The following is a 72089-nucleotide window of genomic DNA, read 5'->3' on the forward strand; positions in this document are numbered from 1 at the left end:
GAGGGGCAACACTTGCGAGAGCAAGAATATTCATCTGGACAGAGTTGAAGTGAAAAAGACAGTGTAAAAGGCCATGGGAAGCAAGATATTGCTTACGAGGCTTCTTAACTCTAAATTCCATTGTTATTTTGTACTCATCACTTTACTTAGAAAATGGAAATCTCATTTCAATCTATGTTCAATCTCTCCACATTTCGCATGAGTAGCTAAATTTTCGAAAAGGGTTGAGAAGTATTTAGCTAGCATGATCTAAGATTTACATTTTATGCGATCATCTTGTCTTATATATGCATCATTCACCCCTTTAGAGATACTTGAGAGAGTAGTCTAAAGATAGAATCTAGATTTGAGAGAGTCCTATTAGAATCTAGGCTTGAGAGAGTTAGGTTAAAACTGCATAAGCAAGAAATAAAAACTTAGACATAAGTTCTATCGCTATTTACACATCGCATGCACCCTAGAAATAGGATATGATAGTATGCAGTCACCTTGTTTTATGTGTGCATCATGTATCATCGCATAGACAAGAATAGAGGCTTAGACATAAGTCCTATTGAATTTTTTGTATACATCGCATGCGTCCTAGAAATAGAAATTATGGCCTTTGCATTGAGAGATGATATGTTGTTGTTTGTGGGTAGCATGATTGCATAGCTTGTACGTAATCTTAGGAAGTGTTAGCTAAACCCTTTCTCGATCCGTTCATTGCTTACTCATTGTAACTCTCGATTTTATCAACTTTTTATTTGAACTCCGTCGCATAAGAAGTATTCTTTATCAAAACACCATCCAACTTATTTGTTTTCACTACCGCAAGAGAGTTAAAGTAGTTGTCGCATATTTACTCAATAGTCCCTGTGTTCGACCTTGGACTTACCAGGAAACCTAGTGAGACTTATACTTTGGTCTTATTAGGAAAACTTGCATGTGCAATGCATAATACATCACCGCAAACTCATACCATAATCGCATCACAGTCACAACGCATCACATGTCCACTTCAAACACAGACTCATCATTAACAAAATTCTTAGATAGGTCCACATAATCAATATTCAACAACCCATTCGCATCGTCTCCCAAATCTAACGAACATACATTATTATTCAATGGACTTAATGATCTCACCTCATTGGAAACCGTATTGTACTTAGGAATAAACTCAAGTTCGGATGCAAATGTTGGAACATTTTGAACTGGATATGACGGTATCTTTACTTCTAGATTTATAGACTACTACTGTTAACTTTGATACTAAAAGAGCCACTTGAGACACAGTGTCACCAGTTAAGAAAAAATGAAGATCTTATTGATTATTGATCACAAAGGAAAATATATTCGACCTAACATTGTACAAACACCTTATAACCAATTCAAACTCAACAGAATTTATTCCACTAATTCTATATATTTCTCATAAAAACTCTTTGTACTTTATTCCGACGTCGACAATTAACCCTTTCAACTAACCCCCTATGTATTCTTTCTCATCGTCCTTCCATTCACCCCCAAAACAAACAAATATATGAGGCATCCTTGAAAAAATCATATACAGGTTCAACATACTTAATAAATTTAGTCAAAATCTTGGGGATATTACATAATATCGATGCAAATATATAAATATCTCGCCTAGGATTTCAAACCCTACACTAAATCTCGGTGAAATTATACTCAATCACGATCGAGATTATTGAATTTCCACTGAGAATGCATAAACAACCACAAAAACATAAATTATTGACCTCAACAGCATGCAAATAACAACTACAAGAAATTTGCAAGAGACAATATCACTACATTTACCTTGTTTTTCGTGAATGTATGCAAAAAGATGAGTCCTGAATGTTTTGAGGACTTCCAAACACTAGGAAAATTTTTGGATCATGTTTAAGAACATATAATTATAACCCAAGCCAACCATCTCTTTCCCAAAAATTGGGTTATTATAATAATTATGTTATTTTTATATTACGGAGGGCATATTCGTAAAATTTCTTTCCCATCAATCGAATTTGATATTCAAAAGTTAAAACAATTAACACAATCTCGAGCTCGATCTCGCCCAAGAAGACCCAAGAAAAACCAATTCTACGAGATTTCAGAAAGCATGCTATTTTTGAAATGTGAAAATTAAAGGGGGTTATTTTGGACAATTTTTCGAGAAAGTAATTAAGGTTGTGGAGTTTTTGTTAGAGCCCACATTGTAGAAATACAAGAGTGGAATTTGGTGGGGGTGGAGAGAGAGAAGGTAGTTAATGAGAGAAGTAATTGGAGAGAGTAAGGGTGTGTTTGGAGAATAACTATCCTAAAACTATAATAATTACTTTTGCTACAGTAAGTACTATTATGTATTCCCAATTGGCTACGGTCAATACTATTTCAAAACTCTCATTTGCTACAGGTTTTACTATTTTACATTCATCATTTTTTTATTCTTTGCTACATTATTTACTGTTTCCTTATCAAACTAAAATAGTTTATACCTCAAACACATACTATTATAACCCAAACTAAAATAATCTACACCACAAACACAAACTATTATAACCCAACTAAAATTATCCAAAAAAAAATTATTCCTCATTGATACTTTTATATAGATATAGATTATAAATAGTAAAGATTCACTTATGTGAACATTGATGTTCAAATTCAAAGAATTCATTGTCTCGTTACCCTTATTCCTAGACATTTTGATATACATACTTAATAATTTTTCTTTTGTATACTATTAAAAATACATTACCATTGTCAAGCATAGACATTATCATTTATACGTACTTGATAATTTTTCTTTTGTATACTATTAAAAATACATTACAATCGTCAACATAAGCATAGACATTATCATTGTCAATAAGTTTTCATTTATATACTATTAAAGCCTAACATCTCAAAGAAGAAATTAGATGTTCAAATCTTCACTTCGCATATATTGTTGATCTCAAATAAATAAATTCATTGATTCACTTATGATAACTATAGATATTATGATAAATGGCTTGCCTCTATCGATATAAATGAATTAATCTATTATTGTCCAATCTAGACCATCGCTATAACTCCCCCAAAAGTTGACTTCTAGGAGTTCTAAGAACATCTTCAATTTTATCATATCAAAACATCCACTTTTTCCCTAAGCTTGTATCAATCCACCAAAGGACAAGATATAGTTGAGTTGTGAAGGAGCAAAATGGTCAATTCCTATGCAATGTCAAATGACATTATTCCAAAAGGAGCTAGGAAAGGGCTATTCATTATGACAAAAGAAAATTGTACAACTATATAGGGTTTAGATGGTCCCTATATCGATTGTGAAATGAAAAGATTTAGGTATTGGATATATAATTAGTGAGAAATAAGATATTAATTGGTACAAGTTTTTTTTCAAGTGATTCAAAAGTAAAACTAGAAGAACTTATGTTTAAAAGTATAAAATATCATATGATACTAAAGATATGTGAATAAATGGTTCCAAGATCTATAATAAATGATATAAAAATATGCTCTTTACTTAGTCATATTGATGTGTCTCGAGAACATGGAGATATTATATATGCAATACTTAATTTTTAGTCTAGTTAGGAATTCCTAGAAAAGATATCCTTATGATTTTTTTTTAAGATATTTGCAATGGAGATATGCTTTCTATAAATCATCATTTTTTTTATTGTTATATCAAAGTCTTACATTAGCTATATCAGAAGATCATTGGCACATAAAAGATATTTATCTCTATTAGTATGAGACATTTTGAATTAAAAAAAAATAAAAACAAAAACAAAAACAAAAACAAAACATATTCTAATATAGGATTATGCTTAAAATGAACAAATATCATGCAATCTTGGAAATAGGGAGAGGTTGACGATTGATTCATGTAATAAAATATATTTTTGGTCCCTAAGTTTTGAGTTTAGTTTCTATTTGGTTCTTATGTTTCAAAATATTATAATTTTAGCTTTTTAAGTTTGGAATTTAGTTTCAATTTAATTTCTAGGTTTCAAAACATCAGGCCCATTTGGTAACTATTTTATTTTTCATTTTTTATTTTTGAAAATTAAGCTTATGGACACTATTTTCACCTCAAAATTTCTTCTTTTTGTTATGTATTTTTCACCCATGGTTTAAAAAATCAAGCCAATTTTTGAGAACTAAAAAAAGTAGTTTTCAAAAAGTAGTTTTTGTTTTTGGAATTAGCTAAGAATTCGATCATTATACTCAATAAAGATGCAAATCATGGTAAGACATGTGAATGAAATAGACTTAATTTTAAAAAACAAAATGGTTATTAAACATGGCCTAGATTTTTAGGTTTCAGATTTGAATTTTGTTTCAATTTAGTTTATATATTTTAAGATTTATATCTTTAATTTCATTTTTTTTTACTAAATACCTACTTTCAATTTTTGATGTTAATGTCTATATTAATTTAAAACAATCATGAAGGAAAATTTTAATAGCTATGAAAAAATAGTGAAGTTTAATTAAATATTATTCTTTTATATTAATTGATAGATATTAACACTAAAGATTGAAAGATAGTATTTGATGAAAAATTTATGTTAAAAGTATAGAACTTGAAATTCATAGACTAAATTGAAACAAAATTCAAATTTCAAAGGTTGTAACCGTTTGAAATCTAAAATCTAAATTAAAATCAAACCCAAAAATTAAATCTAAACTATAAAAAACGAATGACTAAATAAAAACCTAAATTCAAAATCTAGAGATCAATATATATATATATATATAAAGTTGACATAAATGTAGAAATATATGTACAAAGATATTAAAATCAGTATAATTTTCAGTGATCCTCAAAGTCCAATCACAGAAGTATCAATCATGAACCAAACAAATTGGATAACCGCATTAATTATCAAGAACCTTAGGGCCATTCCCATTCCCATTTCATCATGCCATGAAATTCCACTAAAAGTTTAAGATGCTATTGGATAATTATTTTAATTTTTAATTTTTAATTTTTAAAAATTAAGTCTATTTTCTCAATATTTTTTATAATACTTGTACAATAGTTGAATTCTTAATCAAATGTCAAAAGCAAAAACAAGTTTGTAAAAGCTAACTTTTTTCAGTTTTCAAAATTTGGGTTGATTTTCTAAAATGTGGATAAAAAGTGAAAAATAATAAAAGAAATTTAGAGGTGGAAATAAAATCTATAGACTTAATTTTTAAAAACAAAGACTAAAAATCAAATACTTATCAAATAGAATCTCAGCTTTTAGTTTTCTTTTTCTCTCATCAACAAGAATATAATTAGAAGTGGACATTTCAAACTCTATGAATTAGTTAATTAACACTCCTCAACTTTCAATTAAAGTAATAATTTAGTATTAAATTTTAGTTTGTAATAATTTAGTCTTTTAATTTTACTTACTAATAATTTAGTATTTATATTTTCAAATTTATAATAATTTAGTCCATGAATTTAAATAAGTAACAATTTAGTCCATATAATGAAAATTATTACTATGATTTAATGAAATTTCTTACATGTGTAAATTGATAAATTGATCGGGAATCAAATTTTGTTTATAAATTATACAGGCTAGGTCCTTACATGATAAAATGGATTTTCTACATATATAGCCTAGATTTTTACATATTTACGTTGTGCTTTTTTTAGAACAAAATTTTAAATAAATGATCTAAAAATTTTTAAACCCAACTCAATCTATGAACACCCCTACTAAATACGTGTTGAATTAGTTTGAAATGGTTGAATTTGATTTTTGAGACGCAGGAATATGACGCAGAAAAAGGGAAGAGATTGGGATCTGATCACTTTTAATTTCCTTTTTCACGTATAAAGAAAAATCTGCTTCTTTTTGCTTTTCTTCTCCAAAAATAATTTCGAAGGAACAATATGCAGTATATAATATTCTCTTTTTTAATGAAAATAATTAAAAAAATATCATTTTTTTTTTAAAGAAACAAAAAGTTCGGCAGATAACTAATGGTTTGTTTTGGAGACAATCTAAAAACAGATATTTGAAACAAGAGATTCGATAAAAACAAAGTTGAATTTCATGTTTTGAGATATATATTTGGTAAAAGATTTAGAAATTAAATTTCAATCTAAATAAATTTTCAAAATGTGATAGAAAATATATTTAATTATTCACTAAATATTAAATTGAATATAAATCATTACTAATTAACTTTTTAATTTGTTTTATATTAAAATTTTTATATAATTATTATATATATATATTAAACTTAACAAAAATAATGTAGTTTATAAATGAAGTGTTATTGTTTTTATATTTTTATTATAATTCTACATTTTAAAATTTTAAATTCAAAATCTAATATACTGAAAATATATTCATGTTATTTTCAAAATTTATGCGGTTTGAATCACATATTCCAAAATAATATTATTAAATTGAATGCAGACAAATAAATAACAAAATACATGTGAAAACATGAAACAGAAAATAATTCTATCAAACATGTCCCAAGTATTTTTATCTAGAGAAGTAAGCCTCAAGTGCGCGTGGTCGCTTGCCAATTACAAGAAGTGACGTTAGAAAAGAAAATATCATTGATCAACCAAAATTAGCTCCATCTTAATCGTTCAATATTTGGTTCAAATTTTCTTCATATTACATCATCATGAAGTGTCGTAATTTGGGTTCGCCATGGCCATACAAGTTGTGAGTCACTGCTCTTAATCCTCAACTCTTTTTACTCTCTACTTTTTGGTCCAATCTTCTCCGATCTCATCATTTTCAATACAAACCTAAGTCAACTTTCCATTGTTTGTTTGTTGAAGATTTTCCCCCTTTTTTCTTTAAAGGGTTTGTTGAAGCAGTTGCGGTTGTGTAGTACAAAAATCAATTTCGAGTTATTGTACTTTTTTTTTTTGCAGTACAAACCATATTTTGATTTCCCACTCTGGCTGCCTCGGCTGTTATTGGATCATTTGACTATAAAAAAAAATTGGGGATTGTTGTTATTCTGTCATGTAATTGCATTGAGAGTCAGCAGAGATGACTAGAAGATTGAAAATTCATCCATTTATTTGAGTATCTTGGTCTGAAAAACAGGCAAAACAACTGTCCCCAAGTCAATAGTTTTGAATTTTCATCTATAAGGTATGTATTTTTAATGGGGTTGAATTTGTTGTCTTTATTCTCAAATCTTATATTATATCGAACTATTTAAGCCTCCCCTTTTTGGGTTCTTACTTGCTTGAGACAATGAAAATGGTAGATAGCTGAATCTGATTGGATTGAAGAGTTTGATTATTCAAATGGGGAACTCAAACATAGAAGAAGTGCAAGAAATTGAAACTGCTGAAAGTATAGAGGAAGAGAAGACTCATGATGAGGCAGAAAATGTAAAAAGAATTGCGCCTTGGAGTAGACAGATTACAATCCGGGGTGTTGTTGCAAGCATAGCAATAGGAATTATGTACAGTGTAATAGTGATGAAGCTTAATCTTACAACAGGTTTAGTCCCAAATTTGAATGTCTCTGCTGCTCTTATTGCATTTGTCTTTATAAAGACATGGACTACGTTGCTTGAGAAAGCTGGAATTGTATCCACTCCCTTTACACGGCAGGAAAATAGTGTAATTCAGACATGTGCCGTGGCTTGTTACAGCATTGCTGTTGGAGGTAAGACAGCTATGTGCTAGCCAAATGTTTTTGCCATGGAAATGCTTTGTTTTTTTTTTTTTTTAGAATGTCTTGAATATGTTATCTGGTGCTTTGAACGATTAATGGCCAAGACACTGTTAGTTAAAATCTCTATATCGATTTCTCTAGTAATCTTTACATTTTATATGTTCTTTATTTGTCGATTTCATAATAGATGTGTTTGATATTTCAGTTGTTGTTATGTAGGCGGCTTTGGATCCTACTTGTTTGGTTTGAGCAGGAAGACATACGAGCAAGCAGGCGTGGACACAGAAGGAAATGCTCCTGGAAGTACCAAAGAACTTGGAATTGGTTGGATCACTGCCTTCCTCTCTGTCAGTAGTTTTGTTGGACTTCTTGCCTTGGTTCCCCTTAGAAAGGTATACTTCTTTCTGAGAGAAGTTATGTGGTTGAGAACTTTGGATGGTTGGTTTTATTAATGGTGCCTTCAGTTGTACTGCAGATCATGATTCTAGACTATAAATTGACTTATCCAAGTGGAACCGCAACTGCTGTTCTCATTAATGGTTTCCACACACCAAAAGGAGACAAGATGGCGAAGTATGCAATCCCTCGTGGCTCTTATATCTTTTCCTAATCAAAATATAATCTTTAAAATTAAGCCCCTTCGGTAACTATTTTGTTTTTGCTTTCTATGTTTTGTTATATGGATGTTAGGAGTATTTTCAAAATAAAAGCCAAACTTTGAAAACTTTTAGTATTGTTGTTTTTTCTTTTTCTGGAAATTAGCTAAGAAATCAAATGTCGAAATATGAAAACAATGAAAACCATGAGTAAGGAGTTCTTAGAAAAAAATTGTGTGGAACTTGATTTGAAAGCAACTCAAAAGAACTTCTTTCTTCATTTCTTTGCCCAGGAAGCAGGTTCGTGGATTCATGAAATACTTTTCATTTAGTTTTCTCTGGGCACTATTCCAATGGTTTTATTCTGGGGGAGAGAAATGTGGATTTGCACAGTTTCCTACATTTGGATTGAAAGCTTGGCAAGATTCGTGGGTGCTCAACATCTTGCCTATTTGCATCTTCTTTTCCATACTTGAAATTGGCTTCCGCCCTACTGATTGGCAAAATATTTTGCAGGTTTTACTTTGATTTCAGCTTGACCTATATTGGAGCAGGGATGATATGCTCCCATCTTGTGAACTTGTCGTTACTTCTTGGTGCAATTCTTTCTTGGGGCATAATGTGGCCCTTAATGAAGGGACTTAAAGGGGAATGGTATCCTGGATCTCTTCCAGAGAGTAGTATGAAAAGCCTCAATGGTTACAAGGTATAAAATAGGAAATGGGGTGTTTATTTTACACAATCTCAGGACATCATAATTAAAATTTGTACTGAATTCTGTTTTCTTGTCCCCTTGCTTGGTTTTGTGCAGGTATTTGTATCAATTGCTTTGATACTTGGAGATGGGCTTTATCATTTCCTTAAGATTCTGTATTTCACTGGCTCAAGCATGTATGCAAAAGCAACCAACAAGAAGCTGAAAACATGTAAATTGATGATTCTATCCTTCAATTTGTTGTGTCTGCTCTATCTTAGCAAGTTACTTCTCAGCTCTCACCACTTGTAGCAATGTACACTAGCTTAATGCATAATTCTGCAACTTGTGCTGGGGGATGATAGTAGATGTGCCATTCCCAAGTTTCCTTTCATTAATTATGACATAGTGTTTTCATGGATGCAGTCCCGGATGATTCAATCCAAACTTCTGATGATCATCGACGAAATGAAGTGTTCTCGAGAGATGGTATTCCGATATGGGTGGCAATCACAGGCTACATCTTCTTCTCCATTGTCTCTATCATTGTTATCCCAATCATGTTCTCGGCGGTCAAGTGGTACTACATAGTTGTTGCCTATACTTTGGCGCCGTCTCTTAGCTTTTGCAATGCATATGGTGCGGGTCTAACTGATATGAATATGGCTTATAACTATGGGAAAGTGGCTCTGTTTGTGCTTGCTGCCATGGCTGGTAAAAATGATGGTGTAGTTGCAGGACTTGTAGGTTGTGGTTTGATCAAGTCTATTGTTTCCATCTCTTCTGATTTGATGCATGATTTCAAGACTGGCCATCTCACACTTACATCTCCAAGAGCCATGCTTTTAAGCCAAGCTATTGGCACAGCCATAGGCTGCATCGTAGCTCCTCTCACATTCTTTATGTTCTACAAGGCTTTCGATCTCGCCAACCCAGATGGTGAATACAAGGTCCCATATGCCATCATATATCGAAACATGGCTATTTTAGGAGTTGAAGGTTTCTCAGCTCTGCCACAGCATTGCTTGCAGTTGTGTTATGGGTTCTTTAGCTTTGCCATAGTAGCCAACTTGATGAGAGATCTTACCCCTAAAAAAATCGGGAAATGGATCCCACTGCCAATGGCCATGGCTGTGCCTTTCCTTGTTGGGGCTTATTTTGCGATCGATATGTGCGTGGGGAGCCTGATCGTGTTCGTGTGGCACTATCTAAATCGTCGAAAGGCTGAATTGATGGTTCCGGCCGTTGCTTCTGGTTTGATATGTGGAGAAGGTTTATGGATTCTCCCTTCATCAATTCTTGCCTTGGCTAAGGTTCATCCCCCAATCTGCATGAGTTTTTTCTCTTCCAGTAAAAGTTGAATCTAGAAAGAGCTTTGTAGTCTAGAGTTTAGACCGAATTTTATGCATATTCAAGATGTAGAGAAGCTGCAAACTCTTGATAACTTTTAGAATGCATCAAGTTTCAAGCAGATAAAAATATTGCAGCTATCTGTTACTGTATGAGTTAGAACTTAATAAAATACTCTGACAAATTGAATCAAACTGCATCATCAAAACATACTCTTCACCGTAACCTTGTATTCATTCTCTTTAACATCTTTGGATGAATGCTTTACAATTGAGTTTGATTCTGTATGGTTTTTCATTCACTGTTGCAAATTACTAATCCTATAGTATTCATTCACATCGAAACCTGTTTCAATTGTGTCCACCATTATCATTGACCGGATATCGCAATATCATTATGTTCAACTATGCATGAATCATCGCAGCATCGAAGGCGTCTATGTTGTTTATTTGGTTGTGTGATTATAGTTTGAATACATGTAGACTAAAATCGGTTAATTTTGATGTCAAAGGCAAAGGGGCATTAATGAAGACCACTGCTCAATTCAGAAATTTTGAGAAAGCAACTCATTGTGGAAACTGCTGGTTACTATGGGAAGACCTTGCAAGTTACCAACACCAACAAACTTTTCAATGACAATTAAACAGATGGAAAGCAGGCAAAAGTTGAAAAAACTGTTCACACGAGTATAAAAATTGATGCTGTAGAATTTGGTCGATCGCCAACTCCACCGAACAATTTTGTCTGAATGACCACATTGATTTGACCAAGAATCTTTAGGATGAGTTTGGACCATTTTTGTGAGACATGAATTGAGATCAATCAATTAACTGACATTCAATTCTAGTATTTAAGAACATTGATGTATTGTTGGGGTTGTATCGTCAATTATGAAATAAACATTTTGAAAATTGTGCCAATTCCAGATGCTCATGTTCAAAATTGTGGAAATAAAAACAAAAAGAAATGTTATCGATTAGAGTTTGGTCAATAAGGATCTTTTACTGCATATCATATTCAAACCTCACCATTGTATTGTTGAACTGAGACTTCTAAAGACGAACGAACAATTTTATTATGACAAGATTTTAAAATGTTAAAAAAGTAACTCAAAAAAAAAAAAAAAAAAATCTTTCAGAATTCATTAAAATAGTTTTTATTGATCTTTCCCGACCAAAATTAACCCCGATGTTGAAATAAAAAGTTTACTTCTTTTCATCGCACATCTAAATCATCAATTTTTTTAGCTTTCTCGGTAAAATATCGAAATTGATCTCAACTAGAATGAAAGAAGAAAAACTATTTCAATGAATTCTCCAAACAAGTACGAGTACTAACTATGAAAGATAAAAACATTTTAGGATTATTTTTGACAATATTTTAAGATTATTTCTAACCATTTTCAAACTTCCATGGCTTACCTCGAATACTAGGGTTAGCAATAACTTCTTCACACAAAAGGATTAGACAGTTTGAAAGAAGTTATCACATAGTCAAAAACAGGGGGAAGAAAGGAAAAAAAAAACCCTCAAAAGATATCTACTAAACCACTTGAATATAGATCTTGGTCAACTGGAAACAGATTAGAGGTACACGAGCAAGATTAACAAAAAAATTAACTCATCGATCGAGAACGGAAGTTATGATTATTACTCCAGCTAAAAGATACACCAAGAACCAGATATTTTCTAGTATTCAAAATTCATTTGACTGGTGCATCCCAATACACTACTCCCGTTTACTGATGTTACGGCAGCCACTGTGAAATAGATGAAGGGTGAGGATGCAATATAATGCCAATTATATAGTGATTCATCATTAAAATCTGTCAGTACAACTTCATTGAGCTTCAGTGAGCTATTAAGAAAGTGAGCAAAAGAAACATCCTGCCGCCTGCTACCCCCTCGAATAAGCAAAGGGATGTGCTTTCTCGGAGCAGAAGCCTAGAGATACGGATCCAGGCAGAAGAATGGCATGTAAATTAGCAACCCAACATGATCGAGCATTTACTCGTCAAACGAAGTTTCAATCTTCTCATGGAGGGTGACCACTAAATCATGAGCATCGTCTAATAGTTTCCATACATCGAGTTGCCCAGCCATGCTGTTGCATTCCCTTATAATTTCGTCCATGCTGTTGTATTTCTCTATAATCAATTTCCTCTTCTGCAATACTGAGGCAGCTATTGCATAGAGCAGCAGATCCTCCGTGGGTGGGGCTCGCTGCCTAATTCTGCTCCAAGCTGATTTACCTACACCAGCTCTAATAGCTGCCTGATCAGCCCACATCACCTCCCAAAGGCACAGCGTCTGTTCAAATGTTAATTCCCTTCTAAACAGTACCACAACCATCCTATAAACGAAAAAGCAATCCTCTGCTTCGAGGTCTTGCAGGTGTCTGTAAAGGTGGGAGTCCTTGAATTTGATGATTCTAGATACAATGTTCAGTTGCTTTCGAATTCCAACCTCATCAAGCCTAAAGTTATGCCGAGCTTTCCGCATGAAGCCTACAAAGCACCAGAATGCCTCATGATCTTCAGTTATCACCGTGATTATAGGAGAAAGCAGATCACTCATTCCTTGGCAATACCCAATTTCAGGATCATATAGAGCATATGCTTCAAGAATAGTCACTAATCTAGCAGCGTGAAAGATTCTACAGGACTCTAGGTGATCGTAATCTTTCAAACCAACAACCTCGGCACAATGTCTAGCCTCATCATCTGATACTGCTGCTAGGGATGGTGCGTAGGCTATCCATTCTGCATTTGCACGTACTGCATCAAGGCGGATGATCCGCTGCCATGTTGTAAAGTCTTCATTACAGCGAAATTTGGATGTAACCTCTGTTACCAAGGGAGATGAATTGTTGGAAGTGAACTCAGGATCATTGTCCTCTCTACCATCAGAGGAAGGGAATGTTTGACTAACTTCAGGGTCCTCAGAAGAATCTGAATCAGATGATTCAGTATTTAGAACGGAAGCATCAGCATCGACACTTGTCATCCGTCTAGAGCTGTCATCCTCTTCCAACAAAACCCCCGAGGTTCCATCCAAGTATCTAAAGTTTGAGGCCTTTTCGTCACTATAAATAGATTCTCTAGCACTAACCACATCTTCCAAAGTAGGAGAGTCATCACCATGAGCAACATGCTGATTGCCCCCTTCCTTGTTGCAGTTCATCTCATCATCATCCAACTTTATACTCTCAGCCCCAAACTTCAGTAAAGATCGGCATTGTTTGCGAAGTCTTTCATATTCTTTCCTGCATTGTATATGTTGACCGCCTTTAAAGTTTAAAATGCCAACTCAGAACATAGCTACAGGTGGGTAAAGTACCCCCACAAACTTATCCAAGAAAAATAAAATGAAATAATACTAGCACTATAGAACATATACCTCTTCTGTACTCTTACGGCATCTCTTTCTTCTTCAGAACTGCTCAAGTCATAGCTGTTGAAGACACAAGTAGTTATGTCAATACATATTTCTCACACCACATGATGCTGAACAATACCATTGCACACACATAGCATAGCAGCACAGCAAGTATGACCATATAGCATGACGTGAATCTTTATTACACTTGACTAGTTCTATAGAAAACTGAACAATATTTTTATTAAAAGGAAAAATGGCGAATGTATTGTAGCAGAAGGGGAAACCATCTAGGGGCTATAGGTAAAGACAGCCCCCACCCAAAAGACTACAAAAGCAATGCCTTCAGATTGTTTAAAAAAAACGAAAAAACAAACAAAAACAAAAACATAAGAACAAAATATAAGATGAATGCATGCAAAAGAGAAAAAGTTATACGGTGAAGAAGCATCAGAATGCAGCATCCGTTTTATTTATATACAGAAATAGCTCTATACCTAATTACCCATCTACGTTTATATGATACATACCTATGTAACACACTCTCCAATTTTAACCGATCATTGATTCCAAAACACCATGATCAAGCGTCCAAGTAGTAAAACTTCAAACCTTTTCATTATACTTTAGCATTGCAGACATACTAGGGCACACTTTTAAACTCATTTGGACATATTGACACTCAGACATTTATTGTGGTTAGAGCAAAGTATACCCTTGCTATTATATAGTACAGATGGCATATGTAGTGTTTAGCGAGAGAGTGGGAAACTGAATAGAGTGGATCTCAAAGAGACATTTAGCTCGCACAGATATGCAATACAAAGAGGATGAGATTGAAGAAACCACAAGGATGATGATGATGATACAATAGCAAGAATAATGAACTAGATAGAAAGAAACCTGTATCAAACCACTGCTTTCTTGCCCACACACAATGGTCAAAAGGATAAAAAAGCAAAGGAGAGAAGACCAGCCAAATCAATACCCAAGACCCAAGAGTCCAAACTTTATGTTTTCAACTCAAAAAACATTTGAGAAGGAAAATTTTGGGAAAAATCGGCATACCAAACTAGATTAGCTCATTCAGATTACATAGCCACACAATCTAAGGTTTTGAATTAAAATAGCTCATATATTTGTGTTAAGAAAGATGATGCACTTTGTAAGCAACAAGAGGAAGAGGAACCCAGCATTGTAACCAGATCCCCAACAGACTAAAAAACAAAAATGTTGTGTGTACATAATACAAGAGAAGCATATGCAAGATACAAAATGAGGGGGGCACTTACAATCCAAGAAGGAACGGCCAGACCTCTGCTCTAATACTTGGATCTACACCCTAGTAAAAATCATCAGATCAAAATCCAATTGGTAAATATCTCAAATTTATGAAAGAACTTGTAGCTCCTGAAATAAAATGTGTGAGACAAAGTGACGTTTACTCACTCCACTGCGAACTTTCTTCAAAAACTTAATGCCACCATCTCTAAGTTTCCCATCTGGTGTAAACAAACCCCTCCATTGTTGCGGTGAAAGTGCGTGCTTCCTTTTCTTGCGTGACCAAGGTGATTTAAGGCGTCCCCTGAGACAAGGTTAATAGAGCAAAGTCAATTAATTTTAATATTATCCAATGAAATGGCATCTCCTCCGTATGAACAAGGATGATGACACTATCAATTCACCAGTTATAGTTTAAGAAATAAAAGATGAGTGCAATGATCAAGTGCTCTAAAAGACCGAAGCAAACTGGAGATTTAGATAGTAACTACACGACGTGGGGAAAGGAACCTGAACGTACTCGAGAAATGAAACATGGAACTAAGACAACCTAAACATCTAGATTGAACAAAAAGATGAAGCCTAGAAACGAAACGCCGAAGATCTGTTTGGAAAACTAGGTTAAAGTTTAATTTAGAGCTGAATAAGAGAAATGGGAAGGAAAGAGAGACTCACCGATCAGAGGAGGAGGAGGAAGAAGAAGCCGGTGAAGAGGAAGTGACAACGAATAGAACCGAACGCAAATGAACCCATGAGGAAGAGGCTGAGGATGAGGAAGATGAGGAAGAGGGAGGAGAATTGGAATTCGGATCCGGAGAAGAGGAAGTTGGAGTTCGTTTAAGAGCTCTCATCTACGGAAAATTGACTAGTGGAGGAAAATGGAAATGAAATCTTTTGGTTGGAAATTGTGGGGAAGAAGAGAGATTTGTGTATTGGGCTTTACCTACTGGCAGAGTAGAAGAGAACGACGACCACAGCGAAGCCGGCCAAGGCGGTGACCGCGACGGCTGCATTGGGGCGTGCCACCGCCATCATCTGGGAGAAGAGGCCGCCGCCGACGCCGAAGGAGGGGGCGATGTCGGTGCCGGAGGCGATCATAGAGGGGGAAGAAGATACAGATCTTGGTGCCTTAACCTTGGCAGAACTAGTGTGGACCTTGGAAAGTGAAGGTAATGGAAGTGGAAGCTATGGAAGGCGAGGGCATGGGGTTAGGTTTAAGGAGTTGCGAGAAGAGAAGAGAAGAGAAAGAGAGAACTTGGTTTTCTTTTATTTCTCTGTAGATGGAGAATTCAGAAAAATGGAGATGATGATGATGATGATGAAGAAGAAGAAGAAGAAGAAGAAACACTCACAAACTGGATTACTCCGTCAACAAGTCTCGTCCCTCCCAGATTCTTTTTAACTTTTCCTAATCTAATTCACGGATTATTGCCCAAAACGACGCCGCATCATCATCATCATGGTTCATAATTCATAATACATATCCAACCCTCCCATTTTCCTATTTCAATTTTTAAGGGTGGTTTTCAAATTAAAAAAAATGAAGCGATTTATTTATAAATATAACAAAATAACATTATCTATAAATGATAATAGATATTTACAATATCTGATAAATGTCTATGTGGTCTATCGTCCACTAATTGATGTATCTATCATTGATAGATAGTGACTTTTTGCTATACTTGAAAACATTTCAAAAGTTTTATCATTTAAAACAATTATTTTTTTTAATAATATAATGAGAAAAATACAAGTCCTTCCATCTAGAGTGTGTTTGGAATATATTTTTCAAGTGTTTAATTTAAAAAACAAGTCATTTGGGAAGAAATTAAAGTTTTTGACAACTACTCAAAATAACTTTTGATCTATCTGTTATTATCAGAAGTGTTTAAATAAAAATGATTTTTTGAAAAATACTTTTTCTAAAGTCAATCTAAATGGGCCCTAGCTTTTATTTTCATTAAGTAATTGTTTTTTTTTTTGTTTTTAGTGTTAATGTCTTTTTATTAGTTAAAAATAATTAAAAGAATTATAATTAATTAAGTTTCACTACTATTTCATCACTATTAAAATTTAATTTAAATTTTTTCTTTCATAATTATTTTAAATTAATTAATAGACATTGATGTTAATGATAGAATGTGAGTCTTTAATGAAAAATCAGGTTAAAAGTGTAAAATCTTGAAACCTAGAGACCAATTTGAAACAAAATTCAAACTTCAAGGGTAAATTTGCAACATTTTGAAACTTAGTGGATAAATTGAAACCGAATTTAAAACTTAAAAGACTAAGAGGTTGTTTGGAGAGTTGGAATGTAATCAAAATTACTGGAAATCAAATGAGTGTTGAAAAACGTGAGTTAGAGGTGTTCAAATAACCCGACAAACCGAACAACTCGGACTACCCAAACCCAAAATGTAAGGTTGGGTTGGGTTGTGGGTTTGATTAAAAAAAATCTGGGCTAACCCAACCCAGCCCAAATTTTATATATATATTCCTCTCTCTTTAAAGTTTGATTTCTTTGTATTAATTAATTTTTGAATTTTTAATAAGTTTCTTTTAAAATTGTTATGATATTTGTCTTTGTTTAAAGTTTACAATAAATTTCATAGATATTTAGTATTTAGCATCTTAATTTTATGAGATTTTAGTTATTAATCATGTGTTTTATATAAATTTACATATTTTTTTTATTAAAAAAAAAAAGTAATAACTCGACAACCTAACCCAACCCAACCCGAATTTTAAGGGTTGGGTTGGATTGGGTTGAAAGCTTTTATTTGGGTCATTTGGGTTGCCAGTCAAACCAACTCGAATTTTTGGATTGGTCCAGAAAATACCTTCAACCCAACTCAACCCATGTACACCCCTAATGTGAGTAATTAAAGACAAACAAAAATGAGTTCGTGAATCATGAAAACAATGAAAAAGAGGGTTGGATTGAAAACTGTCGAAATAGAATGAATTTTATATTACAAAATCGAGCTGAAAACGCTCAATCCAAACATGAGCTTTAAATTACATTCCGTATAACTGCATCCCTTACCGGCCACCAAACACCCTTTCTCTACTCACTTGTTGAGGAACATTCAACAATACCTTTTAGAAAATAAATAAAAAAGCTAATTATAATTCTTTTAATTGTTAATGATCTATCTCAAAATAAGGATAGGGAAAAGATTATAAAAAATCTCTTCAAATGATCATGGCAAAAATGTTATTTTGATTAGAAAATAAATGAAAACATTTTTTAAGGAAACAAACAAGACCCTATAAAGAATTACAACAGTAGAAATAAGAGACTCAAACTATGTAGGTAAAGGAAATAGAGTAGAGATGAAACTTTCTCTTCCAACGCCTTGGAAGCCAAATAATAGGTCAGGACATTATTTATATGATGAACATAGATAAAAGAAATGTCGTCCAAATCATGGGCAAGAGACTTAGCCTCGTTGATGAAGAATGAGACTTCACTATGATCTGAAGAAGAAAAAGACTTTGCCTAAATCATCAAGCAAATTAACATCCTCCAAAAAATCGATCTACAATGACAGGTTGAAACATTGATGGAGGAAATACTATGAAAGCCTTCATTAATAGATAATGCTTTAATGTTTCGACTTCTTTGCATCTTTGGACAAACTTAAGGCCAGCAAGGCGAATGAGACTTAGATGATTTCGAAGCACCCAACCTAACTCGTTGCTTTAACGATCAGGACTCCAGACAACATCAATGTTTAACTTTCAATGGTTGCAAAAAAGGATGTCAACCCAAAGGAGAATGATTTAACGAATTCCCCACCACCACTTTGCCAACTGGCTCCAAACATAAGTTTCACATCTCATGGATACACTTCTCATAAAAACACTAATGATCTCATACTCAATAACACCAGGTTATTTATGGCCTCACAAATCTTCCATGTAACGATCACAACCAACTCCAACTCTGAAGGAGAAACTCGATCTATAATATAATCCCAATGATCCTAATTACTTCATCATCACAAATAGAATCCAAATTAAAAGTAAGAAAGCAAGGTCTAATATCCTTCGTTACCAGATATTTCCATATAATAAGAGAAGAAGTTTTCATCTAAGCCCTACACAACACACACAACATTTCATAATGGATTCTCTTTTTTGCAAGATTGGTTTTGGTAGGATTAATGTCGTGGAAGATTTTCCAAACAATAAATCTTAGCTTTATATGAGGCCTTAGACTTCCAAAAATTTTTCCACATATGCAAAGAAAAAGCCCTATCGTGGAAGGGTTGGCCTCATTAGAATGAGCCAACTTCCACCCTAGAAAATGAGAACTTTTAATTGTAAAACCTCCCTTTTTATCCATTACCAAAATGATCTCATCGTTAAATTGATGTTTGGGTAACTACAATCGTAAAATGGTTTCGATATCATCATGAATAAAGTTTTCTTGAGTGTCCTTTTCATTCCACCTCTCTTGCTCCAAAATTAAGTAATCCACATTACGCCTTTGCAAAGACTGAAGTACTATAACTATAACAAGAACACGACGAATCAAATGAAAACATTAAGTATAAATATCAATAATTTTGTCAAATCAAATATAAGTGAATTTTTTTTTGTTAGTTATATGGCTGGCCTAAATATGGGCCTAAAATAAAATTTGTTTCACATTTTAAAACAAATGATCAATTTTAATTATTGTGTTCTCATCTCACTCTAGCTCTTTGATATTGTAAGGAATGGCTCCTCATTTATCGCTCTCACTCTTGTTTCTTTTTTCTATTTCCTCTTACATGAGGACTAAATGTTAGTGTATGTGATGATTAAATAACTATCATTCTCACTCCTTGTTTCTCACTCTTATTCGTTTGCGATCATCTCCCTTTCCCTTATTTCTCTATTTATATTCTTTACGTACAACTACTCGGATCATACACCATAATCGCAAAAAAGATGAAACCCTAAACTAAGATGCATCAGATGATAACTGACACTAAATAGAAGCTTAAAATGAACAAAACTAACAAAATTGAAAACTATTTTGGTCCAACTTTCAAAAGGTATAATATAGTCTATGTACTTTAAAGGTGACTATTTTAGCCTTTATTGGTAAAATTTTAACATATGCAAAGTGGAAGTCATTGAATATTATGGTCCTTAAATTAAGAGTTCAATGAAATATCATATATTTTTTACGTTGACAAATCTATCAGACATAAATATCCATTAAATGCTCTCATCACCATATCAACTAATACATTGGTTAATGCAACCATGGTTTGATGAGTGACGCTGAAAAAATTTAAAGAATTCTCAATAAATGTTATCACTGCCACTCATCAAACCATAACAACAGTTCAAGCATACATGGTTACTTATACAATGAACATAGCCAGCTCTATCATTATCGGCTAGCCATTTCTTTGAGTAACAAACCAATGGGTAGATCAAAATTTCTAACTGCCTTAACCAATATTTTTGTGGGTAATCTTGGGCTAAGGGGAAAAATTGTCTTGAAAGACTTTGCGACCACAAAATAAATCCAAATAGGAAAGCTAGGACCAAAGTGACACATAAAACCCAAGAGGAAGTCCAGAAAAAGATGAAGGAATGGGTCGGAGCCCAATCTAAGCTCCTCAGCCTTGGCCAAGCCTAATGAATCAACCTGAAAATCATCTCATTTGCATCGCTCGGTCCAATGAAGCCTAAAACATCTTCTAGATAGATTTTGAATTAGGCATGAGAATTTATAAGTAGACCATGAAGACTTCTTGAGAGGTGACTTCTTTGAGTTGAAGTTTAACACTCTTTCTTTTGATTCGTTAACTAACTTAAGAATCCGAATAGACATGGCATCCGCCACACTAGTGTGCAAGCTTACTCTTTTTCGCAGGATTCTCGATCTCTCCTACAAATAAATTTACTGTTGTTACCTGATTCATATTTCGACATCAACAAATGTATTAGTGGATATGGCCAACAATTTACATTAAAATCCTGTTTTTACCTTTAATGTCGTACGATAAGCCATAAACATTACCAAAACATTAAGGAGTACTCTACTATGACATTCACGCTATGTTATTATAACAACAATTTAACCACCATCACCACAACGAGGGCCTCAATCGTGTTGTAGATGCAACAATAGTATTGACAGTGGCAGTGACATATAAATGTAGGTGTAATACTTCCTCTTGTGGTGCAATTGCATAAGGAGAAAAAAAGTAGTGTAACGATGAATGCAACTGTAATACTAATACTCATGTATGTAATAATAGAGGCGAGATGTGTAGGAACAATGTTTTATATGCCATTGAACTTTTAGTTAGGGACTATGATATTAATTAAGCTTCTATTGTGTAAAAAATTAATGTTCAAAATTTGGATTTGTTGGGGTTGATGCCCTACATCTCGTGGGTTTCGTAGTTTGTAAATTTTATACGAATTATTTATAATAAAATAAAATGTTATTTTCAACATTTAGTTTTCATTAACACAATTCAATAAACTAAGATCTAAGGTTATTTTATGTAACTTAAACACGTTTGTGGTTGACATGAAGGAAATCAGACATGAGGATTTCCATGAGCAGCGGAAGAATTGTTCCTAATTCCATTCGATATTGAACATACACAATTACAGTACAAAAACAAAAACTAACAAATCATGCAACAACTAGAAATTACAGCATGCTGACAATATAATAAAGGGATAGAATATACATACATTTGAAGACTCATTCCTCAAACTCTCTCGATCGAACTCCAAGCGTTCAAGACAGCAATACACGAACGCTCGAACACAACGATCGCAACACAACATGGTCCACAGCAAAAACCACACAAACAACACGAACCCAACGAACGACCTTCAGAACCTCGATATCAATCGAGTTAAGTGATGGCACCACCACAATGGTTACCTTGGTATTCTCGTTGTGAGAATCCAGAAGTTGTGGGCTTTGTATGAACTTGGTTAGAGGAAGAGACTAGAGGAACAACAATCACGTAGACGATTAAGCAAGTAGGAGATGACACAGTCTATCATATAGATGATATGCTCAATCGTGTAGAAGATGGCAGCCTATCGTATAGACAATGCCCTGCGATCGTTAGCTATGACTAGCTGAGTGAACTATCGTATAGTGACACTCCACGATCGTTTAGTCTCTTTATGAGCTATCGCTTAGTGAAACGATTTCACTTGATAGTCTTGCCCTGAGTTTCTTTCTGAAAGTTGTAACTTTTCTCAAATTTAGGAAAACATTTTTCTTTTTATCTCACGGTTACCATAAAACTACCAATAACCTCCCACTCAATTGTTTATTAGAGAAAAGGAGATAATTATCAAATAATTAATATTATTATAAATAAATATGATAACCAACTTACCATATTATATTTATAACCTATAGTTTTAATATTTCATCTCATGAAACATACAAACCACAGTTCTTTTTCTATTTTATGGCACTTAATGTATCTCATACATCACATCGATTATATCATATATAATAGAATTTCCTCTGGTCAATTTGAACATTTTAAATGAACCCCAAGAACTGATTCTCAACTTGAATCCATTGAACTACCAAGGGGACCTTATGGACTTGTAGCTTGAAGCTCCAACGGTACGTGAATAACTGACTAAACTCTTTAGTCATGGGATCCACCATCGTTAACTGTCGGGTACTCTACTAAAGACCGACAGCTGCACTTTCCTTAATATAGATATATTTTGTGTCCATATCAACCAATCAAAAGTGCGATAACCCTTCACATATTGCTCGTAAGTACAGTTGGGCCAATTTACCATTTTGTCCCTATAGTTACATCTAACTTCCGAAGTACCACTGATCCCTCTAATGAACATAAGTCATCATCCTACTATGACTGAGTCCTCTCTTCTAAAAAGAAATTGTGGCCACTATGTTCAAGACCTAGAATCAGCCCTTAAGGGAGCAATCTATCTACTTACCCCTGCTTTGGGGAAGGAGTGAATTCCATCTTGTATAACTGAGTTCTTAGATCTCAAATTAGACAAATCCCCAAAAAGGTAGGCTTGTTGAGTTGGCAATCTAGCCACTCTCGTCCATACTAATCAAAGGACCACCCTCAAAGGCAGGAGTTCCTAAAACATTCATGATTAAAGTCATGTCACCTATGGCCGTTTAAGTGAGATGTAAGTCTCAAGTATCAATGGTGTTATATAAAGAGACTAGTCATCTCGTGGTTCGGTCTTATACAAACTCTTTGTATAGGACACCCTCACTTGAATGTCTCCACATGAATGGTCAGGATCTACCATTTGTAGTAGTTCACAATATTTGTAAACCTCTAAAAAGTGGGTCATATCTGTAGTGTCACCAGGATTAGGTATCCCTCTTTAATCCTTATACGACAGACTTTTTTAGGTTATCACTTAAGGCATGATCCACTTGTATATCTCATGTACATGCTTAAGTTTTCATACAATAACCATGGAGCTTTGTTTATTAGATATGAGTAAATGCAAAATTAAATAACTCTTGTTTTATTCACAATAATATGTAAGTTTACAAACTATGAGACTCTAGGAGAATTAGGACACCAATCCCAACAATCTCCCACTTGTTCTAATGCCTCGGGAGACTAATGTACAATACATGAAAAATACAAGCACAATATACAATAAACTAAGGCATACTCTATACCTCAGTATCATCTCCCACTTGCCCTAGACAAGATGCCGCATGTCCCGTAGACCCAGACTCTCTAGATGACCCTCGAACACTTTAGCAATGAGAGCCTTTATAAATGAATCAGCAACATTGTGCTCCGACACGATCTTCGTGACTATCACATCACCATGATGCACAATCTCCTTGATCAAATGATATTTCCGTTCTATATGCTTGCCTCTATGATAACTTCAAGGTTCCTTCCATTTTGCCACAACCTCACTGTTATCACAATACAGTGTGATCGGCAAAGACATATTTGGAACAACTTCCAGATTTGTAAGGAATTTTCTCAGCCAAACAGCCTTCTTACCTACTTCACAAGCGACTACGTATTCGACTTCTATAGTGGAGTCCGCGATGCATCCTTGTTTGATGTTTCACCACACTACAGCCCCTTCATTCAGAGTGAACACTGACCCTGATGTCAATTTTTGAGAATCTCGATCAGTCTGAAAGTCAGAGTCTCTGTATCCTGTAAGGATCAAATTCTTATCTCCATACACGGGCATTTAGTCACTCGTTCTTCGAAGATACTTGAGGATCGTTTTTACCACTATCTAATGCTCTAATCCTGGATTGGACTGATAACGACTAACAATCCCTACTGCATAACAAATATCAGGTCTGGTACATAACATTGCATACATTAAGCTTCCAATAACTGAAGCATAGGGAATCCGTCTCATCTTCTCAACCTTTTGAGGTATCTTAGGACATTGATCCTTAGACAAAACGATTCCTTGCCTGAAGGGTAACAAACCTTTCTTAGAATCCTGCATTATGTACCTGATCAACATTTGATCTATGTATGATGCCTGAGACAAGGATAACCTCTTGTTCTTACGATCCCGAATGATCTGGATCCCTAGAACATACTACGCCTCACCCAAATATTTCATTTGGAACTGGGTGGCTAGCCATTTCTTAATGTCAGTTAGAAACCCTACACCATTCCCAATGAGTAGGATATCATCCACATATAGTACTAGGAAAGCTACTGAGCTATTGATGATCTTCTTATAAACACAAGGCTCATCAACGTTCTGATAAAAGCCAAACGATTTGATCGCACTGTCAAATCTAATGTTCCATGATCTAGATGCTTGTTTCAGCCCATAAATGGACCTATTAAGCTTGCAAACTCTTTGCTCTTGATCTGGAACAATGAACCCCTCTGGTTGACCCATGTAGATCGTCTTCTCAAGATTACCATTAAGAAAGGCAGTCTTGACGTCCATTTGCCATATCTCATAATCATAAAATATGGCTATGAACAGGAGTATCCTGATAGACTTCAGCATGACAACAGGTGAGAAAGTTTCCTCATAGTCCACTCCCTCAACCTGGGTATAACCCTTTGCTACGAGTCTAGCCTTAAAGGTTTACACCTTTCCATCTACACCTCATTTTCGTTTGTAGATCCACTTACACCCTATAGGTTTTATCCCATAAGGCTGATCCACAAGTTCCCAGATATTATTGAAGTACATAGACTCCATTTCTTGGTTCATGGCCTTAATCCACTCATCTTTGTCAACATCCTCCATTGCTTGCTTATAAGACTTGATCCTCGACCCTATCATTAGACATGATGTTCTGGATTTCAATCAAACCCATGTAGCATTCCGATAGGTTCATAACGCTCCCACTACGTCGAGGCAGTCTCAACTCTTGAGATGGTTGACTAAATGAACCAACATTAACAACTCTTGTTGATTTATCGATGTGAAGAGCCCTAATTTCTCTACTTGAGTAGTCCCTACTAAGACCTCTTGAGATGGTTGACTAAATGAACCAACATTAACAACTCTTGTTGATTTATCGATGTGAACCCTGAGCCCTAATTTCTCTACTTGAGTATGTTCCCTACTAAGACCAGTGTGGTGAGTAGGTGAATGTGAGAATTAATGTGTAATTATAGAGAAAAGGGTGAAAAATTAGAAGAAAGGTGTGAATTTGAAAGCTTGACTCTTGGGTAAAGCTTGGAAAAATTGGCCAAGTATAACCCATGCATTGGAAGCTAGAAAATTGGCTAAGTGTTGTCCCATGCATTAGCCTTACTTATTTGAGAGGTTATTTGGGCATTGAAGGAAGCCAAAGTGTGGCCAAAAGAAAAGCATGTGGCAGCCAATGTCTTGAGAGGTTAGCAAAACGTGCGGCAACCTCAAGTTGTGTGGACATGGGCGCTGGGCATTGGAGGTGCGCACGCGAGACGATTGTGTAGTAATGAACGGGCGTTGGACGATCATGTAGCAAATGAGCGGCACTACACGATTGGGTATGTGATCGTCTAGTAAGCAAGCGGCGCTACACGATGAGGTAGGCAATCGTGTAGGCGGGCGCTGGGCGATCGTGTAGTAAATGCATGAAGCTAAGCGATGCGGTAGGCGATCATGTAGCAGATGTGCAATGCTAGACGAGGCGAAGGATCGTGCTAAACGATTACACTTTATGTTGGACGATAGCGTTAAGCGATGAGGCGTTAGAACTACATGATCGGCATCAACGTTAAATGATGATGTTGGGTGATGGCGCTACGCGATGGGCATATGCACTAGACGATAGCCATGTTGTGATAAACGATGGGCGTCAGCGCTACACGATGAGGAAAAGCTGTGCGGTAGGCTGTGTGCTATGCGATAGGCGCAGGCGCTATGCGATGGTGCTATGCGACAGTATTACAAGACGATGTGCTAGGCGATGAGACAAGCCATGGTGGACGCATGGTGAAATGTCTTTGTGTTGCTAAGGTTGGCAGTACATAAGGCTTATGAGGTTAGTGTGTGTTGGTCTTGAGCAAGAGACTAAGGACATTGACAAGCAATAAGGACATACATGTGTTGGTCATAGAGGATGCATTGGGAAGAGCCTAGGCGATGGTAAGCTATACCATGAGGTGTTGAGTTGAAACCTAGCTTGACCCAAAGGTTGTTATGCATTGGTCATGTGCTATGTGCCAAGGACATCCGAGGGCATGTGGGCGCATAGGACAAGGCTAATAGTATGCGTTGGAAGAGTAATCCTAGTTGAGCACATAGGCCAAAGGTAAAGCCATGCGAGAGAAAAGAACATGCACGACTAGGAAATTTGAGGTTGGATGGATGCATTTGAGGTTAAATGGGTGCATAGACCATGCGAGGGAGCGATCAGGCAAGATGGCTTACGACTATAAGGGTGTGGAATGCGTCAATGGTGATCATCCAGACATGTGGCTTGTTGAGGAGAAATCTTAGGCTTCAAGTAAGTGAGATGAATACACAAGAAGACATGCAAATTTAAGCATTATGTGTTGGCTAAGGAAGAGGAAGACACCTTAGATTGCGATGGCATGAAGGTTACACTAATAGTGTGAGAAAAAGACATTTGGACATGCGACCAAGTAGGAGGTGTCGACCTTGGAGAGATTTTGAACGCCAATAAATAGGGCCAAGGACTTCTCTTCAGATCATAACTCAAATTCTCTTCAAAGGACATTAAGAAGAGTGTATGAAGGCTGATTGTGAGGAAACTATGCATTGATGAAAGAACGCATGCGTTGGTAGTAAAACCATGCGTCGGTCATAAAGTTCCAAGAGGAGGAGATGCTGTCGGACAGTGAAGTCTAGAAGTAGCATCAAATTGGGACGAGGATATCTCCCAGCATACTCATGTGTTTGGAGTGATTCTAAAGCCACCTGAAAGCTCTGAGAGTCTAGTTTTTAGTGAAGGGCTGCCAAAAGAGAAGCTCTAAGAAATCAGGCTGGAGAGTGAGGAAAAGATAGAAGGGTTAAGCTATCAGGTAAGCTTGGGCCAGTCTTGATGTTTTGATGATTTCGGCCAAACCACGAGAAGTTCTGAGCTAAGGGTTTAAGGTAAACTTCCTGAGACATTTTAGAGCATGTTTGTAGAAGAGAGTATCTCGAGATAAGGCTTAAAACTATGAGTAATTTGAGCTTTAAATTAAATCTGGATCTTAGGATTCAAAAGGGAGCCCGAGGTAACGAAGGAACCTCTAGAGAGAAATGTTCCTAGACGACCAAGGTGAGTGACTAAATATTTACAATGTTTTAAAGAAACCATGTTTTAAAAAAAGTTTATTTTTATGCTAGCTAGATTTACAAAGTAATTTCCAAGCAAACCATGAGTTATGTTTTAAACGCATGCCATGTATGAAAGTTTATTGAAAAACTATTTATGAGTGTTGAAATACACCAAGCATGCGTTACTATCTTTAAAGACATGTTTTCTATGGGTTATGCTTTACATGCTTTAAAGAGAAAGCCATTTTTATGACTAGTTTTACTTGAAACTCAATACTAAAGGACATTTGAGAAGGTATCCGAGCAGCTCGATACTGAAGGACAAGTTTTGAGAAGGTATCTGAGCAAAAGTACCTAAGGTATGATGGTACTTAGTATGATCATGTGCTCGTAGGTAGTTAAAGTCAGAGATTGAGCAAAAAAGTTCTATCTTGATTAGCAGTTGACGTTGGGATTTAACCACAATAGGGCTATTCTCAACTAAGGAACAGTTTTAATGCTTGATGACAAAAAAAGCTTAATATGCTTTATGCTTGGAAAATGTTTATACTATAGTACAAGGTTATAGAAATTTATATTTCAGTTTAATCTCTTTATTGAGACTTTTGCACGAGAATCAGTTTTCTTTCTTAAGTCACTCACTAGGCTAGCAAGCTCACCCCATTTTCAAATGTTTTCCCTTTCCCCCAGGTAGCGGTCAAAATCCTCAGAAGGTAGCTCTGCATCTACTCTGCCACTAAAGGACAAAGATATTGTAACTCGTCTGTTAGGTGGTTACTGTAAATTTTGTACACATGTTACAGTTGTTCATATAGGGACTAAGGTTTGGGCATCGAGACTTGTGAAACTAGTAATGTAGTCTCACTAAATATGTTGTGTGTTTAAACTTAATGTATTTGACCTAAGAGGCATCCGCTGTGTATGAGTTGCATGTTGGTATCAGAGTTATTTTTCGCTAGAGTTATTAAGCAGTAAATATCAACAAAAGGGTTGATAACTGTTGCAGCCATGTCCTCTCCTAGGCTCAGAGAGTAGTCTAGAACGGGGTGTGACAATCGGTCTATTTAAAAACTCTTGTTGAACCTCAGTAGTCTCACTAGAAGTCTCATTAAAACAAGCTTACTTCATGGTTTATGATCCTTGATGTGGTCTTCTTCCAAGAAGATAAGATTTGTAGGAACAAACACTTTGTTCTCACTCAGATAATAGAAGTATCAACCCCTCGTTTCCCTGGAGTAGCCTATAAAGAGGCAAACTTTCGAATGCAGTTCTAACTTCTTCGGGGTAGCCACAAGCACGTGGGTTGGACACCCCCAAATCCTGAAGTGGCGTAAACTACCTTTACGACTTCTCCACAACTCAAAAGTGTTTCAGAAACACTTTTTGAGGGAATATTATTCAAAATGTAACATGCAGTCTCCACTACAAAACCCCAAAATGAGTCTAGAAGATGAACATAACTCATCATAGACCAAACCATGTCCAACAAGGTTCTGTTTCGACTTTCTGATGCACCATTCTGCTGAGGTGTACCTAGGACCGAGAGTTGGGACGTAATTCCATGTTTTATCATATAGTTCTAGAATTGGAGGTTCATATACTCTCCACAACGATTAGATCGTAGAAATTTTCAATTTTAACCTTATACTTCTTGAACTTGTCAAGAGCTTCAGACTTACATTGCATTGGGTAGAGATACCTGTATCTTGAATAATCATCTATGAAAGAGATGAAATATTCATACCCACCTCGAGCCCTAACACTCCGGACACAGAGGTCTAAATGTATAAGCTCCAAGGTTTCCTCGGCTCTATAACCTTTTCTAGTAAAAGTTCGTTTGGTCATCTTGCCTTCAAGACATGATTCACACACCAGCAAAGAGTTTTCTTCTAAACTCTTTAGAAGTCCACATTTCACCAGCTGTTCAATCTTATTGAGGTTGATGTGACCTAACCTTAGATGCCAAAGATGGGCATTTTCCTTAGGAGAAACCTTTGGTCTTTTAGCTATTGTCGCCATACTGAACATTTTAGTATTAAACAAGGCTTTTATGACTAACGGCCTTAGTACATACAAGTTATTTTCCATTAAACCAAAATCAATCTCCATACCATTCATAAAAATAAACAATTTACTCTAAAAAAAGAAGATGGTATAACCTTGTTCAATGAGACAAGAAACCGAGATTAAGTTCTTTTTGATATGAGGAACTACGAAAACATTATCCAGTAACAGATAACATTTCTTGTCCAAAAATAATTCCAGCCTGCCTACAGCAACAGCTAAAAAAACCTCACTAGTACTGACTCGAAGAGTCATCTCTCTCTATGGCAACGTTTTCTAGGAACTAATGTGGTTAGTAGCACCCGAATTAAGAATCCAGGCAGAATAATCTTTCTCTACCAAACACGTCTCTAAGACCAATAAATCATATTTACTGTCTTTAGACTTCCTCCTCTTTTGGAGAGTAGTGGGATCAGTGTCATGACCTAAATAAGCTCCAAGTTCCATTTCAGAGAACACTTCTCATCGATGAACTTTAATAGAGTTAGCAACACTTGCTTTCTCTTCCTGGTGGTTATCCTGGGAACTGACACTACTATTGTCTTTGTCACCCATCCCTCTGTGCTCGAAAGGTAAGAACTGACGTTCAAACAATTCTTGCAACGAGTCCACGATCTAATGTGCAATGACCATGTTCTCAACCATTTTGGCCAAAATATCAGGTATGCTAGCCAAAATGTGAAGTCGAGCCAATGAATTAGCCTTCATCTACACCTTATATGCATTACGAACACTTTGCGATGCACCAAAGGTCAAGACTTGAGGACACTCCTCAACCATGACAAACTCGAGGCCGTTTACCACGAAATGTGTTTTAGCGGACTCTTTCCACTGTATGAAATCGGTCAAACTAGAGGCATTTAATGGAAAATCAAACATATTGCTGAAAAAGAAACACATTGACCTACGTTAGGTTTTAAGCAAATACTCGTTGAAAAACATACAACATCCAATATGGTTTAGCAAAACTAACATGAACCCCGTGTGACATCTAGTTTCGCAATGATGCTTCAAAGGTTTAGGACAAAAGCTGCCGAAGGGTGGTCAATTTATTCCTCATCTGAATTGAGACATTCTCAACCAGCCATTAATACCAGAACAACTCTTGTTCCTATAACGATTAGTCATCATTGATTTGGTCAAGAAATAATTAACTTAACAATTTCCCGTAAGTGTGACCTGCCATTGTAGGCCCTAGAGTTCCACCCCAAGCAGCCAATCCGAAGGGAAAAAATCCGACTGGGGCAAAAACTAAAGTGACCCTATCTATTTCTGGAATTCCCCTTGATATTGACCAACTGCACAAAACCCATCCAAAGGAGGACGCTTCCAGGGCACCATAGGGAGTGCAAGAATGTTCTCACGATGTGAACCAATGAAAAAGACCGTAGGACGCGTTGACACACACCCTTCACCCACTTACTATAAACCCAAGCTCCGTCCACCTTGATATTGACTCATGAAAATACCATCCAAAGGAGGATGCTCCAGGGCACCACGAGGCCAAGCATGAATCTCACGTCGTGAACATTCAGGGAGAAACGTGAGTGGAATCATTGACATATCATATTGATAATGGGCAGAAATGCACGTTATTACGATGCTAAGTTATTAAGCAATGCAGGTTTGCGTTGATAAAATATATAAGATTGCGTCCAAAAAGCATTAAGTTTGTAACATTGCGGTCGCATGCGTCCAAAACAGTTAACTTTTGTATTCTTATGCAGAATATGCTTTGACGCAAGGCATAAAGCGTGACCACAAGAAATCAACGGACGGGCCCAGCGTTACCGCAAGGCTTTGCGGTGATTTGTGCTCGCAAACATCTGCTCGAGAAAGATTGTCACATAGAGCTGGCGCAACTTGGTGGGCGCATCTGGGTGAAAAGTATAATTAATCACGATAGGATAGAAAGCTGATGACGGTCGAGTCTGAATTAAGTTGACAAGCCGCTAACGGTCTACTGTAGCAAGTACATTAAGCTTTTTGGTGACAAATATTCGGCGCACCAGTCAGAGAATTAAAGCCATCCCATCTGTGCAATCATAAGAGAGAAGCCACCTTTGACCCCGAAGCTCTATAAATACTGAAGGCAACCTTCAGCAAAGGTGTCGGATAGTTCAGATAGTTAGATAATTTTCTCCATAGTTAGAATAGCCTTGTTCTTAGATTTTCATTTATTTTAAGGCAGAGGTGAGAGAAGCGAGATTGTGCCGATAGATCATTCCGATGAACTTGGGAGAGTGCCAGAAGCTTCAAGATCAGAGAGAGGGCCAACTCTTGTGGAAGCAGGAATATCTTTTGAACAGAATAGAGTTGACAGTGTAAAAGCCTTGGGAAGCAAGGGATTTCTACCAGGCTCTCTATCCTTATCTTCCATTGTCATTTTGTACTTAACTCATCTATAGAAATGGAATTTACTTCTTTATATTTGTTCACTCTCTGTTTATTACGCATGAGTAGCTAAATCTGTCGAATGGGTTGAAAAGCACTTAGCTAGCTTAACTGAGGATCTTCATTCTATGCGATTATCTTGTATTATGTATGCATCATTCGTCCATTAGAGATACTCGGGAGGGTACTCTAAGGACAGAATCTAGGCTTGGAAAAGTCAGGTTAAAATCTAGGCTCGGGAGAGTCAGATTAGAACACATAATCAAGAGATATGAGCTTAGGAATAAGCACTATTCTCAAATCATGCGTTCTAAACTAGGAGTACCGCATTTGCATTGTTAAATGATCTACTGTCGCATGAGTGTAGCACGATCGCATAGTTTGATGCATTCCCGGGAAATGCTAGTAAAAGAGCTTCACAACCCGTTCCTACACATACTCAGTGTATCTACCGCATAATCGATCTTTTCTTAAATCCACCACATACATTTTTTTTATTACCGCAAACAACAACCCAAAACAACTATTTGATTTCTTGGTTACCACAACATCTTCTTGAAAATTACCACCGCATACCGTTCTCCCTAGTCCCTGATTTTGACCCTAGACTTACCAGGAAACTCAGTGGGGTTTATACTTGGATTCTACTGAGAAAATTATTTGCTCAATGCATTTCCATCACCGCATCTCATTCCATATTTTCATCACATAAAATAACGCATCAAGTTTTTGCATATATATCTCTTCCTCTCACTGAGTATTTTATAACCTAGGGTTTAGTTTACTTAGAAAAAACATGGCTAAGGATTTTAACTAAGTGACTTTTTAGGTTTGCCTAAGAATAACTTTTACCTTGGATAGTTGAACAACTTTTGATCATCATCCATTAAACTCTTTAACGGAGTCTTTAACCAACTGTCGTATACTTGCAGAAAATCTATCTAATTCACCTTTCCAGGTAGATTCCCAGGTAGAGGTGTTCCCTTTCCGTCAGCTTAAGTATCCCAGCCTAGACAGAACACGCCTTAGATAAAAGGTCCCTTATAGATAGATTTAATACAATTTTAATCTTTTATGCCAATCAATTTAATCCTATTAAACCGATTTAAAAGATTAAACTTAGGTTGCTAATGTCATTAGAACCTTGAACTTAGATCTATCTCAATCCAATTTTAAAACCCTTTTAAAATATGAGTTCATCTAAGTCCGCATGTAACTCTTTCTTATTGATTTTAGTACAAGGCATTCATAACATTTACAAATAAGCCTAAGTGTCATGCTCTATACATTGTACATTCTTTGCTACTTTTATATAACACTTATACAAGAAAGCAACGAACCAAGCACACATGCTTCCATACACCCTTATACTATAAGTCTTATAATATAAAGATGATTCATGAATATGCTTATTGCATGCATAAATATAACTCTTATATTTCATGATGCATGCGCATGCTCTCTTGTAATTTCATCATGCCATATTATAACACTTATAATACACGATGCATGAATAATTGCATAACCTAAGGTGGGTTTGAAAACTATATGTCATACACTATGGCATATAAGCCAACATACATCTCATGTATATTAAACAAAAGTTGATTAACGGGGATAATTTGCCTCAAATCCTCAAAACCAAAACCAACTATTACAAATAGCAAAGAGTCTCCGGTTCAAACAGGTGAATCGGGTCTTGATCTGTCTGGGTGAAGGAACGCTTCTCCTTTGATCGTGTACCAAACTCCTTGTGATCACCTACACGAAAGAGTAAACGCTTTACTTAATCATTTACCAACGCTTCCAAAGCTAAACGATCGTTTAGCAACAATCGTGTACCTTTACTATGCGATGAAGCATGAGGCACGAAATCGTACAGCGCATAATACATAACGCAAGCCTTAAACGAACATCTAAATGACAACGATGCAGTGAAGCACAATCGTCTAAACGATCGTTGAGCAAGAGCGAGGTATCGCATATCGCGTGATTGTGTAGTTAGTGACTATGTAATGAAGCATGCTAACTACATGATTGTTTAGTGCGCGCGCCTTTTATTAAATGATGAGCATCGAATGCTCCCACTCGATCGTTTAACTCTAACATCCATGCGATTGGGAAACCAATGCCGCGATAGAGTAAACGTTTTACCCCATCGTTTAGCATTAGCTAAATGATCGTTTAGTAAATACTATATGATCACATAGAAAAATCTACACGGTCGTTTAGCCAAATCCCAATGATCTTTTACCTTAGGCTACATGATACAACCAACCTTTGGTCTTCTTCCTCGCTAAGAACTGCATTTCCATGCTTCAAAACTTCATCACGAACGACTCATCAAACTTAAACACTTTGAATTACAGAACCGATTGCTTGTTAATTATGCCCAAAAAATGCAAGGGCCCTTACAAATTAACACATAAACAACACGAACCCAAAGAACAGCCTCCAAAACCTCGATATCAATCGAGCTGAGTGAGAACACCACCACAATCGTTACCTTGGTATTCTCGGTGTGAGAATCTAGGAATTGTGGGCTCTGTATGAACTTGGTTAGAGGAAGAGACTGGAGGAACAACAATCATGTAGACGATTGAGCAAGTGGGAGAAGATACAGTCTATCGTATAGACGATGTGCTCAATCGTGTAGAAGATGCCAGTCTATCATATAGACAATGCCCTACGATCGTTTAGCTATAACTAGCTAAGTGAAATATTGTATAGTGATACTCCACAATCGTTTAGTCTTCCTATGAGCTATCGCTTAGTGAAATGATTTCACTTGATAGCCTTGCCGTGAGTTTCTTTCCGAAAGTAGTAACTCTTCTCAAATTTAGGAAAACATTTTTACTTTTATCTTACAGTTACCATAAAACCACCAATAACCTCCCACTCAATTGGTTATTAGAGAAAAAGAAATAATTATTTAATAATTAAAATTATTATGAATAAATATGATAACTAACGTATAGTTTTATTTATAACCTATAGTTTTAATATTTCATCTCATGAAACATACAAACCATAGTTTTTTTTTTCTATTTTATGGCACTTAATGTAAATCATATTTACATTAATCCTCCACTTGATGTATCTCATACATCACACCGATCGTATCATATATAATTAAATTTTCTCTTGTCAATTTGAACATTTCAAATCAACCTCAAGAACTGATTCTCAACTTGAATCCATTGAGCTACTAAGGGGACCTTATGGACCTGTAGCTTGAAGCTCCAATGGTACCTAAATAACTGACTAAACTTCTTAGTCATGTGATCCACCATCCGTTAACTGCCAGGCACTCTACTAAAGATCGACTGCTGCACTCTACTAAAGATCGACTGCTGCACTCTCCTTACTACAGATCTATTTTGTGTCCATATCAATCAATTAAAAGTGTGATAACCCTTCACATATTGCTCGTAAGTACAGTTGGGCCAATTTACCGTTTTGTCCCTATAGTTACATCTAACTCCCGAAGTACCACTGATCCCTCTAATGAACATAAATCATCATCCTACTATGACTGAGTCCTCTCTTCTAAAAAGAAATTGTGGCCACTATGTTCAAGACCTAGAATCAGCCCTTAAGGGAGCAATCTATCTACTTACCCCTGCTTCGGTGAAGGAGTGAATTCCATCTTGTGTAACTGAGTTCCCAGCTCCCAAATCAGACAAATCCCCAAAAAGGTAAGCTTGTTGAGTTGGTACTCTGGCCACTCTCACCCATACTAATCAGAGAGCCGCCCTCAAAGGTAGGAGTTTCCAAAACACTCATGATTAAGGTCATGTCACCTATGGTCGTTTAGGTGAGATGTAAGTCTCAAGTATCAATGGTGTTATATAAAGAGACTAGTCATCTCGTGGTCCGGTCTTATGCAAACTCTTTGTATAGGACATCCCCGCTCACATGTTTCCACATGAATGGTCAGGATCTACCATCTGTAGTAGTTCATAACACTTGTAAACCTCTACAAAGTGGGTCGTATCCGTAGTGCCACCAGGATCAGGTATCCCTCCTTAATCCTTATACTACAAACCTTTTTAGGTTATCACTTAAGGCATGATCCACTTGTATATCTCATATACATGCTTAAGTTTTCATACAATAATCATGGAGCTTTGTTTATTAGATATGAGTAAATGCAAAATAAAATAACTCTTATTTTATTCATAACGATGTGTGAGTTTACAAACCACGAGACTCCGGGAGAATTAAGACACCAATCTCAATATGACATACATGGGAATCATGTTTAAGTAGTAACCTAAATGGTCTGTAGTATATGGATAAGGTTGGGTACCTTATCCTGGTGATACTACGATATAGTTCACTTTGTAATATTATAAATGATTTGATTCTAATTGTTCGTGTAGAGACATGTGAGTGGAGGTATCCTATATAAAGAGTTTGTATAAGACCGAACCGCGAAATGATTAGTGTCTCTTTATAACATTGTTACTTGAAGTGATTAACATTTTACTAGGATGATCATAGACGACTTGACCTTAATTATGAGTAAGTTGTAAACTTTTGTTTATGAAGATGATACTTTGATCTATATGGGTGAGACTGGCCAGATTTTTCGACTCAATAGACCTATTATTTTGGGAATTTATTCAAGTAGGGACAAGATGAAATTCACTTCTTTCCATATTGAGGGACCGTAGATGAATTGTTCCCTTAAGAGCTGATTCTGGGTCTTAAACAATAAGGCATCTTGTCCTCTCACTTGCAAGGTCACTACTGATGGGATAAACAAGCACGCAAGGAAATCATTCAGAATTAATAAGCACTCTAATTACATTTAATTTGAGTTCTAAAAAGCATGCAAAACAATTTTTCAACAAGAGGGTTTCTAGAAGACAAACCTTTGAAGAATCCTCCAAATCCAAGCTGCTCTTCACAAAATCTCAGCTTCAAATCCTTAGTGAACTACCAAGAGACCTTCTCTACTATTCTCAGCCTTGAATTTGAGTGTGGAATTCTGAATTGAAGTGAATTGTGAAGGAAAATATTGTGGGTTTGAGAGAAGTAGAAAGAATTCTTCTGTAGAAACTTTTTCAGCTTTCCGCACCACCCAAATCTGAGAAATTCTAAGGTTTTATTAAAATCTTTTATGCAAGCACACCCAAACTCATATTTTGACACTTCAATTTGAAGTGATAAGTGACCTAGGTGTTTTAATTTGGTGTTGAAAAGTGGAATTCCAATAAAATTGCCAAGATTGGAAATTTCCACTAACAACCTCAATTTTCATTTTAATTTTAATATTAGTTAAAATGGTGTGTCAGAAAAGAGAAATAGAACCTTGTTGGACATGGTTCAGTCTATGATGAGTTATGCTCATTTACTTGATTCGTTTTGGAGTTTTGCATTAATGATTGCAGTTTATATTTTGAACTGTGTTCCATCCAAAAGTGTTTCTAAAACTCCTTTGGAATTATGGAAAAGTTGTAAAGGTAGTTTACGACATTTCAGGATTTAGAGTTGTCCAACACATGTGCTTGAGACAAATCCAAAGAAATTGAAACCACGTTCAAAATTGTACCTATTTGTAGGCTATTCCAAGGAAATGAGAGGTGGTTGCTAAAGGGATGGAATTCTCGAAGTGGAAGCGTGTGAACACATTTGTGTCTATAATTTTTTTTTTTTTACAAAATTTTAGATATGCAAAGTGACGAAAATAATAGGATAATCAATAGAGAACCTAAGCATGCTTCTATTATGAAAATATAGAGATGAAAGGGAAATATCACTAACCCTTGAAGAACCGTCTTCTCGCTTCCTTTTCATAGCAAGATATCATGAACCTTTCCTACTTGACACAATCACAGCAAGACAATAACACAACGAACACCATCGTAATGTCTTCTTCGTTATTCTCAAGGTGAGAATCACGCAGAAATTTGTGGGTTTGCCTTTTAATTTTGGTGAAAAAAGGGAGAGGTTTTTGGCTAAGAGAATTTTCAGATGAAGGAAGAAGATGAAGACCAAAAGGAGGTCTGTAAAAATTCAATTTCACCTTCAAGTACCTCTCCCCAAATAACTCCCCTTCTTTTAATGGATATGAAAGTAGTTAAATAAATCCCAATTTGAATTTTAATATATATTAGCTACTTTAATATAAATATATATATATTAAACTAATTAATTTAACTAATATTTGAATCATATTCAAATATTTATTTCTCTCATTAAACCTTTATATAATAATGTATCACATACATTATATTAATTGTATCAGATACAATTTATTTCCTTTAATTAATTTGAACAATTCAAATTAATCTAAAATTGATTTGATTTTCATTAATTCTTATTGAGCTAACAAGGAAATCTTATGGACCTATAGACTGAAGCTTCAATGATATGAGATTAATTAATTAAAATCTAATTAAATTAATCACCCTTCATTAACTGTCGGTCGCTCCACTAAAGAGCAATAGCTGCATTCTTGGCACTATAGATATATTTCTATATCTATTGGATATAACCAATCAACAGGGCGTTGACCCTTCACAAAATGCTCGTAAGTACAATTAGGTCAAGATTATTGTTTTACCCCTGTAATTACATCTAACTCCTTAAGTACCACTAATCCCTCTAATGAACAATCAGTCATAGTCCAACTATAACTGAACCCCTCTCAAACCAAGAGAGAATGTGGCGCCACATAGTTCAAGACCTAGAATTAGCCCTTATTGAGTCGGCAAATCTGGCCACTAATATTGACCTTTTTGCGGTGTCGTTTAATTCTAGAAAAGAGCCACAAATCAAAATAAAATTTATAATATCAAACTACTCCTATTACTACAAAGATGTAACAATAGTGGTAAGTTCGGGTCGATCCGCAAGGAAGCACGATTTGTTTCATTAAACCAATTTCCTTACTAGAGTAGTAGATTAGGGGTTTTGGTGTGAAAGAGATAAACGTGCAAAAAATTAGAATAAAAGCGGGTAAATGTAAACTAAGGATGAGAATTATCTTATTTTGAGAGCAAGAGAAATCCTATGTAATTTCAATCATCAAAATCCATTAATTGGACATGCAATCGATTCATGCATACACAACATTTGCAAGAAAGACACGACCAAGCTAGCCTCTAAAAAGGCGGACAACTAGCTAGGACTGAACCATGAAAATGTCCAAGTTAGACTACATGCATTGAATCCTAATTGGGTTTGATAGCGATCAATTAAGACTAAGCATATGCGCATTAAGCTTTAGGATTCCATTGTGTCAATTAACTAATGGGAAAGCTTTAACTCAATCAACCGATTTATTCTAGAACTTAGATCAAACATGCATCCTAAGACCCAAGATTAGACTATAAATCCTAGCATACACATTCAACCATTTTCTATTGGGGTAATTTTAAGCATAGATGAATATTAGAGAAACGTGTGAGCCCAAAATCAACTAATTAAGGGGGTTTTGGTGTGAAAGAGATAAACGTGCAAAAAATTAGAATAAAAGCGGGTAAATGTAAACTAAGGATGAGAATTATCTTATTTCGAGAGCAAGAGAGATCCTATGTAATTTCAATCATCGAAATCCATTAATTGGACATGCAATCGATTCATGCATACACAACACTTGCAAGACACGACCAAGCTAGCCTCTATAAAGGCGGGCAACTAGCTAGGACTGAACCATGAAAGTGTCCAAGTTAAACTACATGCATTGAATCTTAATTGGGTTTGATAGCGATCAATTAAGACTAAGCATATGCGCATTAAGCTTTAGGATTCCATTGTGTCAATTAACTAATGGGAAAGCTTTAACTCAATCAACCGATTTATTCTAGAACTTAGATCAAACATGCATCCTAAGACCCAAGATTAGACTATAAATCCTAGCATACACATTCAACCATTTTCTATTGGGGTAATTTTAAGCATAGATGAATATTAGAGAAATGTGTGAGCCCAAAATCAACTAATTAAGACATACATTCGTGATAGGGCATCAATCCAACACACAAATATACATCAAAATCAAGCAAGATTCAAGAAAACATGAATTCAGTATGCATAAGTCCAAAGAACAGAAATCTCAAGAAAAACATGTAGGGTTCTTACTCTAAAAATTAGATAGAAGTTACCTCAACATCTCATAGACAAGAGGAAGAGGAAAGGTCCAATCCATCATTTATAACCCAAAAGTAAAATGTAAATCCTAAACTAAGATGCTAAAATCTGAAGGGAGAAGAAGGAAATTGAAGTTCCACCTCGGCCTCCATGAAATTAACCTCCCCAACCTAATTCAGAAGGAACAATTTTATACAATATTCGTAGTGTTGCAACAATAGGAAGAGCGTTGCAACGCTCTTATCAATTCATACCTCAAGTGTCAGGTGTGCGTTGCAATAATGGCTTCGATGCTCACTTGCGACAGGCACGTGCACGCGGATGTTGGCGTTACGTTAACCATCGCAGCGTTGCAACACCAAGGGTTGCGACGTTGCCCTGCATATTCAGCTTCTATCGCTCAGCGTTGCACGAGCATTAAGGCTATGCATGTAACAAGCGTTGTGACACTCTAACAAGGGTAGTTTGGTCATTTTTACTCCTTTGAAGCCCAGATGCTTAAATCATTTCCAAATTTCCTCAAATTAAACTTGATTCTCATCAAATGGCTAATTATACCTCTTAATTTCTCAATACCTAGAAAATAAGACAATTAACACATAAAATCCCTTAACAAGCCTAAATTAAGCAAGGAAATATTGCTCTTTTTTAGAGCTATCAACCACTTTCACCCATGTAGATCAAAGGACTCCTTCATAAGCAGGAGTTTATTAACTCACTCAGGATTAAGATCAACCCACCTATGGTCATCATGGTGAAATGCAAGTCTCTTCCAGCAACGATATTATAAAGAGAGACTATTCATTTTGTGGTCCGGTCTTATACAAACTCTTTGTATAGGAAACCTCCGCTCATATGTCTCCACATGAATGATCAAGATAAGTTCATTTGTAACACTTTACAACAATTGTAATAATTACAAAGCAGACCATATCTGTAGTATTACCAGGATAAGGTATCTAACCTTATCCATCTACCATACATCGTTGAGGTTATTACTTAAACATGATCCATCTGTATATCTCCACATATATTTTTAAGTAATGTACAATAACTTTGGATCTTAATTTATTGGTTTTAGGTTAATGCAAGTAAATGTTAATAAAATAACACTTATTTTATTAAATAAATAATATGTTTGTACAAATACAATTTATAAACTATAAGACCACGAGATTTAGGGCATCAGCTTCAATAATCTTCTACTTGTCCTAAAGCTAGTGGGGTATACCAATATAAAGTACAAACCAATATAGTACAAAAAAATAATAAACTAGGGCATACATTACGCGCCCAGTAAAATCTCCCACTTGTGCTAGACCAGATGCGACATGTCTCATAGACCTAGATTGTCCAGGTGACCCTTAAATACTTTAGCCGTGAGAGCCTTTGTAAATGGATCAGCAACACTGTGCTTCAAAGCGATCCTTGTGACGATCATGTCCCCTTGATGCATAATCTCTCGTATGAAATGATACTTGTGCTTTATATGCTTTCCACATTTGTGGCTTCTAGGCTTCATGGAATTTGCCATAGCACCACTATTATCACAATAAAGAATGATAGACACCAACATGTCTGGAACAACTTTTAGATCACTTAGAAACTTCCTTATCCACACAACCTCCTTGGTAGCTTCACAAGCCACTACATACTCTACCTCCATGGTAGAGTTAGGTATACAACTTTGCTTTGTGCTTTTCCAGACTATAACTCCTTCATTAAGAGTGAACACTGATCTTGAAGTTGATTTGTTATAATCCTTATCAGTCTGAAAATCAGAGTCAATGTATCCCGTAAGGATCAAATCCTTCAACTCATACACAAGCATGTAGTCCCTCATTCTCCGAAGATACTTGAGGATAGTTTTAACTGTTGTCTAGTGATCTAATCATGGATTAGACTAATATCTAATAACCATCTTGTAAGAACAAACAACTTGCATGCAGGAACAATTTGGATCTTAAGCACTCTAAATTTCATTAATTTTAAAGATAAAACATACATGCAAATAACTTTGAAATTAGGGTTTGTGTTACAAACTTTGTCGCTCCAAATTAACCATCAATTGCGCTCTAATCTTCTCATAAACCGGCTGTAAACCACTACGAGGGTCTTCCAACTATTCCTCGACCTTAGAACGGGATGGTGGGATCTGGTGAATGACTAAATTAGGGATGAATTTAGAATAGAAATTGAGAGAGAATTGAGGACTTAAAATTCTAAAACTCTTTTAGAAACTATAAGTTGCCAAGAAGATTTTTTTTTCAACTAACTTGAAAATCACCAAATGGCCAAGAAGATTAATCTTTATCAAAACATCCTATTTATAGAGCAATTACATGCAATTCATGCAAAATTGCATTAACCAAATTTTGACACTTCAAAATGCACTCAATTTAGTGGGATAAGTGGCATTTTATAGAATCAACACTTTACTAAATGAATTACTCACTAATTCACTAAAAGTTGGATTTTTCTACTAAAAAACATTCTTGGATCTTTCCACTAAGTGAAGTCAACATTTTGACTTTTGACTATTTTGAAGTCATCATTTGACTTTAGTTAAATTTTAATTAAATACAAATTTAATTCAAAACTAATTTTAGAATTTCTCACTTAGTTTAGTCAACTTTTGACCTTTGACCTTCAAAGCTTGGTAAAGTCAACATTTAACTTTGACCAACCCTAATTAATTTCATTTAGTTCAAAATTAATTCAAATAATTAATTTTAAATTAAATTAATATTAAATAATTCATTAAACAATTTGATTAATTTAATTTAATATTCAATTATTAAATCCAACACTAATCCCGATGAATCCTTATTCATAGTTTTTATATTTAAATCTTATTTAAATATCTCCAACTCTCTCTTTATCATTCAATTTCCAATTGAATGATATGCCATTACATATTGCATATATTTAACGTTTCCCTAATTCAAATATAAACACTTCAAACTCACTCGTCACACTATTCTAAAATTTAGTCCGGTATGAGCTAGTAGGGGGGCCTAATGGACCTATAGATAAGAGCTTCAACGATCCGAGATTAATTGGTTAAACTCTTTTAACCGAATTAACCAATATTCGTTAACTACTGAGATACTCCACTAAAGCTCAATAGCTGCACTCTCCTCACTCTAGATATATTTCTATCCACTTGATTTAACCATGATCAGTAAGTCAATCATTCACTTGTTGTTCGTATTTATAACTAGGTCAAAATTACTATTTTACTTCTATAATACATCTTGCTCCTTAAGTCTCCTGATGTGTTTTGATGCATTTTATCTATGTGATGATTAAGTGTTTCCTACTATCTTATAAACGCATTGTTTTACTTAGTTAGACCCAAGTATAAGTCTAACTAGAATCCTGATGAGTCCAAGGTCGAACTCAGGGATTGCATTCTATTGATGTGTTGACAATAATTGTTTCGATCTTGACGCAAACTGTTTATTAAATATGCAATTGCTCCTATTCTATTGTTAAAATAAATGGTGATGGATGTGATGTGTATCACAATCGTAATTGAAACATTTTATGTGGAGATACGAGTTTTGGGTGAATAAAAATAGGGTTGAGAAAAATATTCAATAAAATTCCTAAGTAACTGCATACATCACGTATTCAAGCAAATTACTGAAAAATCACAACCTACACTTCTCAGTGTATTTAGCCACCATATCTTATTTTTAGGATGCATGCGACGAGTATTTTGTTGGGTTGTATGTCCTAAAACTCGCAATTCGTAAAGTTAAACATTTTCTTATTATCAATGAAGACGTTGTTCGACATTTATTCAATAAAGTTGTTATTGAATTTGTAAATTGCACTTAGAAAGACTAAATCCAATAAATGCTATTATATGAATACTTGAACTTTATGTGGAGACATAAAGATGGATCAAGTTCGAGTATATAACCAAAACGGTCTATAGTGTACGAATAAGGTTGGGTATCTTATTCTAGTAACACTATCAGATGCGACTCACTCTGCGGTTGTTACAATTTGTTGTAAGGTGCTGCAAACGAAGTGATCCTGATTCACTCATGTATTTGTTGTAAGGTGCTAAAAGCAGGTAGGAGTGAATTCCATCTTGCACCTTATGTCCCCAACTATCTACCCGACCTTACCCCTAAAATGGGAGGCTTATTGAGCCAACCCTCACCCGTACAAATCTAAGGATAATTCTGAATAAACAGAAGTTCATAGTTAGCTAAAGATTAAGGTCAAGTTACTTAGGTCATCGCATTGAAATAGTCAGACTTAAACAGTAAACAACATTATAAAGTAAGAATGACTAATTTCTTGGTCCGATCTTACACAAACTCTTTGCATAGGATGCCCCCACTCACATGGCTTCATATGAACGAATTAGGATCACTTTGTTTGTAGCACTTTACAATAATTGTAACATCTAGAAAGTAGGCTGCATCCAATAGTGTTACCAGAATAAGGTATCCAATCTTATTCGTATACTATAGACTGTTTTTGGCTATTTACTTGAAGTTGATCCATTTTATGTCTCCACATAAAGTCCAAATATTCATATAATAATCATTGATCGTAGTTTATTAGATTTAGACTTTCCAAGTGCAATTTAAATATTCAATAATAGTTTTATTGAATAAATGTCAATAACATTTTTATTGTCAATAGAATATGTTTAATGTTACAAACTGTGAGTTTTATGATATACAACCCAACAAATTCCCACTTGGACTAAAACTTCAGTGGATTTACATATATTCAATGTTGAGTAATGAGAGACTAAATACAATAAACTAGGGCATCAAATAGTCAGTAACTAATTGTTCATTAGAGGGATCAATGGTATTTAAGAAGTTAGATGTATCTATAAGGGTAAAATGGTAATTTGGTCTACTTGTAACTATAAGCAATTCGTGAATGGTCAACTTACTATTGATTGATTATATCCGTAGACACAGAAATATAACTCCATTGCAAAGAGTGTTATTGTTGGTCTTTAGTGGAGTGACTGTCAATTAATGAATGTTGATTAATTTAATTAAAGAGTTTAGTTAATTAATCTCATACCATTGAAACTTCTAATTTATAGGTCCATGAGGTCCCATTGCTAGCTCATTAAGGGTAAAAGTAAGTATAAGTTAGTTTTGGATTCATTTGAATTGTTCAAATTATAAGGGAATTAATTGTATAAGATACAATTAATATAATGTATATAGATACATTATTAAAATGCATAATATATGGTTCATTAATTAATGATTAGTTACTTAATCATATATTATAAATATTATATTAATTAGTGTAATATTTCAACTCCCCATTATAGGGGAGTTATTCTGCGTGAGTGGGGAATTATTTTAAAATAACTTCCATCCATCTCCCTCGTTTTAACAAAAAGAAAACTTTGCAAAAGGGAGAAAAATTAACCCAATAAGTCCATTCTCTCTGCCAAAAAAAAAAAAAAAAGAAAAAAGAAAAAAAAAAAAGAAACTCTCCTCTCAACAAGAAATTAATTATTTCCTTTTAAATAAAAGGAGTCCACACATCCTTTGATACTTGTTCATGAGAATAGCAAGGTCATTGAGTGGTGGTGTCCAAAAGCTTTGTTCAGGTGTTCGTGTATTCGAGAAGAGTTCATGTGTTTGTGATTGTTGGGGAGATCAAGTAGTGGAGAGAAAAATTGTGAAGAAGTGATCTATAAGGGTAAATAGTTTTTTTTTCCCCTCTTACTCTTTATAGAATTTGCATGCTTATAGGTTTTATAGTGTTTATCTTGTAGCTCATATATGATATTCTTCTCTGTATTTTGTTGTTTTCAGAATGTCACTTGTACGACATTCGCATGTTCCTTCGAAAAATTCAATTCCTTTCAGAGTCAACCATACAAAAGGACAATATATAGTTTTTCTCAAAACACCATATATGTAGTTGATAGCCTATAATAAATTGAGTTGTTGTAGTTATTCATATTAATCATCATGTAATACCTTATGCGAATATGAATTTAGCTCAATTTCATTAAGATGAATGTTTTGTTTTAATGATTACCATTTTCCAAATATTTATAGCAAGTACTATACCAACCAACTATGCTTTTGGGTAATAATGATAAAACAACGTTGAAGTGAATAAATCAAACATTTTACTTTGATTTGTATATTTACCATCAATTTTTCTTAAACAATATGCAGTGTAAAAGTTCAAATCTCCAATCTTTTGGTTGCATATTTATGTTTTATGCAAATTGAGCTAAGATTAGATTAATCATCATCAAAATTTTTTAATCTCTTTTTCATTCTCTTAAATAATTTATATCATTTTAAAATCATATTAAAATCATTTTATTTGCTAATGAACATGTCTAGATTGTTAGACATGCTCAAGTTTGCCACTTATTATTAAATATACCATTTTTAGAGTTGATGTGGTTTGATTTTGTCTTTATAATTATTGAAAAGAATATCATATGTTGCATGTGAAACTTCATATTTGTAGGTATATATATATATATTATATATATATATATATATTGTGATCGAATCATCCCTCCACTCACAACCCACGATTTTATATAAGTCCTCTTATTAGAAATGTGTATTTGATAGTAAAAATGAGTTGCCAATATGAATATACTTCACATAATATAAAAGAATGTTAGAAGATTCGAATTTTTTTCACTCCACAAATTGTTGAATTAGAAAAAAAAAATTTGTTACTGTTAAACACATTGGTTATTTTCTTTTATAAATTTTCTAAAGATACATTATTCTAATTTTTAATACATAAAATATGGGGGAAAAGAGAATAAAAAGATATTGATGGTTTGTCAATTTATTTCTTTATTACTATTATTTAGAACTATAAAATATTATTCTCTCTCATTTCTTTGTTTTTCTTTCCAACTTGGATCTATAATGTTTTTCTTTTTCTTCCTCTTCTTCTCTTTTCTCACCTTTGTCTTCTTTGACTTCTTCTCTCTCTACTCTCTCATCCTACCAATGTGTTTTTATCTTGGTTTAATGGTAAAAAAAAGCTATTTTCTAGCATGTAAATCTCAAAAGTTACAAAAAGAAAAAAAAAAGAAAAAGAAAAAAACAAATTTGACCAAATTAGCTTATTATGGTTATGGCTTCTCAAAAGTTTAAATTTGGGATCATTTCAGCTTTTGAAACCTTTAAATCAATATCATTTTGTTCCATTTTATAAGTATGGATGGAAAAAATATAAAAAAAAGAAATTATAAAAATGAATAGTCATTTAACAAAAATAAAATTATATCGAAAAATGTGAACGAGGTAAAATTGCAAAGACATGCGAGATCATGTAGTGCATACGTGATCACGTAGACGATCAAAACTTAAATTGTGCATAACTGATTATGAGTCTCATTTTTTTTTCTTTTTTTTCTTTTTTCATTTTTGTGAAAAAAGTTTCCAAAACAACACCATACTTAACAAACTTATTAAAGATATTACCATAGCCTTGCAGTAAAAAAAAAAAAATTGGGTACAACGTACAAAATGGGTATTAGAAATATAATTTTGCCAAAAAAAACATCAAAATGTTCACTCATGAAAATTACAAAAATCATGAAAGTACGAGTATAAAATGACGAGAAAATATACCAAGACTAAAAAAAAACATGTGTTTCTTGACTTTAATAATAGTAAAAATTTTAGTCTTTAATCTTTAATGATTAATGATTGAATGAATAAATTCTTTTTCTATATACTCCACTTGATATTATTTATTTTTATTTTTGAAAATTAAACTTCTAAACACCTCTTCCACCTTTAGATTTCTTCACTTTGTTAGTTACTTTATACCTTGGGACAGATCGAATTAATAATATACATATCAGAGGAAGCACAACTGAAATAAGATTAAATGACAAGTTTGATTATGTAAATTTTATATTTGCATCTATATGACCCATAAATTAACTTTAGATGTGTGTAATATGCTCATAAACTTTCAATTTGTATGTTATAGTCACATTCAAAATTTTAAAAAATTGAATCTTCTATTATACATAAATCTTAATTTGGTGTTTAAAAATTTTCAACTTATTTGATATCTTTCAAGACTCAAGTAAAATTAAAACTTTTGTATGATTAGAGATAAAATTAAATTTTATCTAATATAACAATTAAGTTTTTGAAAAGTATATATGCCTAACATAGTGAATACAGAATTGAAAACTCAAGAATCTGATAGACATTGTGGTATTGATATGACCTCCATGCTTAGGGGTTGAAGGGTCAATCCCCCACCCTGCATGTAACAACCCAAGATTAGGAGGGGGACATGAATGAACCAAGACCATATTCGAATTAGAGGGATCCTAAAGACATGAAAGTATAGTTTTGAAAGGCTTAAAAGAATTGAAAACTACTACCTATACTAATAAGATACACCTTCCTTTTCAGTAGTTCAATCATAGGAACTTCAAATTTAAGCGTGCTTAGCTTAAAGTAGTCCTATGTTGGGTGACTCCTAGAATTTTTTTTATGATGCATGTGAATGAAGACAAATTCTTCAGTTTTGGAAGGACAAGAGGATAACGTGTCAGGTTGCAAGGGAAATAAAAAAAATTTTGTAATCACATTTTATCCCTAATATGTACTTGGAAAATCATTAAAAAAAAAAAACCACATTTTATCTACTCATGTTAATAAAAGGGAATAACATTTTAACTCTAATATCTACTTTGACAACAATTTAAAAAAAAAAATCATATTGTATCTCTAATATCTGTTGTTCGACAAGATGATAAGATTTTTGAAGAAATTTAATTTGCTGAATTCTAACTTTATATTTGTAATATATGTAGGTACAATCTCTAATATATGTTCCTTTAATTTGATTTCTTTCTCTCGAATGTTACAAAAAAATTTAAGTCTTCCAAATCTTCTTAGAGCTTCAACTTCGAAGTCTTCAGGAGCTTGGAATTTTAACTTCTTAAGTCTTCGTTCTTCATATTTTTTAGAACTTGGGAGCTTCAGTTCTTCAGAACTTGCTAGCAACGATCTTCAGTTCTTCAGAGCTTGAGAACCTAGGAGGGAATTAATGTGGTTTTTGATAACCACATCAATTGAGAACTTGATAACTACAAAAGTCTTCTCTACTAATCTCAGACCTTAGATTGAATGGTGGAACTCAAATTGAGAGGGAATTGATGTGGTTTTTTAGAGTTAATAGAGAAGAAAAACATATTTTTTCTATATCTGATTTCTGATTGCATACACCACGAAATTGAATTCAAAATATCAATTTATAGTTCTTTACCATTTAAATCAGAATTAATATGAAAATGCCACTTAATATTCCATTAAATTTAGTGGCATGAGATGGTTTTTGTAATGGAAAATGTGGGATTATCCTACTTTCCATGTAATCCAAATATTTTAAATGTGAAATTGGGTTAAATTGAATATAAAATCAATTTTACAATTCTCAAATTTCTCAAAACAAAATTAATTAAATAAATTTTATTATTTTAAATTTCATAAATCCAAAAAATAATAAACCAATTTCACAATTTTAAATTTCATAAATTCAAAATTTAATAATCTAATTTGGATAATTAATTAAATTAATTAATTTAATATCAAATATTAAATTAATACAATACCTCATTAAAATATTTAAATCACATTTAAATATTGTCAACTCTCTAAAACCGTAACGTTTAATTCAATAATTAACATCAATTATATCAAATATAAGAATCCAAACCCTAAACTGAGTTTGAAAATTTCAAATTCTCTCAACACGTTATTCTAAGGTTTAATCTTTTTATGAGCTAGTAGAAGGACCTAATGGACAGTCAATACTTAAGGGAACAACTTATCTGCTGACCCTAAAATGGGTAGGAGTGAATTTCGTCTTGCAGTACTATGTCCCTAGCTATCTATCCGATCTTACCCCTAAAATGGGATGCTTATTGAGCGGTGATGTTAAACCACTCTCACTTATGTAGATTAAAGGATAATCCCGTATAAACAGGATTCATAGTTAGCTTAGGATTAAGATCGAGTTGCCTTAGGTCATTGAATTGAAATAGTTAGTTTTAACAGTAAATAGTCGTTATAAAGAAAAGTGACTATCTCGTGGTCCGGTCTTATGCAAACATCATTTTTATAGGATGCCTCCACTTACATGTCTCCACATAAATAAATTTGGGATCACATCGTTTGTATCAATATACAAAGCGGGCCGCATCCATAGTGTCTCCAAGATAAGGTACCCAACCCTATCCATATACTTATAGACCATTTTGGCTATCTACTAAAATTTGATCCTCTTTTATGTCTCTACATAAAGTTGAAGTATTCATCATTAGAAGAAATTTGGGCTTTAATATCGGTTGACAACCGACATTAAAGATAGTGTTATTAAAGCCCTTTAATGTCGATTTTTAACCGACATTAAAGACCTTCAGTGAAATTTTCAACCGACATTAAAGACCTTCAGTGAAATTTTCAACCGACATTAAAGGTCTTTAGTGTCGATTGCAACCGACATTAAAGCCTTTATTTTTTTTAATTATTAACCGACATTGAAGCCCGAACCTGTCCCTTTTTTTAAATTCCGTTACCGAATCCATTTTTTTGGTCAAAAAGTATAACATGACACATCTTCATTGAATGTTGTGGCTATGACATATTATTCATATATGGATTGTAAATCTATTACATTTAATCCACAAATTCTGCTATAAAATTATAATTTAAAAGGTTGTACAATAATTCAGGCCTTGAAGACACAAATTACAAGTAATACAAACATTATGATTTTACAAACATTATGAGATTACTGTCTCTCTCCATTTGATAAGTATGGATCCCTTCATAATTCTTTTTGAACCAACCTCCTAGCTTCAGCAGTGTCTGGTTATAGGCATCTTTGTCTGACCACTGTTGTTCAAAGGATCACAAACAAAAAAGGTTTAAGACAAAGGATTGAAAGTGAAAATGTGATAAGAATTCATATTCAACTAACCACGTTTATTGGGAATGTGCATAAATGGTACATTCAAGGCAAAATTCTTGTAGTGAATGTGTTGGATCTAAAGTTCCCCAAGAAAAAGCATAAAGAGGTTGCAATACCAAATCTTTACTCCTTTGTTACACCTACAAAACAAGAAAATACAATAGTTGAATAAATGAGAGAATCTTCTTTTTCAAGATCTTGAAGAAGAGAAGCTTGGTTACGTAGATATGAGATACGAAGACGATGGAAAATTTTCGGCAGCATAACGATGCTACCACAACAAAACCAAAAATTTACCTTGACCCTGTTCAAAGAAACACACTCCCAAAAATATTTCACAACCACTTGTTCTCAACAGAACTATCAGAATTCTCAAAAAATGAATATTCAAGAACACATACATCAATAAGAAAATTTAACTCACAATGTACTTCAAATCTCAAAAGTTGTCACAAAAACTACCATAGAGCATGAATAACCTACAAACTACCATAGTGCAACCCACAAACTCAAGCACCTTGAATCAAATCTAAACTACAAATAAATAGTATCCATGAGTCATAAACGGGTGTTACATTCTAATCCAATATGGTCCAAAGAACAAAATCTAAATTTCTTGATCTCATACCAAGAACAAAATCTTCCTTGAGTTGAAGTTAGAGAAAGTTGATTTACACAATATGTCCAATGCCAAAGACAACTCAAATAAATTGTTCCATTGACATCATTTTATGAATTCTTTGCACATGCCAAATTTTCATTTTGCACCTAAAAGATAAAAGGTGTATTAGATGCTTCTACTCTTTGAAATTTATTTATTCTGACTGGAGATTGCCTAATTTTTCTTCTCTATCTCTCCGTTTTTCGCCCCCTTTTATATAATTCATATATCAATGTATTCTTTTAAATATGAAGTATCTTAATGTGCTCATTTCCGGTGATTATTGGGCCTCTAGCTTTCACATAACCATGTATGGAGTGTGTAATTTTACAAGTGAATGGAAGTGATCATTTTATCAACATTTCATGGCCAACACTAAAGTATTCAAACTACTATTTTTTCTGAAAAACTTACCTGAGCATAAAATTTAATAAAATTTGTAAGATTTATAGGATTAAACAACAAAACGGTAATCATAGTTTGAGCACATACAACAGCCTTAGTATAATCCCACAAAAATTATGTTGTGAAGAAACATGGTTCATTTCCTTCAGAGACTTTATATAACGGCACATTAGGAGACAATCTCTCTACGATGCAACCATCTCCACATATTTCTGGGAAAAAAACGAAAACAACATGAATGAAAATTGAACTTTGAAGTGTACAAAATATAGTTCTCGATTCCTACCTAACCAATTTCCCAAGCATTTTGCTTTTCTTTGGGGTCAACGGATTGACCAATCCATATAAACACTTCAACTTGAATGTCAAATGTCAAGATATCCTCTGTCAACAGATCATCTTGAGAGAAGGTGTTAATTTTCTCTACCTGCACATGATAAATATAAGATCATAACACTACATCTGGTTTAACTTCTTCATTAACAAGAATTCAAATATTCACCTGGAACTTTCTTGTAAGGACAAATGTGAAGATCAATCATCAAAATGGTCAAAATGGAAAGTCAGCAATGGTAATAGTTAAATGTCAAATGAGAACTTTTTTGTAACTTAAAAAGATAACACATGTCACCTCTAGTGAATGAACTTATAAGATCATAAGTTCATAACACTGCATCCTGAGATACTTTTTTACTGTTGTAACTTTGTTTTCCTCCAGTGCAAATCAGAAGGTTGAACTCTATGTTCCTTCCTTTGCATGCTTCAAAGTAACACTTGGCTGTATTAGGGAGAAAATAACAACTTTGTTAGCAAATATTAGTACACATATGCAAAAAGAAGACTAAGACAAGATATCTTCAAACATTAAAAAACAATACTTATAATCTATAAACATCCAAACAAGAAAGAAAAGTTATACAAGAAAAGCTACCGTTGTAATTATGGCTTGGCTCATTTTGAAAGGGGCAAGGAATGACTGAAACAGGGGAGGGTCAGAACAACACTGTATCTTCTATTCCTACCAACAATTGCAACATCGCACTTCCCCTCATGATTTTCATCCTTCAAGAATTGGACCACTTCCAAAGCTTTTGCCCTCTCTTGGATATTAGAATTCACACCATTGAACTGAAATATCTTTCCCTCGGTGTCTAAGATGAACACAACATCATGATTTAATGATGAACGAGCAAAAGGAACCTGGATAGCCAAATGCAAAAATAAACATCAAAACTCTATGTCACTGGAAGAGACATTGTTGAATACACAAACTCCTGGAAAGAAAAATTAAGTGCTTGTTTCATTCGGACAACTCGCTTTTCTCTACAAACATACAACCGTGTTTCAAATTGTTCTTCCTCAGGTTTCTTAAATCCAGATGCAACACCTCCCTCCAATGGTATGATATAAGGTTTGAAGTATGACAAGAATTTTTCTGATTCGTGGCCTTGAATTTATTTGTGTTGCATTGCACGTCCTCCAAGAGAAGCATCAAGCTCCACAGTTTTAATAGCTGCAGTGCAAACCCGAGACTTTCCTTGGATTTTTTGCTCTTGTCACATATTGTAGGATGTTGGATTTAAGCTATTGTTGTTCTATTGTTGAAGAAAAATGGCAAAGCTTTTGGTTGAAGTTGTCTTTGATAATTTTGGAATTTATTAATAAAGAAAAGAAAAGAAAGGAAATAAAGAAAAAGAAAAGAAAAGGAAAAGAAAAGGAAAAAGGAAAAAGGAAAAAAAAATGAAAGGAAATGGAAACCCATTCGGCGCATAAGGGTTTAAGTGAGAACCCACTACCACTTAATTCATTTCAGCCCATTTCTCCATCATTTCCCATCAGATTTTCAGAGCATTTTGAGAGAGAGAGAGTGAAGGACGAGGAAGAAGAAGCTTGCTGCAGGTTGGAGGTTGAAGAAGGGAGGAAAAAGTTCATGCAAGTACAACCATGGAAGAATCTGGGTTCAACCTGCCTATCTCTAGTTTTTAAGTCGGTTTGAGCTACACAAGAAGAACTAAGAGGTGAGACCTAACTTTCTTAAAATTTAATCCATTTTTTAACAAATTTCATGAAGGAAGCTTGAGCTAAATCTGATGTTAAGTTAATGGTTTTTGAAAAGGAAAACAGAGCACAGAATTTTCGTACAAATCAGAAGGATCTCTAGTTTTCTCTGGTTTTTCAAATATTATGGGAAGTACAGATTAAATTAGAAGCTTAATTAGGTATGGTTGGAAAGCGTATAACTTTCATGAAGAATTTGTGAGCCAAAAATGACTAGAAGTAGGTTTAATTTCAGGTGAAAGATAGAGGGTAGCAGAGAAGCACGAATCTGTATTTGCTGTGTTCGGGGGATTTCTGGACAAATCCGTTGGAAATCTTGTTTTTATTCCTTCAGGTAAGTTGTAGAGGGTTCCAAAATGAAGAGTTTTATATATAGTACATTAATTTTGGTCAAGTATTGAGGAAGTTATGAGTGTTGGAATTTAGGGTTTTGAATCTGGAAAATCTGGAAAAAAAAAGTGTGAAGTGTGATTTTATTCTAGAATTTAGAATTCATGAGCATGGAAATACAAGACGATTTATAATTCTGATACTCGGTTTTGGTTTGTTTGACAAGCCAAGAGGAAATAGGCCGAGTGTACAGACTAGGGAACTAGCCAAGACTATGAGTGACAAAACGAATTTCGAAAATGATTTCTAAACTGTAATTTATGCTTAAATGGTTTACATGCTTGAATATGAACTTATGAATGATACATGATTTCTATGAATGGTTTCAAGCATAAGCTTTGAGCTTAGATTTTCTAATGAGGTTTATATACGAGCACGTGATTATTGAAATCCTGAAAAGTAGTTGAAACGATATCATTTAAAGTAAAGTATGTATTAGCGAGTACTGTTAAAAGATTTTTCAGTTTTTCACGAGCAAGCTGAGTAAGCTTGAGTTTTACGAAAGATAAAGATAAGCAGGCATGATTTAATGTTTTCATGTGGTTTTCTGAGAATTTTATTGATTACATGACTGAGATATTGAGCCTGAGGCTATATGGTACCGTGTGCACACAGGTTATATTCCGTTGTTGACGTTGAGTGTACTTCGTGACAACGATGCTGTCTGAGTGCTGGACGGGCCCCACTACGACAAAGACGATGGAAGTGCTAGGCGGGCCCCACTACATCGTAAAGCTAGTAAACGTTGGTTGTACTGGGTGTACCCTACACAACGTTGATTTTTCATGTTAGTTAAAATGTTTTATATACTTGATATGTCTTGCTAGATTTTAATGACGTACATGCGGAATATTTGAGAAAGCTTTTAGCGTTACATGTTTATGTTTAACGCTTTGATTGAACAGATTTATACGTTTAAAGGTTTATCACGTATTCTGATTTGCGGATTTACAGTTTTAAATTTAGTCACTCACTGGGCTTCGTGGCTCACTCTTTCAAAATGTTTTCCCACTTTTCTTATAGAGATCAAGCTCCCAGTGCCTGATAACTGCTAAAGTCTATTTTATGCTAAAAGCTTCCAGATCAAGCTCCATACGTGGATGGAGTTGTACATTGTGTCTGTTTGTATTGTAAATGTCTTTGTAAGAACTGGATAGTTTATGGTTATGTAAGCACTAGATGTCGTGGTTGTGTAAACCCTAGTTGGATATGTTTTTAGTTGTGATATCTCTATCAGGTTATTTTCCAAACCGAGTTATGTCAGGACTGCACTTCATGTGTGTCTAAAAGAGTTTAGGGATTCCGCTGTGTTGTGTTACATGTAAAGTATTTTATATCTAAGATTAGTATGTTTATCAGGTTCAACGATTCAGCAGGGTCAACAGGTATTGTTAGAGGAGAACGATGTCTGTTGGCTTCACACCATCTCCCTGATTAAGCTAGCAGGTAGTTTGGGAGGGGGTGTGACATGCAATTCCTGCTTCATCCTAATATAATAGCCAGACTTATAAATTTGAAAATAAAAGATACATTTGAAAGCATAAGAAAATCAGGAAAGCAAACAAAACAATATGAACTATTTTTTAATGTATTTTCTTGCATAATTCAATTTTCCCCTTTTGTTAGACTTAACATTGCCACTCAAAGAAACATGCTAGAGGTTCATTTGACATAATTTTCCACAGAAACTGAAGATCATGCTATATAAATTCAGGGAATTTGAAATACCATGGAAAATATTTACATTCAAGGTTACTTTGTATTTTTTCAAGTTTAGTCACTAATCTTCACCACATGGTTACACGTAAGAGCATTTCCATGAACCAGGATGCTCTTCTATTTCAGTTTCTCAATGTTGAAGCAAAAATCATTAAAACTTCTAATAAAAGATGACTTCAAGATTGTATAGAAGCTTCACCGAGAGACAATCCATATATTTTTTTTTTTACCAAGAATTAAGAGAAAAATATAATGCAATCTACTTGAACCTGGTGGCGCGTAGACATGGGTTGGCGGCAGCTGGCCAAGAACGGACCTAGTGGCGCCCACGGCCGAGACACGTGAACGACGAAGGAGACGTGGGCGATTGGGTATGGCGGCGCACAGTAGATCTAGGCGACTGATGAGACGCGGAGCAAATTTGGGCCAAGAACGGACCTGGTGGCGCCCAGCAGATCCAGGCGACTGATGAGACGCGGAGTAGATCTGGGCCAAGAATGGACCTGGTGGTGCGTAGCAGATCCGGGTGATGGATGAGACGCAAGCGATTAGGTGTGCCAGCGTGGGTTGCACGACGCTGGGTTGTACGAAAAGGGACAGCGTGTGTCGAGCAGGAACGGCGAGCGGCGGCAGTCGATGATGGGGAAAATAGGGTTTAAAAAAGAGATAGATAGGGAAGTCTGAGAATGAAAGGAAAAAGAAAATTGGGGGGGGGGGGGATAGGGCGTGGTTTTGTTTTTTTTTTTCAAAAAAAAAAGAAAAGGAGGATCTTTATGTCGGTTTTAAAACGACATTAAAGGTATACCTACAATGTCGGTTTAAAATCGACATTAAAGATCCGTTTTTTTAAACTGACATTATACATCCGGTTTCACTTTTTTCAATCGACATTAAAGTCCAAAATTCTTGTAATGCATGTTATAGCCATTGGTTAATTTATTGGATTTAGGAATAAATTCAATTCAATAACACTTTTTATTGAAAGAAATCTCAATAATATCTTTATTGTAATAGAATATGTTTAATGTTTACAAACTATGAGTTTGAGGACATTCCCAACAAACTCCCACTTGGACTAAAACTCCAGTGGGTCTAAATATATATACAATATTGAATATGAGAGAATAAATATAATAAACTAGGGTATCTATATACCCATGAATTCTCCCACTTGCCCTAGATTTATATAGCTCGTTGTTTTAGTCTCACTAGGTGACCCTTGAACACTTTAATCGTGAGGGCCTTAGTAAATAGATCAGCTAAATTGTCTTTTGAGGCTATCTACGTGTCGACCACGTCTCCTCTGTGTACTATCTCCCTGATGAGATGGTACTTACGTTTGATGTGCTTTCCTCGTTTATGGCTTTGTAGTTCTTTGGAGTTGGCAACTACTCCACTATTATCACAATATAGGGTGATTGGCAGATGCATATTTGGAACCACTTCCAAATTGATTAAGGACTTTCTAAGCCATATTGCTTTTTTAGCTGCTTCACATGCAGCTACGTATTCAACTTCCATGGTGGAGTCAACAATAGAACTCTGTTTGATGTTTCTCCATACTATAGCTCATTCATTTAGAGTGAATACTGATCCCAAAGTAGATTTACTAAAATCTACATCGGTCTAAAAATCAGAATCAATGTATCCAATAAGGATAAAATCCTTAGAACCATACACGAGGATATAGTCCCTTGTTCTCTAAAGATACTTGAGGATGCTCTTAATGGCAGTTCAATAACTATATCTAGGGTTGGACTGGAACCAGCTAATTATTCTTATTGCAAAGCATATGTTTGGGTGTGTACATAACATAGTGTACATCAAGCTCTCGACTACTGATGCATAAAAGGAATTCTTTCATATCCTCAATTTCTTGAGGTATCTTAGGACACTGTTCCTTAGACAGATGAATTCCATGTCTAAAAGGCAATAAATATCTTTTGAAATTTTGCATTTAATATCTTGACACCATCTTGTCAATATAATATGCTTGAGATAATGCTAGCGTTCTATTCTTGCGATTTCGAACTATTTGGATTCTAAGAACATACTATGCATCTCCTAAATCTTTTATTTGAAATTGAGATGCTAGTCATCTCTTGACGTCAACAAGGAATCCTACCTCGTTCCCAATGAGCAGGATATCATCAACATATAGTACTAGAAAAGCTATAGTTTTGTTGACTATTTTCTTGTAAGCACAAGGTTTGCCATAAGATTTGATCACAGTGTCAAATCTTATATTCCATGATCGAAATGCTTGTTTTAACCCATAGATGGATTTTTTAAGCTTGCAAACTTTTTGCTCTTGACCTTATTCAATCAACCCATCTGATTGAGACATATAAATACAAGATAACCATTCAAAAAGGTTGTCTTGACATCCATTTGTCATATTTCATAATCATAAAAGGTGGCAATGGATAAATTTATTCTAATAGACTTAATTATGACAACAGGAGAAAAGGTTTCTTCATAGTCTACCCTCTCTCTTTGGATAAAACTTTTTGCCACTAATCTAGCTTTGTAGATCTGTACCTTACCAACTCGATCTCGTTTTCTTTTTTAGATCCACTTTCAACCAATAGGTTTTACCCCATCTAGTTGATCTACAAGTTCCCAGATTGAATTAAAATACATAGACTCTATTTCAAGTTCCATGGCTTTTATCCATTGGTCTATATCGACATCTTCCATTGCCCGTTTGAAGGTCAATGGATTCTTTAAGCCATCATCAGGTATAACGACCTGAGTTTATATTAAACCCATGTATCGGTCATGCTGTTGAACAATCCTCCCACTACGTCGAGGTATTCTCAATTTATGAGAAGGATGTGATGGACCAGTTTGATCAATAACTTTTGTTGAAGACCAACCTGATCAACAACTTTTCTTGATGTATATGTAGATTCTTTGGACATCTCATTTAATACCACTTTACTACGAGGTTGATGATTTCTTATGTGGTTTTCCTCTAAGAATGTAGCATTTGTTGATACAAATACTTTATAATCTTGAGGATCATAAAATAGACCACCTTTTGTTTCTTTGGGGTATCCTACAAATAGGCATACTTTAGAACGTCATTCCAATTTCTTAGAGTTTTGCACCAACATATGTGTCGAACATCCCCAGACTCTAAAGTGACGTAAACTACCTTTATGTCCTCTTCATAACTCATATAGTATTTTCTAAAACACTTTTCGAGGGAATCATGTTTAAAATATATATCGCAGTTTGTACTGCATACCCCTAAAAGGACTAAGGTAACTGGGTATAACTCATCATTGAACGAACCATGTCTAACAGGGTTCTATTTCTCTTTCTGTAACACCATTTTGTTGTGGTATACCAGGTGCAGTAAGTTCGGATTGAATTCCATGTTCTACTAGATTATTCTGGAATTATAAATCCATATACTCACCACCTCAATCTGATTGAAGTATTTTAATCTTTTTACCTAATAAGTTCTCAACCTTTGCCTTATACTCTTTGAACTTTTCAAGAGTTTTGGACTTATGATGCATCAGGTAAACATAGTCATACCTTGAATAGTCATCAATAAAACTGATGAAATACTCAGATCCTCCACAAGCTCTAATATTCATCGGACCACAAAGATCTGAATGTATAAGCTCTAGAGGTTCTTTGGCTCTAAGACCTTTTCCTGAAAAAGATCTTTTAATCATTTTTCCCTCAAGACATGAATCACATGGAGGTAGAGAATTGTATTCTAACTAATTTATCTAATCTCTCAATCCTGTAGAGATTTATATGTCTAAGTTTTAAGTGCCAAAGAAAGGCGTTAGGAGAAATTTTTATTTCTTATTTTGAGTTTGAGTTGTTTTAAATATCTCTATATTTAAAATGGCTTTTGTCTCAATTGGTCTGAACACATATAAGTTATTTTCAAGTTTAGCAAAAAATATTTGAACACCTCTTGAACTAATGAACATTTCATTTTTATTAAAAGAAACTTTATACATATGTTCTAATAAATAGGAGATAGAAATTATGTTCCTTTTCATATCAAGTACATAATATACATTTTCCAACAAAATGTAAGCATCTCCAAAAAAATAACATGAGATCTCCCACTGCTCGAGCCGAAATGACTTCACCTATTCCCACCTTGAAAGTCATCTCGTTCTCTGTTAGATGCCTCCAGGAACTAGTTTCCTGAATAAAAGTGCAAATATGATTAGTGGCATTTGGATCCAGTATCCAGGTTAAATGATAACTTTCCACTAAACATGTTTTAATTACAAGTAAATCAAATTTACCTTGGTTTGCTTTTTCAACCTTATTTTCTGCAAGATATTTAGGGCAATTCTATTTCCAATACTCATCCTCGTTGCAATGAAAACACTTTCCTTTTGCAACTTTTGTCTTGATTTTCTTAGTAAGAGCTTTCTTCTTCCCTTTTCCCTTCTTTTTCATTTGGATACTCTTATTCTTGGAAGGACCAAACTTCTTTTAAGAAGGTTTCATACCAGATATCGATCCAATCTGAAATTTCTTTTAGGTAACAACATTTGCTTCCCCTTCTTGCTTTTTATTTTTCATGAGTGATTGGTAAGTCTGGAGTTCATTTAAAAGAGTTGTCAAATTGTATTCGATCTTATTCATCATAGGGTTTATGCGAAAAGTTAGGAACTCTTCGGAAGAGATTCCAAGATCATGCTAACTTGACTCTTTTCGTCTATGACAGCACTCTTCGCTTCTGCTATATTGAAGTGCACCATCATATCTAAGACGTGTTCTCTAACAGAGGTCCCTTCCTTCATACAGGAATTGTAAACATATTTAATAACATCATGTCGTACTAATGAGGATGGCTATCCAAATATCGCCTGTAACGACTCCATGATCTTCCTAGCAGTGACATTGTTTTCATGCTTTTTAGTAAGCACATCAGATATGCTTGCTAGATTGTAGGCTCGGGCCTTTTCATTAGCCCTAACCCATTTGTCATAGGCATCTCGAACACTTTGGTTTGCATTTGAACTGGAAAGATGAGGACATTCCTTCATTAAAACGAAGGTTAGGTCATCTACCACTAGTATTTTACTAATGTTTGATTTCCAGTTCGAGTATCCCCCACCACTAAATTTATTGGAAGCTAATAGTTGTATAATCGAGTTTGACATGCTAAAACATAAACAAAATCTATCAGAAAAATTGCATCTCAATCCAAATTCATTTTGGCAAAAGGAATAATGTACCCATATTTCATTATTTACTTGCAATGATACTTTGGTGAGTCAGAATAGATGCTACTGAAGGACAGTCAAATAATCCTTCACTAAAGCAAGACATTCTTGTAACTCGAGAATAACTCTTTTATTCTATTAGTTATTTAGTTACCATTTTCGGTCAAGAACTTACTAACACTTAGTAATTCTTGTAAGTGTGACCCTCCATTTTCAGTTTTCATAGAACGGTATTGACAAGCCCCTGAAGTGGAAGACAATGTTGAAGACGAAACTAAGAAAACCTTATTCATTTCTAAAATTCGAGTTGTTCCGAATTCTATTTTGCAACCCTCCGAGGGGATAGTGAAGAAACAAATGAAGGTCCTTGAGCAGAAGCATGAGATTGAACCACTACACCTATGTGCTCCCGTGTTTGTGACTCTAAGTCTATCAGGAATTAGCCACAACACCACTATTATCACAATAAAGTGTGATCGGCTTTGACATGTCTGGAATAACTTTCAGGTCAGTCAGAAACTTCCTGAGCCAAACAGGTTCTTTCACAGCTTCACAAATCGCTACGTACTCAGCCTCCATAGTGGAGTCAATAATGCACTCTTGCTTGATGCTTCTCCAGACTACTGCTCCTCTGTTAAGAGTGAACACTGATCCTAATGTGGATTTCCTAGAATCCTTATCAGTTTGAAAATCAGAGTTTGTGTATCCTGTAAGGATTAGATCCTCAGAACCATACACGAGCATGTAGTCCCTCATTCTCTATAGATACTTGAGAATATTCTTAACAACGGTTCAGTGATCATATCTTGGATTAGACTGATATCTATTGACTATCTTCATCGCATAGTAGATGTCAAATCTAGTACATAACATGGCATACATCATGCTGCCAACATTGCATACATAATGCTGCCAACAGCCGATATCATGCTGCCAACAGCCAATGCATAGGGGATCCATCTCATTTCCTCAACTTCTTGAGGTGTCTTAAGACACTCTTCCTTAGACAATATTACTCCATGCCTGAAAGGTAGCACACCTCTCTTGGAGTTCTGTATCAAATACTTGATAAACATTTGGTCAATGTAAAATGCTTGAGACAGAGCTAGCAATTTGTTCTTTCGATCTCTAAAGATCTGAATTCTTAGAAAAAATTGAGCCTCTCCCAAATCTTTCATTTGGAATTAGGCCGCTAGTCAGTTCTTAACTTCAATCAGTAGATCTACATCATTCCCAATTAGTAGGATATCGTCTACATACAACACTAGAAAAGCTACTGAACTATTGACGATCCTCTTATATACACAAGGCTCACCAATATTCTGATTAAAGCCATAAGATTTGATCCTAGTATCAAACCTTATATTCCAAGATTGAGAAGCTTGCTTTAGTCTATAAATGGACCGATTAAGCTTACAAACTTTTTTCTCTTGACCTAGATTATGAACCCCTCGTGCTGATCCATATAAATGGTCTCTTCAAGATTGCCATTCAGAAAGGTAGTCTTGACGTCCATTTGCCAGATCTTATAGTCATAATATGAGGCAATAGACAGGAGGATCCAGATAGACTTAAGCATGGCAACAGGTGAGAAAGTCTCCTCATAGTCGACTCCCTCGACTTGGGTATAACCCTTTGCCATTAGTCTAGCTTAAAGGTTTGCACCTTCCCATCAGCATCCCGTTTTCTCTTGTAGATCCATTTGCAACCTATAGGTTTAATCTCATCAGGTAGATCTACAAGATCCCAAATTGAATTGAAGTACATCGACTCCATTTCGTGATCGATAGCTTTGATCCACTCATCTTTGTCAACATCTCCCATTGCCTTCTTGTAAGACAATGGATCTCAATATCTCTGTCAGCTACCATAGCTAGGATTTCAGTTAGACCCATATAATGGACAAATGGGTTCGAAACCCTCCCACTGTGTCAAGGTTCCCTTGACACTTGAGGTGGATTTGACCTACTAAATGATCCAACTTCAACAACTCTTGTTAAGGTATTAGGTTCTTCAACAACACTTGTTGAAGGTTCAGTAGTTTCTTTGGAAAGTTCATTCAACATAACTTTATTGTAGGGCTTGTGCTTCTTTATGTGGTCTTCTTCCACAAAAGTAGCATTTTTCGATACAAACATTTTTTTTTCTTTTGGGTCAAAGAAGAAACCACCTCTCATTCCTTTGGGGTAGCCTACAAATAGGCATGGTTTTGAACGAGGTTCCAGTTTCTTAGGATTTACCTCAAGCATATATGGTGGGCAACCCCAGATCCTGAAATGACATAAAGTAGCTTTACGACCATTCCATAATTCCAAAGATGTTTTGGTAACTATTGTAAAATTAAGTTGATATGCAATGGTCATGCGATAATCATGTGTTGGTCTGAAGAGTATGCGTTATGCATTAAGTGTGAATGCGATGATCATGCATTCCTATCATAAGTTTTCTTGCTCTCATGCCAAGTATAACGAGATCGCAAGTTTCTCGGGACAATTCGAGGTCGAACACGGGGACTTGAACTAAAAGAGGAATGTAACATGATGTGTTTGAGGCGAGAATAAAAATAAAAAGAAATAAGTTGATTAACTATGTGCTACTCCTACTCCTAGTTAAATAGACAGTAAGCAATTGAAGTCTAACTCTAAGAATCGTGAGAGACGAAGCAGTTGTTAACGCGTACTAGAATGCATTGAGAACTCTTAGAGAAATTCTTGCCACACATGTGCATCGCACACCTTTCGATGAACAGCTACATGTGTCATATCTCTATGACACATGATTTAATGTGCAATGATTTTTGTGATCTGCATTTAGCTCATGGAAGTGAAGAAAAATAGACAAAATAGAAGAAGATAATGGAAATGATATTAAAGGAATTAGAGAGATGCATTGATTACAGAATGTATTAATATCTTAAGCCAAAATATAATACAATACAGAGGTGAGAAAGAGAGGTGGAAGGCTAGATGTAGGCAATCTCTTGCATCCATCAGATGTATGTCAAAGTTGCCAGTTGTGCAATGGATGAGCGGTGGAATAGGTCCTCTCGAGCTCTATCCCTAATGAAGCTTTGGTCGTCTATTCGATGTTGTAACTATCTTTATTGTTGAACTCATTGCATATTTATGCAAACAGCCTAGCACAACCTATCGGAGGTGGTTGTAGAAGTGAAGAACTCTTAGAGAAATTCTTACTTATGCTCTTGCCTGTGATCACAAGAATTTGCCCAAGGCAGAAGTTCCAGAGGCTTGAACATTGGCGTCAAGGCTCTATTTATAGAGCCTAACGCTGACAGCTTCGATAATCCCGCTCTGATTAACCGCTATCATTGACGCGGTAGGTGAGAATATCATCATGATCTAATCGCTTATCAGAAGATCTGTTGTGCAACTTAGATATCATGAGGTATGCGATCATATTCATTTCTTCTGAAGGATCAACGCATTCCACCCACTCTTTGCGATCATACTTCTATCATGGTTATCATTCTGTAGTTACGGCAGTGCATGCAACCAACTTTCTTTATTGAGATAAGCACATGCGATCGACTCCTGCAATAACTACAAAATAGATACTTCGACGCAGAATAACGCATGATGTGGGGTCAACTGGGAATTTTAGTGCAAATCAACACAAGTTTATTATTTCATATGAATTCTTAACATTATCATCTCATATTATGCTCATCTACCCTTATTATTCTAAGTAAAAGGTTACAATAACTTGTATTTTTTACAAATTATCACACCCCCAAATCTAGAATCATGCTTATCCTCAAACATGTCTGATACTAAGGAAATTCAATCATGCGGTATGCGTTAAGGGTCAAACTTGCCCTATACCTTTCCATCTGCGTTGACTAGCTTCTCAGAATGTAATTCACTTGCATTTCTAGCCTCAGAAGCAGTACTCTCCTCAAACTTAGCCACTTCTTCTAAGAAATATTTTCTAAATTTAAATTCGTCAAGTCGTCACTCAAAACTTTTTACTCATTGCAGACTGCTTTGTTTTTAGCTTTCTACAATGTGATTGTTCAAGACGACTCAAAGCTCGTAAATTATTATTAGATTATAGCAAAGGCATTGAACCTGGTTACACTCTTCGTTTTGGTTGGGTATCAAGTAGACATCCAACTTCGGTTGCGTGTCATATTCAACTCAACTCTTATCAGGTTAGATATTTTTCTCCTTTGCACTGATAACGGAGTTGTTATTGCTAATTTTTTTAATATTTTTTTTTATCGTTATCACAATGTTTATGTCGAGTGCATCTGCTCAGACCGATCCCACCCCCAAATTTAGAGAGTGGCAAAGTCCTCATTGCCAAAAACTGAAGACAAAATTGTTCAGAGATATGATAAAAGAGGTTTAAGAAGAGGTTTGCACGCAACAAAAGTTAAACTGTCAAACTATTGAAGAAGTTACTAAAGCAAAATGAGCCACATAAATTTTAGCGAGTGGATTTAGTGAATTTACATAAGTATCATCATAGATGCTAATTTATCAAAGCAAAAGAAGGTAGACAGGCAAAAGAGAATTTCAAAAGGATAACACATGAAAGATAACAAAAAGAATAGACGCTGGCAGAATGGTGATCGCATCAACACTTAGAATTCATGCAGTAGAAATCATCATGCATTGATTTTTTTTTTAATTTGTGGCAAAAGGGGAATAAGGGAAAGAATTCTTCTTTCAAAACAACGTATCGAAAGAAAGTTATTATCGCACCAAAAAGAGCGATCGCAACACACCACATCCAAGAAAAATAGCTAAAAATCCAAAATATCAATAATCAAATAAATCAACTAAAGAAGTTAACTCAGAAAGCAAAGTAAAGATTGAGTAGAAGATGTCCTGGAGGAATTAGAGGAAGTCACCGCAAGGACTCTTCAATGCAGGCGGTCGAACTTGCCTGTTTAGGATAAAGGATTCGTTGTCCCGACCACTAGAGCCCGCAGAAATCATCGGCCACATGACAGCCGCCATGCTCCTCATACTGCTTCCAGCTTGTGCGACAAATCATTGGCCACATGACAGCTGCGTGCAGCACCTTTACTCAAATACTATTTGCAACTTGGTCGCACAAGCTACAGTACGCCTAAAATCAAAAAAAGGCTTGCGAAAACAAAAAAACTAAACAAACTATTAGATGTCAAGCCTCCAAGAACAGTGCCAAAAACTTGTTGTGAAATAAGGTTGATACGCATTAATGGTCATGCGATGATCATGCGTTGGTTTGAAGAGTATGCGTTATGCGTTCAATGTGTATGCAGTGATCATTCGCTCTTGTCAAAAGTTTTCTTGTTTTCATGCCAAGTATAACGAGATTGCAAATTTCTCAGGACGATCTAAGGTCGAACATAGGGACTTGAACTAAAAGAGGAATGTAAAGTGATGTGTTTGAGGCAGAGAATAAAAATAAAAAGAAAGAAGTTGATTAACTATGCACTACTCCTACTCCTAGCTAAACTGACAATGAGTAATTGAAGTCTAACTCTAAGAATCGTAAGAGATGTAGTAGTTGTTAACGTGTACTACAATGCATGGAGAAGCATGACCCGCCACACTTGTGCATCGCACACCTTTCAGTGAACAGATACATGTGTCATATCCCTATGACGCATGATTAAATATGTGATGATTCTTGTGATCCGCACTTAGCTCATGGAAGTGAAGAAAAAGCGATGAAATAGAAAAAGAAAATGGAAATGATATTGAAGGAATTAGTTCATTGATTACAAAATGTATGAATATCTTAAACCAAAATGTAATACAATATAGAGGTGAGAAAGAGAGGTGGAAGGCTAGATGTAGGCAATCTCTTGTGTCCATCAGATGTATGTCAAGGCTGTTGGGGGTGCAATGGATGAGTAGTGGAATAGGCCTTCTCGAGCTCTATCTCTGGCGAAGCTCCGGTCGTCTATCGGAGGTGGTTGTGGAAGTGAAGAACTCTCAGAGAAATTCTTGCTTATGTTCTCGCCTGCGATCACAGGAATTTACCCAAGGCAGAAGTCCCAAATGCTTTAACATTGGCGTCAAGGCTCTATTTATAGGGCCTAACGTTGATAACTTTGATAATCCCGCTCTGATTAGCCACCATCACTAGTGCGGTAGGTGAGAATTTCATCATCATCTGATCGCTTATCAGAAGATCTGCTGTGCAGCTCAGATATCTCGAAGTATGTGATCATATTCGTTTTTCTGAAGGATCAACGCATTCCACTCACTCTTTGCGATCATACTTCTATCATGGTTATCATTTTGTAGTTACGGTAGTGCATGCGACCAGCTTTCTTCATTGAGATCAATGCATGCGATCGACTCCTGCTATAACTACAAAATAGACACTTTGACGTAAGATAATGCATGATATGGGGTCAGTTGGGATTTGTAGTGTAAATCCGAAAGTTTTTATTTCACATGAATTCTTAGTATTTTCATCGCATATTTTGCTCATCTACCCTCATTATTCTAAGTAAAAGGTTGTGATAGCTTGTATTTTTACAAGCTATCAATAACACTTTTGGATGGAATAAAGTTCAAAATATATGTTGCAGTCTCTATTGTATAACCCCAAAACAAGTCAGGTAAGGAAGCGTAACTCATCATAGACCGAACCATATCCAACAAGGTTCAATTTCTCCTTTTTGATACATCATTCTGCTGAGGCGTACCAGATATTGAGAGTTGGGATACAATTCCATGCCCTATCAAATATTTTGGAATGTCAAATCCATAAACTTTCCACCTCGATCAGATGATGTCTTAATGGTTTTATTTAATGCATTTTCGACTTCAACCTTCAATTCTTTGAACTTTTCAAAAGAATTCAGACTTATGTTGCATTAAATAAACATACCATATCTTGAATAATCATCAGTAAAAGTGATGAAATATTCAAAACCTCCCCTTGCTTTAACATTCATCAGACTACAGAGGTCTGAATGTACCAGCTCTAGAGGTTCTTTGGCCCTATGACCTTTTCTAGTAAAAGATCTTTTAGTCATTTTTCCTTTAAGGTGTGACTCACACACAGGTAAAGACTTTTCTTCTAACTCACTTAGAAGTGCATTCTTCATCAATCTCTTAATCCTTTTGAGATTGATGTGTCCTAACCTTAGGTGCCGAAGTTGGGCATTTTCTTTAGGAGAAATTTTTAAGTCTTTTATGTTGTGTTACTGTAGTTTTAAACATTTCAGTGTTATGGAGGGCTTTAGTTGCTAATGGTCTTAGCACATAAAGGTTGTTTTCCAGTTTCACAGAACAAATATCAACATTATATTTGGAAATAAACACTTTATTTACATGGAAGTTGATACAATAAGATTGTTCTAATAAACACTTTATAGAAATTAGGTTTCTTTTTAAACCAGGAACTATATACACATTCTCTAGTAAAATGAATTTATTCTATAAAGTCAACTAGAGACCTCCCATTACCACAACCGAGACGATGTGCCCAGTTCCAACCTGCATCGCCATCTCACCAGCATCAAGTTGCCATCAGTAACTAATTCCCTAAAATGAAGAACAAACGTGGTTAGTGGCGCCAGAATCTATAATCTAGGTAGAATTATCATTTCCCACTAAACATGTTTCCAAAACAAGTAAATCATATTTACCTTGCTTAGCCTTCTTCTTTTCTGCCAAGTACTTAGGACAATTCCTCTTCCAATGTCCCTCTTGGTTGCAATGGAGACATATTCCCTTTTCAACCTTGGCTTTCTTTTGAGCAGCAGCTGGTGGGTTAACTTTCCCCTTTCTACCTTCTTCTTCTTCCACTTTTCGGTGTCGAAGGAAGAAGGTACTACCTTTGTCCCAGAGGTTGAACCTCTGTGGAACTTCTTAGAGGATGAAATAACATTTGCTTTACCTTTCTGTCCCTTGCTTTTCATCAAGGACTGAAAGATCTATAGCTCATTGAGCAAGGTGGTTAGGTTATAGTCAATCCTATTCAAAACAACATTGCTACGGAAGTGTAGGAAATTTTCAGGTAAAAATTCCAAAATGAAGCTAACCTAGTTGGCTTCATCGATGACCAACCCATTCATCTCTGCCATGTTGAAGTGGACCATCATGTTGAGAACATGTTCTCAAATAGATGCCTCTTCTTGCATACGAGCATTGAAGATGTGTTTGAGAGCATCATGCCTGAGTTGTGTGGACGGTTGTCCGAACATTCCCTTCAAGGACTCCATGATCTCATAGGCTGTGAGCATGGGCTCATGTTTCTTGGCCAAGACTTCAGAAAGACTCGCCAAGACATACGCTCAGGCCTTTTCGTTTGCCCTTGTCTAATAATCATATGCTTCGAGCAGCATTTGGAGCTGAAATGGGAGGACAGTCCTCCATCAGGACAAAACGAAGGTCATCCATTATAAGTATTGTATTTATCGTGTTTTCCTAGAAGTGCAATTTTTACCCGTTAATTTATCAGCGACGAGTAGATTTAAGGTCGCAAAAGCCATTATGAAGTAAATTTGCTGAAACCATTCAAATTATTTATTGTTAGTTTATTAGAGAATGATGATTATCACACATCATTACTTTGAACTAATGAGAGAGACCAAGGGATATGTTGTCACACATCCCACTCCCACTTACTATAAACACTCTCTCCATTCACCTTGATATTGATCTATACAAATGCCACACGTAGGGGGACACCCATGGTGCCTCAAGGCCGAGTATAGACCTCGCGGTGTGAACTTTAAAGAAGAAACGTGAAGAGGATAAAATGAAGTATCATATACCCCATTTTCCTCCCACTGAGCATTTTACCTAGGGTTAATTAACTTAGGAAAATTCATCTACTGATTTTATTTAAGTGATTGTTTACTTTGCCCAAAAACGACACTAGCCTTTAGATAGTTGAACAATTTTGATTAAAATTTGTTAAACTCTTTAACAAACTCTAATCAGACTTGCATGCATATAACAAATCTATCTAATTCACCTTTCTAGGTAAGTTCCAAGGTAGGGGTGTTACGTTTTCGTCACCTTAAATACTCCATTCTAGACAGAACCTGCCTTAGACAAAAGGTCCCTTATAGATACATTTGTTACATATTTTATCTTTTATTAAGAATCATTTAATCCTATTAAACCAATTAAAAGATTAAACTTATATTTCTAATCTCATTAGAAATGTGATCTTAGGTCTATCTGAATCATGTTTTAAAACAATTTAGAAGATGATTTTAACCTAAGGTTTACATGAAACTCTATATTATTGATTTTAATTTCTAATTTCATTTTGTTATAACAATTATAAGCAAATGAAATAAATTAAAACCATACATTGCAAGTAAAGCATACTTAGATAATTTTATAACAATTATAAATTACCCTAAAGTGGTGACATGCTTCATGCAATTTCATCTCATTACAAACATACATAACAATTATATACTAAAGTAATGAAATTATTAATAACATACTTTAAACATACATTCATACTATATATTATCACTCTTATAATATAAATGATACATGTGTATGTTATTAATGCATGCATGCATATATTATAACATTTATACTATATGATGCATGAGCATGAAATAATATTAAAACATGCATCTAAACATATATTATAATAATTATAATATAAATGATGCATGTAATAAATGTATAGCCTATGGTGGGATTTTATACTATATGACATACGATATGACATATAATAATAAAATAATCATACATCACATGCATAATTTAAAAGGACAATTAATGGACCGGGATTGGACACCTAAAAGAAAATTAAGACTAACTATTACAAAAAAAAAAATTTGGCCGGTTCGAAATAAGTGAACAAGGTCTTGAACCATTCGACCCGAACCGCCCAGGTTTGATCGCCCACTTCCATTGCATAACATCAAACATCCAATGCTATCGTGTAGGAATGATAGCACAGAGCTATCGCATAGCCATAATCATCCAGTGCTATCGCAAAGCAACGATAGCACAAAGCTATCGCATAGCCACGATGACACAAAGCCATCACATCGCCATGATCGCATAGGGCTATTACATAGCCACGATCGCATAGGGCTATCGCTTAGCCACGAGCCACGATCTTACAACACTATCACATAGCACCTCACGCCAAGTGCCATCGTACAGCAGGCATCGCCCAACAACGATTAAATGAGCTTTCTGGTTCTTCCAAAGTGGACTTCGTTTTCTAAAAAAAAAAAATCACCAGGAACAACACAAACATAAAGGAAATCAGACATGAAGATTTCCATGAGCAGCGGAAGGATCGTTCCAAATTCCATTAGAAATTGAACATATACAATTACAGTCAATAAACGGAAACTAACAGGTCATGCAACAACTAGAAATTACAGCATGCTGACAAGATAATCAAGTGATAGAGAATGCATACCTTTAAA

The 72089-nt window shown here is 35.0% G+C and overlaps 2 protein-coding genes across 4 annotated transcripts; one reads left to right on the plus strand and one right to left on the minus strand.

Moving 5' to 3' along the window:
* The first annotated feature begins 6528 nt into the window (after window positions 1–6528).
* LOC120088794 (metal-nicotianamine transporter YSL3-like) lies at window positions 6529–11221 on the plus strand. Of its 2 annotated transcripts, XM_090310618.1 has the most exons (10): window positions 6529–6686; window positions 6902–7127; window positions 7246–7652; window positions 7881–8053; window positions 8137–8234; window positions 8551–8685; window positions 8774–8963; window positions 9069–9183; window positions 9378–10264; window positions 10813–11221. In XM_090310618.1, the coding sequence occupies exons 3-10, from the start codon at window positions 7286–7288 to the stop codon at window positions 10825–10827; spliced, it is 1980 nt and encodes a 659-aa protein (XP_090166744.1). In that variant the 5' UTR covers window positions 6529–6686; window positions 6902–7127; window positions 7246–7285; the 3' UTR covers window positions 10828–11221. The 2 variants fall into 2 exon arrangements, with proteins under 2 accessions (XP_090166744.1, XP_038902170.1); XM_039046242.2 differs by lacking the exon at window positions 10813–11221 and having other exon boundaries at window positions 9378–10495.
* Window positions 11222–12085: 864 nt separating this feature from the next.
* LOC120084620 (rab GTPase-activating protein 22-like) lies at window positions 12086–16401 on the minus strand. 2 transcript variants are annotated; one of them, XM_039040435.2, is made up of 5 exons: window positions 15903–16401; window positions 15128–15263; window positions 14971–15020; window positions 13700–13753; window positions 12086–13565 (listed from the first exon to the last, which is right to left on the minus strand). In XM_039040435.2, exons 1-5 carry the CDS (start codon window positions 16055–16057, stop codon window positions 12308–12310), a joined length of 1653 nt encoding a protein of 550 aa, XP_038896363.1. In that variant the 5' UTR covers window positions 16058–16401; the 3' UTR covers window positions 12086–12307. The 2 variants fall into 2 exon arrangements, with proteins under 2 accessions (XP_038896363.1, XP_038896358.1); XM_039040430.2 differs by having other exon boundaries at window positions 15635–16350.
* Between the last annotated feature and the right edge of the window lie 55688 nt (window positions 16402–72089).

This window comes from Benincasa hispida, chromosome 1, assembly GCF_027475165.1.
Source record: "Benincasa hispida cultivar pf3 chromosome 1, pf3_genome.v1.1, whole genome shotgun sequence".
Taxonomy (NCBI): domain Eukaryota; kingdom Viridiplantae; phylum Streptophyta; class Magnoliopsida; order Cucurbitales; family Cucurbitaceae; genus Benincasa; species Benincasa hispida.

Bases quoted from the DNA above. Each gene is read 5' to 3' on its own strand.
- LOC120084620 (XM_039040430.2), bottom strand. From the start codon at position 15,810: ATGAGAGCTCTTAAACGAACTCCAACTTCCTCTTCTCCGGATCCGAAT. The intron at 15,264-15,634 runs GTGAGTCTCTCT...ACCTTGTCTCAG, and splicing joins TCCTCCTCCTCCTCTGATCG to GGGACGCCTTAAATCACCTT. The intron at 13,754-14,970 runs GTAAGTGCCCCC...TGTCTTCAACAG, and splicing joins TGGCCGTTCCTTCTTGGATT to CTATGACTTGAGCAGTTCTG.
- LOC120088794 (XM_039046242.2), top strand. From the start codon at position 7,286: ATGGGGAACTCAAACATAGAAGAAGTGCAAGAAATTGAAACTGCTGAA. The intron at 7,653-7,880 runs GTAAGACAGCTA...GTTGTTATGTAG, and splicing joins TTACAGCATTGCTGTTGGAG to GCGGCTTTGGATCCTACTTG. The intron at 8,964-9,068 runs GTATAAAATAGG...GGTTTTGTGCAG, and splicing joins AAAGCCTCAATGGTTACAAG to GTATTTGTATCAATTGCTTT.